Genomic DNA, 72,089 nt, shown 5'->3' with positions numbered 1-72,089 from the left:
GTATCTTTTCTGACCACAACTCTATGAGACTAGATATGAATTACAGCAAAAAAACTGTAAATTATACAAACACATGCAGGCTAAACAATACACTACTAAATAACAAGGAGATCACTGAAGAAATCAAAGAGGAAATTAAAACTACCTAGAACCAAATGGCAATGAAAACACGATGACCCAAAACCCATGGGATGCAGCAAAAGCAGTTCTAAGAGGGAAGTTTATAGAAATACAACCCTACCTCAAGAAACAAGAAAAATCTCAAATAAAGAACCTATTCTTACACTTAATGCAATTAGAGAAGGAAGAACAAAAAAACCCAAAGTTAGCAGAAGGAATGAAATCATACAGATCAGATCAGAAATACATGAAAAAGAGATGAAGGAAACAATAGCAGAGATCCATAAAACTAAAAGCTGGTTCTTTGAGAAGATAAACAAAATTGATAAACCATTAGCCAGACTCATCAAGAAAAAAAGGGAGAAGACTCAAATCAACAGAATTAGAAATGAAAAAGGAGAAGTAACAAATGACACTGCAGAAATACAAAGGAACATGAGAGATTACTACAAGCAACTATGTGCCAATAAAATGGACAACCTGGAAGAGATAGACAAATTCTTAGAAAAGCACAACCTTCCAAGACTTCACAAGGAAAAAATAGAAAATATGAACAGACCAATAACAAGCTCTGAAATTGAAAATGTGATTAAAATTCTTCAAAAAAAAAAAAAAAAAAGCCCAGGACCACATGGCTTCACAGTTGAATTCTATCAAACATTTAGAGAAGAGCTAACACCTATCCTTCTCAAACTCTTTCAAAATATAGCAGAGCGAGGAACACTCCCAAACTCATTCTACGAGGCCACCATCACCCTGATACCAAAACTAGATAAAGACGTCACAAAGAAAGAAAACTACAGGCCAATATCACTGAACAACATAGATGCAAAAATCCTCAACAAAATGCTAGCAAACAGAATACAACAGCTCATTAAAAGGATCACACACTGTGATTAAGTTGGGTTTATACCAAGGATGCAAGTATTCTCCAATACACACAAAAAAATCAATGTGACACACCATATTAACAAATTGAAGGATAAAACCCATATGATAATCTCAATAGATGCAGCAAAAGCTTTCTACAAAATTCCGCACCCATTATGATAAAAACCCTCCAGAAAGTAGGCATAGAAGGAACTTATCTCAACATAATAAAGGTCATATATGACAAACCCACAGCCAACATCATTCTCAATGGTGAAAAACTGAAAACATTTCCCCTAAGATCAGGAACAAAATAAGGGTGCTCACTCTTAGTTTTGGAAGTTATAGCCACAGCAATCAGAGAAGAAGAAATAAAAGGAATCCAAATAGGAAAAGAAGAAGTAAAACTGTGTCTGTTTGCAGATGACATGACACTATATGTAGAGAATCCTAAAGATGCTACCTGAAAACTACTAAAGCTAATCAATGAATTTGGTAAAGTAGCAGGATATAAAATTAGTGCACAGAAATCTCTTGCATTCCTATACACTAATGACAAAAAATCTGAAAGAGAAATTAAGGAAACACTCCCATTTACCACTTCAACAAAAAGAATAATATACCTAGGAATAAACCTACTTAAGGAGAAAAGAAGCCTATATGCAGAAAATTATAAGACACTGATGAAAGAAATTAAAGACATTACAAACAGATGGAGAGATATACCATGTTCTTGAATTTGAAGAATCAACATTGTGAAAATGACTATCCTACCCAAAGCAATCTACAGATTGAATGCAATCCCTATCAAGCTAACAATGGCATTTTTCACAGAACCAGAACAAAAATTTTTACAATTTGTATGGAAACACAGGACCCCGAATAGCCAAAGCAATTTGAGAAATAACAATGGAGCTGGAAGAATCAGGCTCCTCTACTTCAGACTATACTACAAAGCTACAGTAATCAAGACAAAATGGTACTGGCACAAAGACAGAAATATAGATTAATGAAAAACTATAGAAAGCCCAGAGATTAACCCACGCAAAATGGTCACCTCATCTTTGACAAAAGAGGCAAGAATATACAATGGAGAAAGACAGCCTCTTCAATAAGGGATGCTGGGAAAACTGGACAGCTACATGTAAAAGAATGAAATTAGAACACTTCCTAACACCATACACAAAAATAAACTCAAAATGGATTAAAGACCTAAACGTAAGGCCAGACACTATAAAACTCTTAGAGGAAAACCTAGGCAGAACACTTTATGACATAAATCGTAGCAAGATCCTTTTTGACCCACCTCCTAGAGAAATGGAAATAAAAACAAAAATAAACAAATAGGACCAATGAAACTTAAAAGCTTTTGCACAACAAAGGAAACCATAAACAAGACGAAAAGTCAACCCTCAGAGAAGAGAAAATATTTGCAAATGAAGCAACTGATAAAGGATTAATCTCCAAAATATACAAGCAGCTCATGCAGCTGAATATCAAAAAAACAAACAACCCAATCCAACAATGGGCAGAAAACCTAAATGGACATTTCTCCAAAGAAGATATACAGATTGCCAACAAACACATGAAAGGATGCTCAACATCACTAATCATTAGAGAAATGCAAATCAAAACCACAATGAGGTCTCACCTCTCACCCATCAGAATGGCCATCATTAAACAATATACAAACAATAAATGCTGGAGAGGGTGTGGAGAAAAGGGAACCCTCTTGCACTGTTGGTGGGAATGTAAATTGATACAGCCACTATGGAGAACAATATGGAGGTTCTTTAAAAAACTAAAAATAGGACTACCATATGACCCAGCAATCCCACTACTGGGCATATACGCTGAGCAAACCATAATTCAAAATGAGTCATGTACCACAATGTTCATTGCAGCACTATTTACAATAGCCAGGACATGGAAACAACCTAACTGTCCATCGACAGATGAATGGATAAAGAAATTGTGGCACATATATACAATGGAATATTACATAGCCATAAATAGAAAGGAAATTGAGGTATTTATGGAGAAGTGGATGGACCTAAAGTCTGTCATAGAGTGTGAAGTAAATCAGGAAGAGAAAAACAAATATTTTATGCTAACACATATGGAATCTATGTGGGTTTATATATGGAATCTAAAAAAAAAAAAAGAAATGGTTCTGAAGAAGCTAGGGGCAGGACAGGAATAACGGTTCAGTGGTAGAGAATGGACTTGAGGACACAGTGAGGGAGAAGGGTAAGCTGGGACAAAATGAGAGAGTAGCATTGACATATATACACTACCAAATGTAAACTAGATGGTTAGTGGGAAGCAGCTGCATAGCACAGGGAGATCAGTTCAGTGCTATGTGACCACCTAGAGAGGTGGGGTAGGGAGGGTGGGAGGGAGGGAGACGCAAGAGGGAGGGGATATGGGGATATATGTATACATATAGCTGAATCACTTTGTTATACAGCAGAAAGTAACACAACATTGTAAAGCAATTGTACTCCAATAAAGATGTTAAAAAAAGAGAAAATCCTCATGAGCACTAGTGTTAAATTAAATTATTCTTAATAATTTCACTTAAATACGTATTTCCATTAAAGTATTTAAGTATGCACCCCTATGACCATAAACTCAAAGCAAAGGGTAAAATTCAAAATAAATTACAATCCCATTAAAATTTAAACAAATATATTAATATGATGGCTGAAATTGTTTTCCTGAAGCTAAATTGGCAATCTTTAATTTACTAATAGAAATGTATTTGTATATTCTGTGTTTTGCTTGAGACTCACTTGACTATTTTGATTTAGAGCATAGTGCACCAGCAATTAAATCGTCTTCATTATTATTGCTTCTTTAAAAGTTGTCAATTGTTTTACTTTTAACCAATAATTCATCATTTTGATTGTCAGTTCACTGGTGTATCAAAATATGGCATAGTAATACACACTATTTTAATAGAAAATTACATATTGTCCAATTACTCCTAAACATTTTGCAAAATAAATTGTTTTAATGGAAAAAGTCTGTTTTATTATTTTGGGTAAGATTTGTTATTGCTTTTCATTAGACGGAATTCTTATAGTTAGTTACCGTCTTTACATTTTACTTGCTTAGAATTTTTCTTAGGAATGACTGCCAAATTTATCAAATGCCCTTTTAGCATGTAACAGTGGTTTTTGCGTTTGTGCCTGTGTGTGTTTCTAAGTAATTGTATCACATGTGTAAGTTCAGATTCATGCCATCACCACCACAGTCAACATATACAACTGTTCCATCACCACAGGGATCTCCTTTCTGCTACCCCTCTATAGTTGTACCCATCCCACTCCTGTGATCCTGGCAAATACTATTCTGTTTACTATTTCCATAATTTTGTCATTTAAAAAACATTATATACAGGCTCATCTCATTTTCTTTTGCTTCACTTTATTAGATTTTGCAGATATTGCATTTTTTACAAATTGAAGGTTTGTGGCAACCCTGCATTGGTCTGTCAGTGCCATTTTTCCAATAGCATCTGCTCACTTTGTGTCTCTGTATCACATTTGGTAATTCTATTATTATTTTAAACTTTTTTATTATTATATTTGTTTTGGTGAACTGTAATCAGTGATCTTTGATGTCACTATTGCAGAAATATTATGACTTGCTGAAGGCTCAGATGAGAACAATTTTTAGCAATAAAGTATTTTTTAATTAAGCTATGTACTTTGTTTAGACAAAATGCTATTGCACACTTAATAGACTACAGTATAGTGTAAACATCACTTCTATATGCACTCAGAAACCAAACAATTCATGTGACATATTTTATTTCAATATTTGCTTTATTGTAATGGTTTGGAACTTAACCTGAAATATCTCTGATGTATGCTTGTAAATGCAATTATACAGTATATAATTTTTTGAGATTGGCTTTTTTTTTTAACTCAGCGTAATGCTCTGGATTTCCTTCCAGACAGTTAAAGTATATCAATAATTTGTTTACTTTGTTACATACTATTCCATTGTACGGATTTGCCAGTTTGTTTAAGTATTCCCCTACTGGGGGCACTTTGACTGTTTCCACGTTTTGACAATTTTACAAATAAAGCTTTACAAATAAGCTGCAGTGTTTACAGGTTTTATTTAAGTTCACTGCATTAAGGGAGAAGACCGCTTATTAGAGATTTAGCAGTGTCTCAGAAGAAATTTGTCGGAAGTGGGTTAATTATAGGGCTTTGTTGTCTGGTTTAAGGTAGATCTTTCAAGGTGGAGCACTGATTGGGATCAGGTACATTTTAAGATATAATAGTTTTGGATTGGTAATCATAGAAAAGTAATGGCTTTAAGGTAAATTTGGTAAGTAAAATGTCATTTAATATGTAAACTGGCCAAGTCAGCAGACCCTGTCTTTGATAATTTGTTCTGAGGGAATTTTGCAGACAGATAGTGAAATAATTTATTGGTTTATAGTCTTATCTTTCCTGGGCCAAGTTTTCCTGGAACAAATAGCCAAGATATGTTGGCATAGGTGGTCTAGTCTTACCTAAGTCATGGTGACACAGATGGTCTCAGTTCTCAAAAATGAATTATATTATAAATTTCCTAACATTTTGACTACTCTTTGAGCCTGTGAAATAAACTTTACCTGCCCATAAAATATTTTACTTGTTATGAATTATTAGATAGTATTTTTGAAAATATAATTGGATATATAGTTTACATATTCATAATTGCAATTCATCTCATAAATGCAATTGATCTAGAGCTTTCTTTTTTGTACTGTTGTCAGATTTCAGTATTAAAAGTAGGCTGGCTTCAAAATATGAACTAAGTAAGCTCTTAAACTTTGAAAATTCTGGTAGATTCTAAAAAAGTTTGAAATCATCCAATCTTTAGAGGTTAGATGAACTTCATCTCTAAACACATCTGGTCATTATGCTGTTTTCCTCAGGAGATCTTTATTCACCTTTCAATTTTCTTCAATGTCAATGATCTAGTCAATTTCCCACTTCTTCTAGGGTACATTTTCTTGTTCTGTTTCTTTCTCATTTGTTTTTACATGTCCTTTATTCTTACTGTATGTGTCTTCATGTTTGCTTCCTCTTCTCCCATCACACCTGATTTTAGGTTGGGCAAAGTTGCCAACCTGAAAAGAATATATAAAGTCAGCTAGTGCACTGTTGATTTCCTGTGTCTATAAACTGTCGGCTGTGTAAAAATGAAGAATATGATTAAATTCCCTAAACCTCAATTTTTGTCAGTAAATGTAATACATCATGTGGGCCAGTACCCAGGCCATGCTTTCAGGACTGAGACACTCCTTCCCCCATTTGACAATGATGCACAGTTGAGTCCCTTTGTAGGAATTACCCTCAATCATAGGGAACTCCCTGACCTTATGAGTGGTCAATGTGCAGATACAAACTCCAGGTCTCTTTAATTTAATTCAGGATAAATCTGAAGTGTAACCTTGGCTCTGGAGCTCCATCTGGGATCAGCTGAGGCTTCTGTTGTAAATGCCTGGAAGTTCAACTTTTCTCCTGACCAGTCCTGTTACCCTCAACGGCTCACAGATATTTTTCCTAGAAGCATGCCCCAGTGAACCTCTTGTGGGAAAATATCCTTATCAGAATATGTTTCCTGTCTTACCCCACCAAAACCAGTAAAGTTGGCATAACAATAATGCCTACCTCTTAAAGTTGTTGTGAGCATACTGTGAGGTTTTAGATATAGAGTGTATGTAACATGAACACTTAACAAATGTCATTATTTTATAATGAGATGTTAAAAAATAACTTTCTCTTTACTCAGGCTTTTGGCTCAGGATTAGCTTTGTGAGCTGAGAAATTTTTATATATTTTAAAGATAAGTGCTAGACACATCCATGCAGAACTTACAAAAGATATCAGAACTGGTTCTGCCTCACTCTATCATAATCATGAAACTCCAGCCTATGGAAAACACTAGATTTACATACTGTTTGATATTTTGAAAGGAGTTTGTACAAGTATAGATACATTTGGCTTCCCTCCCTGTCCCCTACTCCAAGCATGTACATGAGACTGAGGGAACCATGGTGAAAGAGATTTGGGAAAAACTTACATGTGTCCCAAGAGTTTTGAGGGTAGAACAGAACAAAGGCACTGGGACCCACTTCTTCCACAGAGAATACCAAAGGAAGGAAGCAGGCTGGATCTGCCTGGGATGGCAAGCCAAGGAAAGAGCAGGGAGTGTTGGGCAAGCATCACTTCTGCCATTTGCCAGGCAGAGACATTTGTTACCAGTGCAGAAGTAACTCCTACAGAGCACTAGTGTGCCTTCCCAATACAGTGGCTTGCCTAAATGAATAGAGATTTATAGTAGGAGCCTGTGGGCGGTGGTAAGAGTATAGTCAGGACACAGAGAGGAAGCTTGCGAGGGTTTAGCCCAAAACTGCGATACTTCTTCAGGGAATTAGCAATGTAGAAGGAGGCGTTAGAAGTAATCTCCAAAGATACTACGAACACACTTGAAAGATGTTTGTCTCATGAAAGATGGATGTTTGCCATGGAAGAAATTATAAACAGCCAGATTATAAGGACTCTCTATTTTCCCTAATCCCTTCTTCCTATGATACAATCCGGGAAGATGCAGTAACAGGAGCATGAGAAATGTGTAACAGTAGTAAAACCTATCTGCAAATCATTTGATATTACGCCTATCAAAAGTGGCATCTAATTTTCCTAGCCTTGAAATGGGTCAGTCTTATTAAATGTATTGCACTTTCCGGATCCACGTTTTAGCTGTGATTATATTTTGCACAATATAGATGGATTATTTTTTTCTTTAAATAGGAAGGTTAATCACATTAAACTTATTATCATAGTAAGCTTATTACTATTATTTCAGCTACATTATTTTGTTTTCTACTTCCTTGTTTCAATTTTTTTCCTATGCATTGTGTAAGCCAGGAATATTTTTCCTCTGGTAAAATGATATGTTATAGATGCATTTTCATTCTCCTTATGGTTATATTTAATTCTCTACAAAGCATTTAAGTCTATATTTCTCAATTTATCAGCATTGAGAATGAAATTATCATTTGATTACATGGAAATGATGAACATATTAGGCACACTTATGCTTACTTTTTAAAAAAATTATTATTATTTTTTATACAGCAGGTTCTTATTAGTCATCAATTTTATACATATCAGTGTATACATGTCAATCCCAATTGCCCAATTCAGCACACCACCATCCCACCTCCCCCTCCCCCCAGGGTTTTCCCCACTTGGTGTCCATACTTTTGTTCTCTACATCTGTGTCTCAACTTCTGCCCTGCAAACTGGTTCATATGTACCATTTTTCTAGGTTCCACATATATGAGTTAATATATGATATTTGTTTTTCTCTTTCTGACTCACTTCACTCTGTATGACAGTCTCTAGATCCATCCACGTCTCAACAAATGACTCAATTTTGTTCCTTTTTATGGCTGAGTAATATTCCATTGTATATATGTACCACAACTTCTTTATTCATTCATCTGTCGATGGGCATTTAGGTTGCTTCCATGACCTGGCTATTGTAAATAGTGTTGCAATGAACATTGGGGTGCATGTGTCTTTTGGAATTGTGGTTTTATCTGGGTATATGCCCAGTAGTGGCATTGCTAGATCATATGGTAATTATATTTTTAGTTTTTTAAAAAACCTCCATATGTTCTCCATAGTGGCTGTATCAATTTACATTCCCACCAACAGTGCAAGAGGGTTCCCTTTTCTCCACACCCTCCTCAGCATTTGTTGTTTGTAGATTTTCTAATGATGTCCATTCTGACTGGTGTGAGGTGCTCCCTCATTGTAGTTTTGATTTGCATTTCTCTAATTATTAGTGATGTTGAGCAGCTTTTCATGTGCTTCTTGGCCATCTGTATGTCTTCCTTGGAGAAATGGCTATTTAGGTCTTCTGCCCATTTTTGGATTGAGTTGTTTGTTTCTTTAATATTGAGCTGCATGAGCTGTTTATATATTTTGGAGATTAATCCTTTGTCCATTGATTCATTTGCAAATATTTTCTCCCATTCTGAGGGTTGTCTTTTCATCTTGTTTATGGTTTCCTTTGTTGTGTAAAAGCTTTGAAGTTTCATTAGGTCCCATTTGTTTATTTTTGTTTCTATTTACTTATGCTTACTTTTAATTATCATTCATAAGCTTGTTGTCCACTTCACTTGCTGTATTTTCTACAATGTTGATTCCCTTTTTATTACTAACAATATTATAATTTTGCTTTGGCTTTTTTTTTTTTTTTCTTTCCTTAAAGTCTTTCTTTAACTAGGTCATTTTTATTTCTCATTGTAATGCTTTCTCTTATCTTCTATTTTTCCTTGCTTTACATTAGCTGTGTTTTAATTTCTTTAAGATCACAAATAAATTTATATCTAATGTGCTGTTGATACTTGGACTAAATCTTTTTCAAACATAAGCAATTCCCATATATGTTGCATGTCTTGTTCAAATTTTTCTTTCATTTCATAGACAAGTTTTAATGCCTTTGTCTTTTGTAACAGAAAGTTGTCTGAGACCTTTCTTTTTGCCTTGAATTTCAGGTAAAGCTCAAAGCTGAAATAAATAGATAAGCACTAGCACATTCTAAATGGAGTTTCTAGACAAATCTCTGCAGGGCTGGTTTAACTATTTTGGCAGACACACCGTAAGGAGATCCCCAATATGTTACACCCTTGTATATTTCCCTGCCCTTAAATTTGAGGGGAACCTGTGATTTGTTTCTTACCAGGACAATATAGCATGAGTGATAGGATGTCATTCCCTTGGTTAGATTATATGTCAGAGGGACTGAATCTAATCTATATATGTTATGTAAAATACGTAAGATGCCATTTCTAAGCCTCCATCTTAACCAACTGCAGAGAGACACTTTTCTCCAAGCCATAACAAGGCAAATAGCCATATTGAGAACTACCTATGAGTAGGGTCACACATCAGGGAACTGTGGGTAGCCTCTATTACCTGATGACATGTTCCAATCTGTATCCAGTGAGAAGCTGGTGTGCTCAGTCATATAGCTGCAAGGAAATGAATTATGTCAACTGTCTGCATGAGCATGAAAGCAGATTTTTTTCTAATTGAGCCTCCAGATTAGAACACAGCTTAACCAACACCTTGAGTGTAGTCTTGTGAGACCCTGTGCCAAGGACCTGTTAGCCATACCTGGACACCTGATACATAGGAAATTGTGAGATAACAAATAGATATTGTTTTAAGCTGCCACATTTCTGGTAATTTGCTATACAGTAATAGAAAACTGATATAGTTATTTAGTTTTTTGTCAGTTACACAAGCATCCACCTCCAACCATCTTTATAGCGATGAGAAGACTAGAAACCAGAGAGAAGTATTAAGATAATGTGATATAGCACTAGTTAGTGGGTGTAAGCCTTGGACTTTATCTTCTTCTTTATGGTGGAAGAGAGAAGAATTGTTCCAACCACAACCAATTCAAGTGAGGAGAGCTCCCAGAAAACTACCTATAGAAATTGGAGGTTTGGGGAAGAATGGAATACTGACATCTTTTGTCTACATGCCTGCTGAAGAACTGCAACTAACTGACCCACCCTGTGGTAAAAAAACAAAAACAAATAAACAAACAAACTTCTTGGGAGAGCCTTTCATGTATCCTTGGAATTTAGAGAATTATATGAACAAAATGACTGTTTTTGCCCTTCCATATTAAAGTCTGGCTTCTGGCTACAACAGCACAGGAAGAAAAGTTTTGACAGAGGAGTCATTAGCACTGTACCACTTGCCAACCATTTGGCAAGCCAAGAATCTCCTGAGTTTTCCATGGAGGTTATCCATTACCTAGTCGTCTTGAAGATTACTCAACCCAAGATGGTTTGTCAAGATGAAAGGGACTGAATGGTAAGAGGATATGGGCTGTACTATTACAAGCAGCACTTACATGGGGACTGTGAGGATTCACTCAAAAACCGTATCCCCCAAATCAGGAAACTCTATTGTGCAGAAATCCATATGGTACTTCTAAATAAACCCACAAATACATTACACAAGATATCAATAACTTTATCCAGGAATTGAGTGTCTGCCGCATAGGACACTGATAATGTTACATCAATACTGGTGAAGCAGATTCTTCTCTCTTTTCCCACGAAACCTCCTTCCACTAACTTGGCCCTGGAAGATTCAGCAGCAGAAGAAGATGAAGGAAAGGCACATGGACAGATCATGGTTTTCTTCTCCATAGAAATTCCCTAAGCCATGAGTCAGGTATGAATTTGGGGTAGAAAAGAAATTTTTATCTTTATAGGAGTCAGCTGTTTTAAATTAAACTTTGCTGAACTTTAATTTGTTTTAAACAGGAGAGTGATCAGTCAGAAATGAGATTTGCTTATAGTATTACCAAGAGACAGAGAAAGGAAATGTACCAGGGCAATGTCAAAGGCAATAGCTGGAGGAAAATAAAAATAGTCTTTTTTTTTCTTGTTCACCATAAAGTACAACCATTACTGTAATCTTATTATTTCTTTCAACCTTGTTTATGCCTTGTTCAAAGCAGATCTCTCCAGGACTATTACCAATCCCCAATTCTAACATCCACTCCCCCACCCCTCCCCAGTGTGGGGAGGTTCTTTTTGCATTCTTTCACTTAGCATTTTTCGATTCTTTCAAAGTAAGTTGAACTGGGAGATGGTATAATTATCTATCACCAATTCAGTTGTAACTTAGTCTGAAGAGGGTAAGGTGGGAACTATGGTTATGAGCAATCCTAACTAGAGAGCATTGCCTCTACACAATTATTTTTCTTTTGTTTACTAGAAATTATTACACTAAAAACAAAATTTTCAGCACTAGAGTTCTGTTTATCTTGTATTCAAGGTATACTGTTGGTAATTCTGATATTCTTCCTAGGATTTTGCGCACTAGAGTTGGGAGGAATGCTACATTCTGGGGATGATATATAGTACTCCTAGAGTTTGGAATTTTCTGGCTTTAGAATATATTGGCTACCTTGGTGAGGATTGGATGGACCCAGGTCAGTTGTCCACAGACTTCTTAATCATGTGGCTGCATGTTCTTCCCCAGTATTTCCTTCAATGTCTGTTGGCTGGGAATGACAAAAATGGATTCATTATGACCTTATGAACCCTGAGCATTTGTCTCATGCTCTTGCTCCTCCAAATTAGGAAATTCTCCCTCAGACTTCACAAATAATCTCTCATGCTGAAGGAAACCCTTATTATTATTTACAAGTAAGTATTTATTATTTAGAAGTAGGGGTGACTGAACCTAAATTTGTTTATGATACCCCTGGTTTATATTTATTTTCATGCTGCAAATAAATATAATTATAATATAATAAACAGTATAAATAAAGCCACTTTTATTTTCAAAAGTAACTTGACTGGGGCTACAATTTATATAGTTATCCTATTGAGAATTCACATCAAGCATCATTCCAAGCCTTTTATTACACAAGCTAGCACTTATTCTTATAGGCCCATTGTTGCTGAGTCAGAATGTTCTCAATTCTTGTAAGATAAAAGTGCTCCAAAGAGAGTGAGATTGATCTCACTTTCCATGCCCTGCCCTTGCCTCCAGATGTTGTCCTCCATCCCTTAATTTAGACAACAATGTGTTAATTTTTAGGAAAAAGATTTGTAAGTTAGTCCATGGTGACTTCTTTCTCAAGTTGTTCCCACGTGCTCTATATGTTGTCAAAATTCCTATTTTATAAAAGAAAACTTGATGAGTGTTTTCCCCTCTAGATTTTACAGAGTTTTGGTTTTATGTCTATGATAATGGGTTCTGTGCAGACAGTGAATGGAACACACAGACCTTGGGGCTTGTAAGGGAACTTTTAGTCCAGTTGTTTACTTGGCTAAAACTCAAAATGCCTAGGGCAGATTCCACAAATCTGTATTTTTCACAGAGTCCTTTGGTGCTTTTGATGAATAGAGAAATTTGGAAATCTCTGGACTGGTTTTACTTTTCAGGTACTTGAATGGCCTGATTGGCAAGAGGTATATATATCCAATTATACCTCAATCTGTAACAGAGTCAAATGAGAAAACTTTGGGTTTAGATTTGATTCTGTGTCTTGCAGGATTCCATTCCTTTCTGCAATATTTCTTTGAAACTTCATATATATAAAATAAACTATGGCTGGAGGTTTTTTGTTTTGATTTCTACTCCACCCTCATCTCTGGGCTGCAGTCTAGATGGCTTAGAGTCAATTTGTTTTTCTTTTCTTAGGTATCACTGAGCTTAAATTGTTTTCTGCCCGTCTAGAAGATTTCTCTCCCTTAATGTTATGGAGGAAGATGAACTACTCATCGAGGTGACAGGAGTAAGAGTAGTAGGATTAGTTGGGTTTCGGAAATGATATATGGCTTCAGGTTGTAAAATCAACAGAGATTCATATCCTGGAAGACTAGTTAGTCTATTGCAGCTGCTGCCATTATTTTTTTCAGTTCACAAATCTGCAGGGAAAGTGTCAAGGTCAGCTACAACTATTTTTGAATTATCTGGTTTTGTTATCGACAAAATTGATTAACACTGCCTTCCACTTTGTGTCGTATGTTTAAGGGAAGCAGAGATAATTAGATGGTTATGCAGAAGTATTTGAGGAGTCAGACAAAGTTAGGTGAAGCCAATGACTAATTAAAATATAATACTGATTATTTTCACCTAATTAACCTCTGAGATGCTCTGATGCTTGGCCAAAATATGAAATTGGTAAAAGGTATTTCTTCTTCCAGCTATTTTTACCTTTCTTCATTTTCTCTTTACAACCAAGCATTGGGGGATTGGTCCTTTTTTTTAATCATCTAGTATTCATACTAGCCCTTCTTCCCTCAGGTGTAAGCAAAAATCTATCTTATCTGTCATATGATTAATGGATGGCCCTGACCCTCAGTATCAGTTATTGGAATATGATTTTAGATATGAGTGGTTTGTAACTGTCAATGAATTTTATCCCTGAGCCTATGGCATATAGAGAATGGGGGTCCATCCAGGTGTTGGGTAGCTTTCAGAATTCAGTGAGTTGTACTGTGCCTAATTAAAAATCAGGCTATTTTGTTTAATCATTACTAAAGTTCAGACAAATAATTTATATCTTCCTCAAAGCATAAGTTTCCTCTAGAATTATAACTGAAACAGTGTCATTCTCATTCTAATGAATCAGTATAAACATAATACCCCAAAGGTTAATGGTAATTGCAAAATGGGTAAACCTTTAAATAATTCAAAGTGTTCTGAATCAGATTCTAAAATTTATGGATGATTATTTGTTAATATGTCTATAGCTCTTTACAGCTTATAATGGACTTTAAAATATAAAATCTTATTTAAGGTTCATCACAGACCTTGAAGATGAGATCTATGATCTTTATTTTACAGAGGAGGTAACTGCACTCAGAGCTGAAGGTGGTAACTTAGGTCCTTAACCCAGGTCTTCTGACTCCCAGTCTATTTGTTTCTCCATTTTACAGATCACTCAATCACCCTGTTATTATAGTATGTATGCTACCAAATATAATACATATTTCCAACATTGCAGTTATTTAGGAATTCAGAGAATATATTTGACTGTCAGTAAAGTACAGGTAATACTGAAGATAAAATCCTGGACTAAGAATTAAAAATATGTGTAACACTATCTGAGTTCTACCTTCTACTAGCTATATGACCTTGGGTAGATAGCCTAAATTTCTCTGATATTCACTTTTCTTTTCTTTGAAAGAGATGCTGAAGATTCCTGGTGGACCACAGTTCCAGTTTTCTATTGTGGTACAACACAACATCCCAAACTTAAAAGAACAACAGAATCATTATTTATTATGATTCTGCTGTTAGGACTACAAGCAGAATTCAGCAGGAAAGTTCTTCTGCCCCTCGAGGCATTCACTGGGGTCATTATCTTGGCTACATTTATTTAGAAGCTGGGTTGGGCTGAGAGGTCCAAGAAGGAGTCCCAAACATGTTTGGCACCTCAGTACTCCTCCATGTGGCCTCTGCCTCTGTTTCTGTCTGTCTCTGCCTTTGTCTCTTCCTGTGTAATGTGTCAATATTCAATAGTCCTACTTAGTCTTTTCATTATGTGGCTAGCTTCTAAGGGAGAGGAAAAGAGAGATGTCATTTTCTTAAAAGCTAGGCCTGAAATTGGCACACAATCACTTCCTCAACATTCTGTTGGCCAAGCCAAGTCTCAAGGTCAGCCCAGGTTCAAAAGAAGGGAAAATACATTTCATCTCTTGATGGGTGGAGCAGTAAGCACATATGGGGAAGGAAGATATTAATGGCACTCACCTTTGGAAAGTATACCACCATCAGCCTTAGATGGCTGTTGAGATTACTCAGTAAGAGACCTAAAGTTACATTTTTTTTCAAACACAAATAATGATTAAGTACCTGTTATAGAAGAACAGTTCTATGCTTTGAGTATACAGTCTTGAACAAAGCAGGTGTTTTTTTCTTCCTTGTGATAGTATAAATGGTAGATATCAACTAAATGAATACACAGAGAAGCATTTAACTATAAACACAGCAAGAGCTATGAAGGAAAACTACAGCATGCTAAAGCACAATGGCCTGACTTAGACTGATGGGTCAGGAAAAGCCTTTGAGCAAGTGATATTTGTGTTGAGAGCTGTAGTCCAGGTTGGAGTTAGTCATGTGAAAAGAAAGAAAAAGAACATTCCAGGCAGAGGCCACAGCACATAGGATGGCCTGAGATGTGTTCTAAGCACTGAAAGGTCAGTGTGGCTGGAGCGTATGGGTCCAGGGAGTGTGGCATGCAAATGATCCTGGAGAAGCAGTCCAGGTAGCATTGTTATTACTGTATGAGTGTTCCTCATTTCATCCAGATGTTGAAAGCCAATTCAGTCAAAGTTGTACCCATGCAACAAATATTATAGCATGGCTGAATGTGACTGAATAAACAAATGCTCAAAGAGATTCTGGTTTCTTCCTTTTTGTTAAGTATGTTCCCACAGTTACCAACAGGTGTGTGTGGGCAGGAAGGAGAAGAAAAGAAAAAACATTCAAAGATAGAGATTCAGGAGCTTATTTTTATAAAACAAGCTCATTTCTCCTTCCTGAGCATCTATAATTCCTAATGTTATTACTCTTATGACTTCTACATTATTAAGTGAATCTGTGATCTTAACCTGCAAATTCAATCTGCACCAGGCCTGCAAACATAGACTCACACAAATGAATACTTTGAGCTGACAAAGTCCAAATGAAAATTACTGTCACTTAAATTTTAATTATGCAAGCAGAACAAAAATGATGTTCCAAATGTAAGTTTTTTTTCTCAAAAAAGTAAAGCCCCAAACTAAATGATAAATTCAAAGTCAAGCAGTTAGAACAGGCTCTAAATCATCACAGATCTTGGATATCTTTGCTTGGTACAGGATGAATAAACTGAAAAAGATACACTGCCTTCTGGTAGAGAAAAAGAATCTGCTAGATAGTAATTTACACCAATTCACCACCTATTTACTGCATATTTATTGTGTGCTTAGCCCCATGCACTGTATTGAAGGAAGATACCAAAAAATGTATGATGCTGTGAAACTGACAGTGTTGCTGAATGCACAAAAGCAGCCTCGTCAGGAGGGCAAAATGGCAAAATAATGTAGCATTAAGAATATCAAAACAGTTATACTGTTTTGTTCTTGATCTTTAGAGGAGAGTCCCTTATGTGTAAAAACAAATAAGAGTGATTAGGTCAATTGAGGCATGAATAAATAGCCACTACAACCAGGCACTGTGATATCTTTATTGTCTTCCCAGCATTCATTCTTCTCTTCTTCCTTCCACCTGTGATTATAGGTATACAGACTAGAAAAACCAGTGTGTGTCTTATGACTTTATGGCTCAGTGGTTGGGTGAGGTGGAACATTCGCTGGGAGTGAATCTCAGCTCTCATGCTTGGGGTGCAGGGATATATCCTCAATCTCATAATCTAAGGATTGCTGATGATCACTTGGGAACCACAGAGAGATATCTGCTTGAGAATGGAATCGATACTGAACAAATGTTGACCCAAGATTTGAGACATGGAAAAAGGATTGCCTGAAGCCTTTGCATTGTTTTATTTTGAAAATTTTATTTACCCTTTGTAATCTAACTGATAAGAAGGATACCACCTCTTGGATGATTCCAGTTGTTCAATCAATACCTACTTTCACTTATTCTGATGAGAGAATGGTCAAATAATCCTAAGAATACCTATCATCCTGAGAGTTCATTACACTAATTTCTTACAAGAATCACTTCCAGTGCCAGACATGACCAATATCTCCACATTGAAACCGGTGATCATATGGTGAGTGGAGTAAGGTAATTGTATGAGCTGGAGTGGAGAGTTTAGAGCAAAAAAAAAAAAAAAAAAAAAAAAAAAAGAAAGAGTACAAAAAGGAAAGAAAGGGTGGGCAGAAGGAAGGAAAGAAGGAAGGAAGGAAGGGACCTAAAAAGAAAGTAAGCTCAATTCCTAGCTAGATAATAAAGAATACCATGGATTTTCCCCCTCAGTATACTTATACAGACCTAAAAACCTAATTTGTAATCATAAACAAGCCATACATTATTAACATGCATTAAAAACAATGTAATTTCAACTGCATTGTATATTCTCTAAAGGCAGATTTCATGTGATATTCAAATGTGTATTGGATGAGCCTAGCACAGTACTGGGGTTTCTGGTTAGAGAAATTTCAAGTTTTCTTAACAAACATGTCAGGAATGAGGGACAGTTGGGCGCAAGTACTTTGTATTGGCTTTAATGAGAAATCACAAGGGTGGTGGAAGCAAAACAAGAAAAACATGTGGTGATTCTAATATATATATATTTTTTTCTTTTTGCCTATGGAACAAGAGATAAAATGCTAGAACTAAAATTAAAGAAGTAAGTTTGGATATTTCCAGGGAGAGAATTGGAAAATGTTAAGCCTCTCTTCTATTTGCTATTCAACAATGCCCAGGAGTAATAGCTTTGTTGCTCTTGACACTTTTCTATATTCTTCCTTTTTTTATTTTTAATTTTTAATTTTTTTTATTTTTTATTTTCCTTTCTTTTACTTATTATTTTTTTTATACGGCAGGTTCTTATTAGTCATTAATTTAATACACATCAGTGTATACATGTCAATCCCAATTGCCCAATTCATCACACCACCCCCACCCCACCACAGCTTTCCCCCCTTGGTGTACATATGTTTGTTCTCTACAACTGTGTCTCAATTTCTGCCCTGAAAGGGGGTTCATCTGTACCATTTTTCTAGGTTCTACATATATGCATTAATATACGATATTTGTTTTTCTCTTTCTGACTTACTTCACTCTGTATGACAGTCTCTAGATCCATCCACGTCTCTACAAATGACCCAATTTCGTTCCTTTTTATGGCTGAGTAATATTCCATTGTATATATGTACCACAACTTCTCTATCCATTCGTCTGTCGATGGGCATTTAGGTTGCTTCCATGACCTGGCTATTGTAAATAGTGATGCAATGAACATTGGGGTGCATGTGTCTTTTGGAATTGTGGTTTTATCTGGGTATATGCCCAGTAGTGGCATTGCTGGATATTATGGTAATTCTATTTTTAGTTTTTTAAGGAACCTCCATACTGTTCTCCATAGTGGCTGTATCAGTTTACATTCCCACCAACAGTGCAAGAGGGTTCTCTTTTCTCCACACCCTCTCCAGCATTTGTTGTTTGTAGATTTTCTGATGAAGCCCATTCTAACTGGTGTCAGGTGATACCTCATTGTACTTTTGATTTGCATTTCTCTAATAATTAGTGATGTTGAGCAGCTTTTCATGTGCTTCTTGGCCATCTGGATGTCTTCTTTGGAGAAATGTCTATTTAGGTCTTCTGCCCATTTTTGGATTGGGTTGTTTGTTTCTTTAATATCGAGCTGCATGAGCTGTTTATATATTTTGGAGATTAATCCTTTGCCTATTGATTCATTTGCAAATATTTTCTCCCATTCTGAGGGCTGACTTTTCGTCTTCTTTATGGTTTCCTTTGCTGTGCAAAAGCTTTGAAGTTCCATTAGGTCCCATTTGTTTATTTTTGTTTTTATTTCCATTACTCTATGAGGTGGATCAAAAAAGGTCTTGCTGTGATTTATGTCAAAGAAGAGTGTTCTTCCTATGTTTTCCTCTAAGAGTTCTATAGTGTCCGGTCTTATATTTAGGTCTCTAATCCATTTTGAGTTTATTTTTGTGTATGATGTTAAGGAGTGTTCTAATTTCATTCTTTTACATGTAGCTGTCCAGTTTTCCCAGCACCACTTATTGAAGAGACTGTCTTTTCTCCATTCTATATCTTTGCCTCCTTTATCGTAGATTAGTTGACCATAGGTGTGTGAGTTTACATCTGGGCTTTCTATCTTGTTCCATTGATCTATGTTTCTGTTTTTGTGCCACTACCATATTGTCTTGATTACTGTAGCTTTGTAGTATTGTCTGAAGTCAGGGAGTCTGATTCCTCCAGCTCCGTTTTTTTCCCTCAAGACCGCTTTGGCTATTCGGGATCTTTTGTGTCTACATACAAATTTTAAGATTTTTTGTTCTGGTTCCATAAAAAATGCCATTGGTAATTTGATAGGGATTGCATTGAATCTGTAGATTGCTTTGGGTAGTGTAGTCATTTTCACAATATTGATTCTTCCACTCCAGGATCATGATATATCTCTCCATCTGTTGGTATCATGTTTAATTTCTCTCATCAGTGTCTTATAGTTTTCTGCATACAGGTCTTTGGTCTCCCTAGGTAGGTTTATTCCTAGGTATTTTATTCTTTTTATTGCAGTGGTAAATGGGAGTGCTTCCTTAATTTCTCTTTCATATATTTCATCATTAGTGTATAGGAAAGCAAGAGATTTCTGTGCATTAATTTTGTATCCTGCAACTTTACCAAATTCATTAATTAACTCTCGTAGTTTTCTGGTGGCATGTTTAGGATTCTCTATGTATAGTATCATGTCATCTGCAATCAGTGACAGTTTTACTTCTTCTTTTCCAATTTGTGTTCCTTTTTTTTTTTCTTTTTCTTCTCTGATTGCTGTGGCTAGGACTTCTGAAACTATGTTGAATAATAGCAGTGAGAGAGGACATCCTTATCTTGTTCCTGATCTTAGAGGAAATGCTTTCAGTTTTTCACCACTGAGAATGATGTTTGCTGTGGGTTTGTCATTTACGGCCTTTATTATGTTGAGGTAGGTTCCCTCTATGCCCACTTTCTGGAGAGTTTTTATCATAAATCAGTGTTGAATTTTGTCAAAAGCTTTTTCTGCATCTATTGAGATGATCATATGTTTTTTATTCTTCAATTTGTTAATATGGTGTATCACATTGATTGATTTGCATATATTGAAGAATCCTTGCATCCCTGGGGTAAACCCCACTTGATCATGTTGTATGATCCTTTTACTGTGTTGTTAGATTCTGTTTACTAGTATTTTGTTGAGGATTTTTGCATCTATATTTATCAGTGATATTGGTCTGTAATTTTCTTTTTTTGTAGTGTCTTTGTCTGGTTTTGGAAGCAGAGTGATGGTGGCCTCATAGAATGAGTTTGGGAGTGTTCCTTCCTCTGCAATTTTTTGGAATAGTTTGAGAAGGATGGGTGTTAGCTCTTCTCTAAATGTTTGATAGAATTCACCTGTGAAGCCATCTGGTCCTGGACTTCTGTTTGTTGGAAGATTTTTAATCACAGTTTCAATTTCATTACTTGGGATTGGTCTGTTCATATTTTCTATTTCTTCCTGGTTCAGTCTTGGAAGGCTATACCTTTCTAAGAATTTGTCCATTCCTTCCAGGTTGTCCATTTTATTGGCATAGTGTTGCTTGTAGTAGTCTCTTTGGATGCTTTGTATTTCTGTGGTGTCCACTGTAACTTCTCCTTTTTCATTTCTAATTTTATTGATTTGAGTCCTCTCCCTCTTTTTCTTGATGAGTCTGGCTAATGGCTTATCAATTTTGTTTATCTTCTCAAAGAACCAGTTTTTAGTTTTATTGATCTTTGCTATTGTTTTGTTTGTTTCTTTTTCATTTTTTTCTCCTCTGATCTTTATGATTTCTTTCCTTCTGCTAACTTTGGGTTTTGTTTGCTCTTCTTTCCTTGGTTCCTTTAGGGGTAAGGTTAGTTATTTGAGATTTTTCTTGTTTCTTGAGGTAGGCTTCTATAGCTATAAACTTCCCTCTTAAAACTGCTTTTGCTGCATCCCATAGGTTTTGGATTGTCGTGTTTTCATTGTCATTTGTCTCTAGGTATGTTTTGATTTCCTCTTTGATTTCTTCAGTGATCTCTTGGTTATTTAGTAACGTAGTGTTTAGCCTCCATGTGTTTGTGTTTTTTACGTTTTTTTCCCTGTAATTGATTTCTAATCTCATAGCATTGTGGTCAGAAAAGATGCTTGATATGATTTCAATTTTCTTAAATTTACTGAGGCTTGACTTGTGACCCAACATGTGATCTATCCTGGAGAATGTTCCGTGCACACTTGAGAAGAAAGTGTAATCTGCAGTTTTTGGATGGAATGTCCTATAAAGAGCAATTAAGTCGATCTGATCTATTGTGTCATTTAAAGCTTCTGTTTCCTTATTTATTTTCATTTTGTATGGCCTGTCCTTTGGTGTAAGTGAGGTGTTAAAGTCCCTCACTATTATTGTGTTACCGTCAATTTCCTCTTTTATAGCTGTTAGCAGTTGCCTTATGTTTTGAGGTGCTCCTATGTTGGATGCATATATATTTATAATTGTTATATCTTCTTCTTGGATTGATCCCTTGATCATTATGTAGTGTCTTTCCTTGTCTCTTGTAACATTCTTTATTATAAAGTCTATTTTATCTGATATGAGGATTGCTACTCCAACTTTCTTTTGATTTCCATTTGCATGGAATATCTTTTCCATCCCCTCACTTTCAGTCTGTATGTGTTCCTAGGTCTGAATGGGTCTCTTGTACACAGCATATATATGGGTCTTGTTTTTGTATCCATTCAGCAAGCCTGTGTCTTTTGGTTGGAGCATTTAATTCATTCACGTTTAAGGTAATTATCGCTATGTATGTTCCTATGACCATTTTATTAATTGTTTTGGGTTTGTTTTTGTAGGTCCTTTTCATCTCTTGTGTTTCCCACTTAGAGAAGTTCCTTTAGCATTTGTTGTAGAGCTGGCTTGTTGGTGCTGAATTCTCTTAGCTTTTGCTTGTCTGTAAAGCTTTTGATTTCTCCATTGAGTCTGGATGAGATCCTTGCTGGGTAGAGTAATCTTGGTTGTAGGTTCTTCTCTTTCATCACTTTAAGTATATCATGCCACTCCCTTCTGGCTTGTAGAGTTTCTGCTGAGAAATCAGCTGTTAACCTTATGGGAGTTCCCTTGTATGTCATTTGTCGTTTTTCCCTTGCTGCTTTCAATCATTTTTCTTTGTCTTTAATTTTTGCCAATTTGATTACTATGTGTCTCAGCATGTTTCTCCTTGGGTTTATCCTGTATGGTGCTCGCTGAGCTTCCTTGACTTGGTGGCTATTTTCTTTCCCATGTTAGGGAAATTTTCAGCTATAATCTCTTCAAATATTTTCTTGGGTCTTTTCTCTCTCTCTTCTCCTTCTGGGACCCCTATAATGCGCATGTTGTTGCGTTTAATGTTGTCCCAGAGGTCTCTTAGGCTGCCTTCTTTTCTTCTCATTCTTTTTTCTTTAGTCTGTTCCACAGCAGTGAATTCCACCATTTTGTCTTCCAGGTCACTTATCTGTTCTTCTGCCTTAGTTATTCTGCTCTTGATTCCTTCTAGTGTAGTTTTCGTTTCAGTTATTGTATTGTTCATCTCTGTTTGTTTGTTCTTAATTCTTCTAGGTCTTTGTTAAACATTTCTTGCATCTTCTCGATCTTTGCCTCCATTGTTTTTCCGAGGTCCTGGATCATCTTCACTATCATTATTCTGAATTCTTTTTCTGGAAGGTTGCCTATCTCCACTTCATTTAGTTGTTTTTCTGGGGTTTTATCTTGTTCCTTCGTCTGGTACATAGCCCTCTGCCTTTTCATCTTGTCTATCTTTCTGTGAATGTGGTTTTTGTTCCACAGGCTGCAGGATTGTAGTTCTTCTTGCTTCTGCTGTCTGTCCTCTGGTGGATGAGGCTATCTATGAGGCTTGTCTCTTTTACTTATTTTATAAAGTTTCTCTGAGAACTTGATAAAAATGCAAATTCTGAGCATCTTCTCCAGACCTGATAGTGTTGGAGGGTCTCCTGCAGAGGCAGGGGGTGGCTGTGGCTCACTGTGGGAACAAGGACACTGGCAGCAGAAGTTCTGGGAAGTACTCCTTGGCATGAGCCCTCCCAGAGTCTGTCATTAGCCCCACCAAAGATATATTCTTTCTTAATTAGTTATTTTTTCACACCTTCCCTGGAAGGCAAGATCATGTTATTAGCAGTTATCCACAATATACCAATGAGATGATCTGTCTAAATGAAGAGGGACCCATGCAACCTGGAATGTATGCAGCCTTACTCTGTAGAGTGTCACATTACAGTATATTTTTAAAATGACTTTTTAAAAATAATTCAAGTGATACAAGTATCATTGCTTTTTATCTTGAGGCAACACTTCACTGTTTGCAAAGCACTATAGATGCTACTAGTGGTCACCATAAGGAAATACCTCTACTGATGATCTCTGTCGATACAGGCATATGTTCTCCCAGTCAGGAAGGTTTGTTCTAGATAAATAAGAGTGATCAGCTGTATCCCTCAACTCAGAACCAAAGAAAATAACTGAGTTGTCTGATAGTGACCAACGATTGTAATAGCCTGTTTGATTCACTGAGGATTCCCACTTCACAAAGGTAGTTATTAACATGCTTAGCTCCCTGTCAGCTGCACTGACAAGCTAAGACTTAGCTTAGCTTGGCTACAAAAATATGCCCTCAAAGCAAATGGTAAAGTTACTTTCTAAGTGTCAAACCACCAAGTATAAGCTCAGAATGGGAAAAAGATCAATCAGTTGGAGGTATCCCTGTGGCTAAGAGACCTGGAACATACCCAAGTCCAATTAATGCAACCAAGCTATATATTCAAGCTGAATACCACTAAAGTAAGTGGTAACTTAATCAATACCATTTAGGCCTTCCCTAAATCTATTCAAATTTTTTATTGATCACATTTTTAAGTGGCAGGCCTCACAGGGTTAGGAATTATAGATGCAAAGATAACTCAGACATGGCTTAGTCTTTAAAGATTTGTAGTATAGCAAGAGACACAGATGTATAAACATACGACAGTGCTATGTAAGAGTGTTATAATAGAGACATTTACAAAGTTTGTGTAACACAGAGAAGAAAGCCAACAATATCTAGAACCAAAGGCAGTCCAGAAGGGACTTACAGAGAAGGTTCCGTTTGAGCTAGTTCTTCAAGATAAGTGTTGCAAGTGTCACAATTAATGGTAAGTGATATGAAAATGCCTTATAATGCAGACATCACTCATTTTTAACATGATAAGAATAATTTAGAGTTAGTACTGTTTCCAAGCAGGCAGGAGGCCTCAGAGGTGTTGATTAGGTAGAAAAAGTACACACCATCTAAAGTGACCATAGAAAAGTGTGTTGTGATTTAGGTCTGAGGGATGGTTGGGTGCACTGAAACTTGTGGCACAAGAATAACATTAAAGAATGACAAAAAGAAGGTTGACATGGCAAAAGTTTAGACAGTTTGAATGTAAAGATGCTATTTTTGCACAATGTTAATGAAATGTAGTAGGTGTACTAGAAGTACCATTGACTAGGGAACATTCAATGTTTAGAAAGCACAAGGGAAATAGATGATGCTGTGCTGGGGCTGTATAATATGCTGTTGAATTTCATAATGAGTTGATATTCAAGGAGTGCTTTGGTGCACAGAGGTATGTAAGGTATTAACAGTCCTCCCCCTCCAAATCTATTGCACTTAAAGACCATGACACTCTTTGACGATCTGGGATTGGCAGATTGACATAAAAAAAGGTATTAGTCCTTTTACAGCTGGGAAATATAGGGAAAGGGGTGTTTAAGAAAGGCAGAAGAGAATGTGTATGAAAGGTTATGGAATGTTTTGGAGACACCAAATTCAACTGAATATGTGATTTGAGGGAGGAAATATTGCTTAGTACTTTGGGATGGTGGGAGACAGACAATACATGAGGCAAAGATAGCAGTAAGGTGGGTCATAAAGTTTATAAAAAGAGAACTAATATGAGCAAATGGTATGGATGAAGAACTGACTCTGGCTTCTTCATGGAGGGCTGTTAAAGAGGAGAGATGGTTCAAATAAAGAGATTTTAATGAAGCAAATATTTACATAAATGCTTAGAACCATTCCAGATTAAGGGAATGGACAAGTAATGTTGAGGCATCCAGAGACTACTGTTTACTGCCCACAGGAAGGGGAAGGAGAAGGAAGTAATTATGCAGGATCCTGATGACAGGTGGAGTCATAGAGGGAAGGGCTCATGGTGGGAGTGGTGGTGGTGGTGAGGTTTGGCACCAAAGCAGGGAGGGCACAGGGATAAAATACTGCAGCTTTTCTCTCCTCTCATACTCCAGTCTCCTGCTAGTGCCTCCCACTGGTGAATTTAATTTAAAACTAACTGGAAGTGCTGCCCAGCTGATTTATCCCATACAGATCAGCCTCCTGGGGCAAGAGAACAAGGTAGAAAAAGCATGAAAGAAAAGGGCCAGTGGCAAATGGAGATAACAAGCACAACAGACTGGGAAGAAAAAATAGTTGGCTGACTCTTCCATAGACAAAGAGATATTTCATTCAAGATATTCCAAATCCTGTAGTTCTGATTTTTTTTTTTTTGTCTCCCCAAGGAGTGTTTTAATAAATTAACATGACTTTTTGTGTTTCTTGATAGCCAGATTTAAGGGGTCTTATTAGCCAGTGCAAGTCTTTTGAACACAAGTAAAACCTACCTCCTGTGGTCTATAAATATATTTATAACTGGCTTATCCATTAGCCTATTTTTAAGATCGGTTAGCGTGAATCATTCCTCAAGAACTTGGTCACCTCTGGGTACTACTTTCCAACAAAAGACGTGAAACTTTAGTGAGTTGGTTTCACCAAATTAACAAACATCTATCAGTACCTTGTTAAATTATAATTTTCCACAATGTAAAATCATGATTCATACAAATGTAAAATGAACATATGAAATTAATGAGGTAATCAGTAAGATATTAAGATCAGTTGAAATGAGAATTTGAGGAACTTGGTATTCATAAGCAATTTAGTAAAGGGATTTTAGGAAAAGACAATTGGACTTGATACAAAATAAAGTCCTAGAGAATAATAAACAGCAATATTAGAGGTTTTGTTTTTTACAAAGACAAAAATTATTTGCAGGTTTACTGAACTAAAAGTTACAAGTTAATCTTGGCCTTACAGAGTTGTAAATAACACAGTCAAGAGAGTGTCAATCAAACATACAGGCCATCACTGCTCTGAAAAAACATCCAATATTCTCTTTTGCCTAATTCTAAGTTTCAGATACTTTTTTTTGAGCCTATTTAAGAATCCACTAAGCTTCCTTCTCTATTTTTAGAAATCTTTTTAGGAGGAACAAATCATGACAGTCACAGAGAAATTTCTGGTTTGCTTGAATGTAGTAAGTTTCAGGTTACTTTCTGGGAAAAACAACTAGAGAAAATAGAGAGGAGAGAAGGGAGAGGGGAGAAAAGAGAGACAGAGAGAGAGAGAGAAGAGAGATTATAGAAACTTGATTCTCTATTTTATGTTAAAATGTGTTATTTTGTTTTTGTAAGGGTTATGAATATTTCAAATTTTAATTTAGGTGGTGTCTCCCATTAAATTTGTCTGACCTTTATTTAAACATCTAAGTTTCCATTCCTTCAACCTGAGAGATAGAAAATTTCAGGGACTTTAAAATCTTATGTTGGCAATAGATGTGGGTGCCATATTTAGTGTTCCCTTGGTCTTTAATTGTTATTAATTAAATATTTTATTTTGCTTCCTTGGAAACCAGGATAATTTGTTTCTTGGAGCTTTCTCTAACTCATCTTCTGATACTTTTTGGCCTGTATAGGAACCAAAGAATCACCAATGTTGGTTTGCAGACATTTGATAGACTAGCCAGTAGTTCTGTTTTGGATTCTGCTGCTTGTGCTTTCTTGTTGCTTTCTATTACATGTTCAGCACCATCCAGTTTATCTGACCTAGAGTTCCTCTTGGAAGGGAGAGCTACTTTGTATTTTTCATTTAAGTACAAAAAACCTGCCCCCACCTTCTATATCAGTCAGAGTAGACTGGTCAGAGTAGGTCTCATTTTTATTTGTTTGACCCAGATGGCAGCATTTTCCGGCTATCAAAGCAGACTCTGAGAAGGTGTTCATGGGGTAGAAAGCATCACGGGAAGATCTTAAAGGAAACTTGAATTTGCCCTCAACTGCAGATTTGGCTATTAGCAATAGGCCTTTATTATTTCAAAGCTGAATCCTTTAAGATCCTTCTTAAAACTCAACCTTTTGTTTTTCCAGAAAATAATGCCCATCCTGACACTACAACATTACTGTACAAAATCTGGTTTTCAGTTTCAAAGCACTATTGTCTATATCTCTTATTAGGCCTTTAAACCTGTTGTTGGTCATCTTATTGTTTTCATGGGTCTTCATCTCTATTTTAAAATCCTAACATGCAGGGATGCAGGGTTTCCCTTAGGCACTGAATAGACAAAACTGCCAAAGAAGAACAGTCTGGGAGCCTAGAAACGAAGGCAAGAGCTGTTGCCATTTACTATAATCAAGTCCTAGGGAATATTATGAATTTAGGAACAAGGTAATTTCTTGAATTTGTCATAATATTGCCAAAGTATTTTCATGTTGCTTTTTTGGCCACTAAAACTTCAACTGGGTAGCCAATGATGGCTAAATATTATTATCTTCTCAATTGCATTAAAATGCACTCACACTAACAGAATAGCATAATAGCCTAGGATCCTTCTCTCTGAAACACAACAATAGAGACTGAATAAGTTAGTCAAATAAATGCTTATAGAAATCCCCCCCTTATCTCTATGGGATATGTTCCAAGACCCTAAATGGATGCCAGAAACCACAGATAGTACTGAACCCTGTGTATACTGTTTTTTCTTATACACACATACCCATGATAAAGTTTAATTTATAAATTAGGCACAGTAAGAAAATGTTAAAATTGCCAATATCACTACTCCAGTGTTTTGGGGCCATTATTAAGTAAAATAAGGGTTACTTGAATACAAGCACTGCCAGATCACAGCAGTTGATCTGATAACCCAGACAGCTAAGTGACTAATGTGTAGGATATGCTGACCAAGGGGATGATTCATGTCCCAGGCACAATGGGGTGGACAGCACGAGATTGCTCAGAATGGCACGTTATGTAAAACTTATGAATTGTTTATTTCTGGAATTTTCATTTTATATTTTGGACCATGATTGACTGTGAGTAACTGAAACCACACATTAGGGGGGATTACTACACTAATGTTTACTAAGGAGTTACCCCTCCTAGTTAGTGAAGTGTTTAAACTATTAGGAATCTTCTAAATGCCCCACAGGAGGCCTATAACTATATACCTCATAACTCACAGGAGATTATTTCTTTGCCTGTGAATGACATCCTGGGTGATTGGACTGTGTTGGGTGTGGGGCACTAGAAATCTTTATCCTAAGTCATTGATAATTACAATTGACTCTTAGGTAACCTTTTTTTTTTTTTTTTAAAGAACTTCCCTTTTATTTTTTTTAACAAATTATTTGTACTGTTTTTTGTTTGTTTGTTTTAAATTTATTTATTTATTTATTACTTATTTTTGGCTGTGTTGGGTCTTCGTTTCTGTGCGAGGGCTTTCTCTAGTTGCGGCAAGCGGGGGCCACTCTTCATCGTGATGCGCCGGCCTCTCACTGTCGTGGCCTCTCTTGTTGCGGAACACAGGCTCCAGACGCGCAGGCTCAGTAGTTGTGGCTCACGGGCCTAGTTGCTCCGCGGCATGTGGGATCTTCCCAGACCAGGGCTCGAACCCATGTCCCCTGCATTGGCAGGCAGATTCTCAACCACTGAACCACCAGGGAAGCCCTTAGGTAACTTTTATTCATTTGAAATACTGAACAAAAATATTTTCTTTTGAGATTTTTAATTTCAGTTTTACTGGCAAGATATATATATAGATAGATAGATAGATAGATATAACTATATATATCTATCTTTATTTTTCTCCCCTTGAATTTTAAAATTATTTTATAGCCCCGTTCATTTAGATATTTTTTGTGTGAGTTGTATTACTGCACAATACCTGGTCTTTGTCCCATGAAACAACTTTGCTTCCCCCTGGTCAAATCCTGTAAGTCATAACACTAAGTTAATGGAACACTCTACTTTGGTTCTAGACTTTTACCTTATCAGTTCAGGGATCAGTTACTAATATTCTGCAGCTAAATTTTTAGCAGCACTAATATCCAAGTGTATCAGACAAAATTCAGAATTGGGTTTCTCTTTCTGATAGCATTTAGCCTTTAATCTTCTGAATAAATGTGAAGACTAGCATGTTACTTGGAATCAGAATACATATCCATATTTGTGAATTTACCTACTTACTATAATTTGTTTATAACCTCAAAATGAATACTACTGGTATTTCCCCAGTCATTTGCAGACATGCACAAAGTGGTAAAAATTTTAAGTTGCCTGACACATAGGTTCCCAGCTGACACTGAACAAGGTAATGCTTTGCCTTTTGTTTGGTTCCCATTCAGAGATGACCAATTATAGAAGTGGTACAGAACAGTGCAGTGTAGTGCAAGAAACATTAGTCCTGGGCCAGTTGAATGTGGTTTGAATCCCAACTCTGGCCCCTGTTAGAGGGTGGCCTCTGGCAAGTCACTTAACATTTCTGAACCTCGTTTTCTCTTTTTTAAAACAAAGAAAATAGAATCTACCTGGAGAGCTGTATAGAGCATAACTAGTGCAAATAATGAGAATCAACAGTATCTAGGCTAACTCCAATCAAACCGATTAAAGAAAAACTTTAACAGGGATTCCAGTGTCATCTCAGAGCAACAGAGACTAGAAAACCCAAGAGAAACACTTAAATCTATTATAGATGTTAAGGGGATTCAGTAAGGTGGCTGGACCAAAACTATAAAAATCAATATCCTTCACATACACTAATATTAGGATCTAAAACTATTTTATCTATACAACAAGTGTTAGATTATATCAGGAAATAGCAGTAGCCTCTCATCATTAGCAGTAGTTGGAAGTTAGAACTTCACTCCCCTGACACCTTCCCAGCAAGTCTGACAGATTTGGATGGTAAAGAACAATGAGCCCTTTTCAGATTCAGATGTTTTATTGCTTACATGGACAATAAAAACACAAAAAACAAAGGTAATAGCTCACTATGTTTCCTGCTCCACAGGACCACACCAAAACCAAAGGGGACTGATGACAATGCAACATGAGTGCTAGGGCACCCTGTTGCTGAGTTGCTGATTACATGCTGCAGCTCACCAGTTTTATAGTTTGCAACTGTACTATGAGGATGAGGGCAAGGCAAAATCCTTCGTACCTCTTCGGAACCTGGGAGAGGATGAGAAACTATCTCATAGATTGATTCTAAGACATAGGTAGGTGAGAAATGGCCTTATAGCAATTCTTCACAAGACCCGGATGCTCTTGTGTTCCAGGAGAATCACAGGTCATTCTGCCAAGGTCGGCTGTGGTTAAGCCCTTTCTCATGTGGCCTTTGTGGATTTGTCCAAGGTCATCAGGGCGCTAGCCTGGATCAGTTCCTGTTACCTCATGTTTCTCAACAGTGAAATTGGGTCTTAGATCAAGTTCTGACAAAGATATAAACAGTTACTAGCAATAATTCAAAAAGTTGTCATGGTACTATTTTTGTTTCTCAAAGCAAGAAACATGCTGACCAATATCTACCTCAAAAGGCTCAATGTGAAGTGGACATAATGGCATTCTAGTGGGAGGGCCAGTCAATTGGGTCATTCCACGGAGAGCTCCATCAAGGAGAGGAACATAAGGTGAATAAGGCCCTACATCTCAGGAGCTGCTACAAAACTTTGGGAAACAGGGCTCACTTTTCTTGAGAATCTCTTACTTCATTTCTGCTAAGGCAGCGGGATTCCTAAAGAGCTTCACAGCCAGATCACTTTTCTCAAACACCATTAATCTAACTAGGTAATACACATTTCTGACATCTATTTTACTAACCTATAAAGCTTTGGGCTATTTAAATAACAATATTCAAAGTGATCAACTAATATATTTTGAGTGTATATTTCTTTTTTAATTTTTGAATTTTATTTTACTTATTTTTTATACAGCATGTTCTTATTAGTTAGCTTTTTTATACATATTAGTGTATATATGTCCATCCCAATCTCCCAATTCATCCCACCACCACCCAAGCCCCCACTTTCCCCCCTTGGAGACCATACGTTTGTTCTCTACATCTGTGTTTCTATTTCTGCCTTGCAAACAGGTTCAGCTGTACCATTTTTCTAGATTCCAAATAAATGCGATAATACACGATATTTGTTTTTCTCTTTCTGACTTACTTCACTCTCTGTGACAGTCTCAGGTCCATGACGTCTCTACAAATGACCCAATTTTGTTCCTTCTTATGGCTGAGTAATATTCCATTGTATATATGTACCACATCTTCTTTATCCATTTGTCGGTAGATGGGCCATTAGGTTGCTTCCATGACCTGGCTATTGTAAATAGTGGTACAGTGAATATTGGGGTGCATGTGTCTTTTTAAATTATGGTTTTCTCTGGGAATATGCCTAGTAGTGGGATTGCTGGGTCATATGGTAATTCTATTTTTAGTTTTGTAAGGAACCTCCAGGCTGTTCTCCATAGTGGCTGTATCAATTTACATTCCCACCAACAGTGCAAGAGGGTTCCCTTTTCTCCACACCCTCTCCAGCATTTATTGTTTGTAGATTTTTAAGTGATGGCCATTCTGACTGCTGTGAGATGATACCTCATTGCAGTTTTGATTTGCATTTCTCTAATGATTAGTGATGTTGAGCATCCTTTCAGGTGTTTGTTGGGAATCTGTATATAGTCTTTGGAGAAATGTCTATTTAGGTCTTCTGCCCATTTTTGGATTGGCTTATTTATTTTTTTGATATTGAGCTGCATGAGCTGCTTGTATATTTTGGAGATTAATCCTTTGTCAGTTGCTTCATTTGCGAATATTTCTCCCATTCTGAGGGTTGTCTTTTTGTCTTGTTTATGGTTTCCTTCGCCGTGCAAAAGCTTTTAAGTTTCATTAGATCCCATTTGTTTATTTGTGTTTTTATTTCCATTTCTCTAGGAGCTGGGTCAAAAAGGATCTCGCTGTGCTTTATGTCATAGAGTGTTCTGCCTTTGTTATCCTCTAAGAATTTTATAGTGTCTGGCCTTAAATTTAGGTCTTTAATCCATTTTGACTTTATTTTTGTCTGTGGTGTTAGGAAGTGCTCTGATTTTATTCTTTTACATGTAGCTGCCCAGTTTTCCGAGCACCACTTATTGAAGAGACTATGTTTTCTCCTTGTATATCCTTGCCTCCTTTGTCATAAATTAGTTGACTATAGGGCGTGGGTTTGTTTCTGGGCTTTCTATCTGGTTCCATTGGTCTGTATTTCTGTTTTTATGCCAGTAACATATTGTCTTGAATACTGTAGCTTTTTAGTATAGTCAGAAGTCAAGGTGTCTGATTCCTCCAGCTTCGTTTTTTTCCCTCAAGACTGCTTTGGCTATTCGGGGTCTTTTGTGTCTCCATACAAATTTTAAATTTTTTTGTTCTAGTTCTGTAAAAAATGCCACTGGTAGTTTGATAAGGATTGCATTGAATCTGTAGATTGCTTTGGGTAGTATAGTCATTTTCAAAATATTAATTCTTCCAATCAAAGAACATGGTATATCTCTCCATCTGTTTGTGTTATCTTTGATTTCTTTCATCAGTGTCTTATAGTTTTCTGAGTACAGGTCTTTTACCTCCTTATGTAGGTTTATTCCAAGGTATTTTATTCTTTTTGTTGCAGTGGTGATTGAGATTGTTTCCTTAATTTCTCTTTCTGATCTTTCATTGTTAGGGTATAGGAATACAAGAGATTCCTGGGCATTAATTTTGTATCCTGCAACATTATCAAATTCTTTGATTAGTTCTAGTAGTTTTCTGGTAGCATCTTTAGGATTCTCTAGGTATAGTATCATGTCATCTGCAAACAATGATAGTTGTACTTCTTCTTTTCCAATTTGTATTCCTTTTATTTCTTTTTCTTCTCTGATTGCCGTGGCTAGGACTTCCTAAAATTGTGTTGAATAATAGTGGTGAGAGTGGACATAGTTGTCTTCTTCCTGATCTTAGAGGAAATGTTTTCAGTTTTTCACCATTGAGAATGATGTTTGTTGTGGGTTTGTCATATATGGCCTTTATTATGTTGAGGTAGGTTCCCTCTTTACCCACATTTTGGAGAGTTTTTATCATAAATGGGTGTTGAATTTTGTCAAAAGTTTTTCTGCATCTATTGATATGATCATATGGTTTTTATTCTTCAGTTTGTTAATATGGGGTATCACATTGATTGCTTTGTGTATACTGAAGAATCCTTGCATCACTGGGATAAATCCCACTTGATCATGGTGTATTATCCTTTTAATGTGCTGTTGGATGCTGTTTGCTAGCATTTTGTTGAGGATTTTTACATCTCTATTCATCAGTGATATTGGCCTGTAATTTTCTTTTTTTTTGTAGTATCTCTCTGTCTGGTTTTGGTTTCAGGGTGATGATGGCTTTGTATAATGAGTTCGGGAGAATTCCTTCCTCTGCAATTTTTTAGAAGAGTTTAAGAAGGATCAGTGTTAGCTTTTCTCTACATGTTTGATAGAATTCACCTGTGAAGCCATCTGGACCTGGTTTTTGTTTGTTGGAGGATTTTGAATCACAGTTTTAATTTCATTACTTGTGATTGTTCTGTTCATATTTTGTATTTCTTCCTGGTTCAGTCTTGGAAGGCTATGCCTTTCTAAGAATTTGTCCATTCCTTCCAGGTTGTCCATTTCATTGGCACAGAGTTGCTTGTAGTAGTCTGTTAGGATGCTTTGTATTTCTGCGGTGTCCATTGTAACTTCTCCTTTTTCATTTCTAATTTTATTGATATGAGTCCTCTCCCTCTGTTTCTTGATGAGTCTGGCTAAAGGTTTATCAATTCTGTTTATCTTCTCAAAGAACCAGCTTTTAGTTTTATTGATCTTTGCTATTGTTTTCTTTGTTTCTATTTGATTTATTTTTGCTCTGATCTTTATGATTTCTTTCCTTCTACTAACTTTGGGTTTTGTTTGTTCTTTCTCTAGTTCCTTTAGGTGTAATGTTAGACTGCTTATTTGGATTTTTCTTGTTTCTTGAGGTAGGATTGTATTGCTATAAACTTCCCTCTTAGAACTGCTTTTGCTGCGTCCCATAGGTTTTTGACCATCATGTTTTCATTGTCATTTGTCTTAGGTATTTTTTTTTATTTCATCTTTGATTTCTTCAGTGATATCTTTATTATTTAGTAGTGTACTGTTAGCCTCCATGTGTTTGTGATTCTTATGTTCTTTTTTCCCCTGTAATTGATTTCTAATCTCATAGTGTTATGGTCAGATGCTCGATATGATTTCATATTTCTTAAATTTACTGAGGTTTGGCTTGTGACCCAAGATGTGATCTATCCTGGAGAATGTTCCATGCACACTTGAGAAGAAAGTGTAATCTGCTATTTTTGGATGGAATGTCTTATAAATATCAATTAAATCTATCTGGTGTATTGTGTCATTTAAACCTTGTGTTTCCTTATTAATTTTCTGTCTGGATGACCTGTCCATTGGTGTAAGTGAGGTGTTAAAGTCCCTCACTATTATTGTGTTACTGTCGATTTCCTGTGTTATAGCTCTTAGCAATTGCTTTATGTATTGAGGTGCTTCTATGTCAGGTGCATATATATTTATAGTTGTTATATCTTCTTCTTGGATTGATCCCTTGATCATTATGTAGTGTCTTTCCTTGTCTCTTGTAACATTCTTTATTTTAAAGTCTATTTTATCTGATATGAGGATTGCTACTCCAGCTTTCTTTTGATTTCCATTTGCATGGAATATCTTTTTCCAACCCCTCACTTTCAGTCTGTATGTGCCCCTAGGCCTGAAGTGAGTCTCTTGTAGATAGCATATATATGGGTCTTGTTTTTGTATCCATTCAGTGATCCTGTGTCTTTTGGTTGGATCATTTAACCCATTCACGTTTAAGGTAATTATTGATATGTATGTTCCTATTACCATTTTCTTAATTGTTATGGGTTTGTTTTTGTAGGCCCTTTTCTTCTCTTGTGTTTCCCACTTAGAGAAGTTCCTTTAGCATTTGTTGTAGAGCTGCTTTGGTAGTGCTGAATTCTCTTAGCTTTTGCTTGTCTGTAGCTTTTGATTTCTCCATCAAATCTGATTGAGATCCTTGCCAGGTAGAGTAATCTTGCTTGTAGGTTCTCCCCTTTCATTACTTTCAATATATCCTGCCACTCTCTTCTGACTTGTAGAGTTTCTGCTGAAATCAGCTGTTAACCGTATGGGAGTTCCCTTGTATGTTATTTGTCATTTTTCCCTTGTTGCTTTCAATACTTTGTCTTTTTGTCAATTTGATTACCTTGTGTCTCGGTGTGCTTCTCCTTGTGTTTATCCTGCCTGGGACTCTCTGTGCTTCCTGGACTTGGGTGGTAATTTCCTTTCCCATGTTAGGGCAGTTTTCGACTATAATCTCTTCAAATATTTTCTTGGGTCCTTTCTATCCCTCTTCTCCTTCTGCGACCCCTATAATGTGAATGTTGGTGTGTTTAATGTTGTCCAAGAGGTCTCTTAGGCTGTCTTCATTTCTTTTCGTTCCTTTTTCTTTATTCTGTTCCATGGCAGTGATTTCCACCATTCTGTCTTCCAGGTCACTTATCTGTTCTTCTGCCTCAGATATTCTGCTATTGATTCCTTCTAGTGTATTTTTCATTTCAGTTATTGTATTGTTCATCTCTGTCTGTTTGTTCTTTAAATCTTTTAGGTGTTTGTTCTTTAATTATTCTAGGTCTTTGTTAAACATTTCTTGCATCATCTCGATCTTTGCCTCCATTCTTCTTCTGAGGTCCTGGATCATCTTCACTATCATTATTCTGAATTCTTTTTCTGGAAGGTTGCCTATCTCCACTTCATTTCATTGTTTTTCTGGGGTTTTATCTTGTTCCTTCATCTGGTACATAGTCCTCTGCCTTTTCATTTTGTCTGTCTTTCTGTGAATGTGGTTTTCATTCCACAGGCTGCAGAATTGTAGTTCTTCTTGCTCTTGCTGTCTGCCCTCTAGTTGATGAGGCTATCTAAGAGGCTTGTGCAAGCTTCCTGATGGGAGGGACTGGTGGTTGGTAGAGCTGGGTGTTGCTCTGTTTGGCAAAGCTCAATATAACTTTAATCCACTTGTTTGTTGATGGGTGGGGCTGGGTTCCCTCCCTGCTGGTTGTTTGACCTGAGGCAACCCAGCACTGAAGCCTACCCGGCTCTTTGGTGGGGCTAATGGCAGACTCTGGGAAGGCTCATGCCACTGAGTGCTTGTAAGAACTTCTGCTTTCAGTGTCCTTGTCCCTGTGGTGAGCCACAGCCACCCCTCACCTCTGCAGGAGACCCTCCAACATTAGCAGGTAGGTCTGGTTCAGTCTCCTATGGGGTCACTGCTTCTTCCCCTGGGTACTGATGTGCACACTACTTTGTGTGTGCCCTCCAAGAATGGAGTCTTTGTTTCCCCAGTTCTGTTGAAGTCCTGCAATCAAATCCTGCTAGCCTTCAAATCTGATTCTCTAGGAATTCCTCCTCCCATTGCTGGACCTCCAGGTTGGGAGGTCTAACGTGGGGCTCAGAACCTTCACTCCAGTGGGTGATCTTCTGTGGTATAAGTGTTCTCCAGTTTATGAGTCACCCACCCAGAGGTTATGGGATTTGATTTTATTGTGATTGCACCCCTCCTACCATCTCACTGCAGCTTCTCCTTTTTCTTTGGATGTGGGGTATAATTTTTGGTGAAGTCCAATGTCTTCCTCTTGATGATTGTTCAGCAGTTAGTTGTGATTCTGGTGCTCTTGCAAGAGGGAGTGAGCTCACATCCTTCTACTCCTCCATCTTGAACCAATCTCCTGAGCATATATTTCTGATAATTGTACATCAAGTGCTAATAAACTACCCCTATGGTGGAGATTAACTTAAAATAAATACACACACACACACAAACACGAATGCACAAACATATCTCAAGTGCATCACTTGAGTTAACTATATCTACTTGAGTATACTAAAGGAAAATCATCAAACAACTATGTAAAAGATAGAAACACCCAGATAGACTATATGCAATGGAAGAAAGGACCCCATTTACTAAAGCAATTTTAAAAAGTAAAATGAACACACTACTCAAGAACTTACTTGCTAAGAAGTGGACAAGTTCTAGATTAAGAAATTCAAATGTTGCTGAAGGACTTAAAAATAGGCTTGAAAATAGAAAGTTATTGAATATATTGTGCTTTTGATTAGGAATGTTAAATACCATAAAAATGTCAGTTCTTTCTAAATCATTCTATAAAATTAATATGATTTCAATAAAAATACCAATGGCAATTAGACAGGATGACTTTAAATTTTATATTTAAAAAAGCAAATAAAACAAACAAAAAAATTAAACCCCAGAAAATTTTCAAAAAGAATTGTCATGGGTGATGGTCCTATTAGATATTATACTATATCTTCTGAATAAAACAGTGATTAATTTGTACATTAAGAGATAGATTAATGGAGTAGCCCCCAAAGTTTAGACAGAGAAAAAAAATAGGAATTTTGTATATGATAAAGTTAATATTGAAATCATAGGTGGAAAAATAGATGATAAATAATGTTAACTAAGTAGAGATATCCTTTCTTAACAATTTATACAAAAAATAAATTCCAGGTGCATTAAAGACTTAAATGTGAAAAATAAAACTTAAAGTACGAGAAGAAACATTGGAAAAATTTTGTCTTATATTGGAATGGAAAAGTTCTTTTAAATTATGGAATAAAATAGACTTCATAAAAGAAAAAACTCGTGATTTTGATATATAGTTCTAAAACTATCCTACAAGGCAAAAAGAATAAAAAAGTAAGAAACAAAAATTTTCAATTCATATAAAAGAAAATGGATTAATTTTCTTAATAGATAAAAGTTTTCTATAAATCAATAAGAACCAATAACAGCAGCCCAAGTTAAAATGGGCCAAAAATTTAGACAGGTTAGTGAAATGTAAAAATTAATGGCCCTTAAATATGTGAAAATATGCTCAAACCCATTCATAATAGGATAAATATAAGTTAAAACTACATTATTTTTATATTAACAAATATTAAAGTGTTTACAAACACATTGTGTTGGTGAGGGTATGTAAAATAGGCACTTTCATATATTTTCCTGGGAATCTAAAATGGTACTATATTTATAGAAATGATTTGGCAGTATCTATGAAAATTTGACACAGAAGCAGCAATTCCACTTCTAGGAATCTGTTCTATGTGCATACTTTCATAAATTTATGCATATATTCATTGCAGCATTGTTTGTAATAGCACAACATAAAAAAAATCCTAAATACGAGGACTGTTTAAATAGGTTATGGAACATCTCTATAATGGAAGTGTTTGTTTTAAAAAAAAAACAAGGGAATTAATCAGATATGGATTTAGAAAATCTTCAGAATGTATGCTAAGTGACAAAAGTAAAGTATAGAGGAGCATGTTGTGTATTTGTTAAAAAGGGGAAAAAAACACACGTGTTCACTTGTCTCATGCAGAGAATGTCTCTGTACAAAAGTATGAGAATCTGACTCTGGTGGCAGCTCCTGGAGAAGAAAACTCAGTTGCTGGGAGATTCAGTTGAAAGGAAATTTATGTTTTATTTTATACCTTCTTGTACCTTTTGTTGTTATATTGCATATCTGTTCCAAAAACACCAATTTATTTTAAACCTTTTAAAAGGATGTGTGGAGATTTATCAGTCTATCTGTCATGGAGGCAAGGTACCAAGGGAGAGAATCATATTTGAAGTTTAGAGAAACAAGGTATCTAGCTAGGAGTAGAGCTACCAGTCAGGAGTAGAGCCAGAAAACTGAACAAAAAGGAAGTTTAAGAGCTAAATCAAGGAATACCAACTGTCTGCTCCAGCATCAGCCAGTCTTATTTTAGGCAACATATATGGCTGTCTCCAGGGTGTGACTCAGCCTGTCTTGGCAATTTGAAAATCATTTTAATAATTCCCTCAAACTTTAAGGCACTAAAATCAATAGCATTTACTGTATCTGATTAATCTACTAGCACAGATGTTTTTCAACTAATTTTAGCATCACAACTTTTTAAAAAATAAAATATTGTACAGCATCTCAATATCTACATAAATAAAATGAAGTTGTTCTGCTTCAGTGAGGGAAGGGTAGTAGAAGCCCACCAGTCCATCTGCTCAAAATTCCTTGTTCAAATACACATCTCAGCAGCCCACCAACCTTTAGTCTTATTGAATGCAGCTTGAAAGTTTTTGTTTCATGTACAAAAAAAGAAGTAAAGATAAAAATAAACATTTGGTGTTCGTGACATAAGGGTTCTCCTACAGGTAGCAAGAAAAGTCATGGGTGGCTCTGGCTTTGTGGGCAGAGTAGTGGTCAATAGGGATAAACCTTTACAATGCTGGAAGTTTTACAGGGAACTTTTCCTATCTTGGGATGCTCAGTTTTTACATCCACTTAATGTGCAGCCATGACCTAGACCATGAAGAACAAGAGAATTGGATTATCCTTCTCACCTGTCAGAATGTCTGCGCAAGGTGAGGAGATTTTCTCTTCCATCCATCTTATTTCCATCATAGGTTTACTTCTTCCACATTCTCTGTGCTCTGCCTCTCAATGTTGACAAAATATTTTATTTAGTAGTACAAGCAAGATTTCAAATATGTCTCTAAATAGCTGTTCAGACTACCAACTTGTGTGTGTGTGTTTGTGTATGTATGTGTGTACATGTTTGTATGCACTCACACACACACAAATGACTTCCTGCCTTTCAGTCTTCACATTCTCATGTTCATACTCATAAACAATATTTCCATTGCACTCCTGAACCAGAGCTTTAACCACTATAAAGTGCCATGGTTAGTGATTGGAGTAGAGAGGCTCAGGCATCTGATATTTTCCCCAAACAGTTTTCTCTTCCACTATGCAAAGTTGAGCAAGTTATTTGAAGTCCAAAGCAGTTTCAAAAAGGGGAGTGTGCATGTATTTACTTAGTAGTGTTTCTATGAATCCTGATCCTCATATGTGAAGAGCCTGGAGTGTGTCTACTTTTCAATAAATTGTTAGTCTGTTTGCTGTTGATTAAAGGAATGGCAGCCATAATCAGGGAACATCAAAGATACTATGTATTTTCAGCAGAAAGCAAATACATGTATCATTGTCTTAGTGTTTCGCTAACACATACAATGAAAATGGAAAAAAAAAAAACAAATCAAACAATCAAACAAAAAAGGTGATCAACATCAAATCTATGGGTTATTTGTACTTCAAGAGAATTATACATAATTCATTGTGAGTTTACTAGCAGGTTTATTATAACACTAGTTTCAATAAATAATATTGTGTGTATTATTTATAAGAATACATGATATCCATGCCTATTCCTCATCACAGCTGAAGTGGATCTCACAAAACACACACATAAGGAAACCTTGCAAGTAAGGCAAAACATTTTTAATGTATGAGTCCTGCTTGAATTAGACAAGTAATAGCATTTAAACTTCAGATGTAAAATATGTCTGAATAAGACTCATCAATTATTAGGAAATATGTAGATATTCTGGAATGAGAAGTTGCACAGGAGTCTCTTACATGAAATTTAGTTGATCTCAGGATATCTCAGAATACCTCCCTTCTGTCTGATTTGGTCTTCTTGCTTTTGTTCTTGTGCATCATGCCAACTCCCTGCTTAATGAGTTATATTTGTTATTATTTAAGGACAAAGGTTGAACAGTTTAGGTAATTGTCCAAGACTATTCCCAATCCAGCTCTATATTTCCCTTGTCTGTGTGTAATAACAGTAGTTAAGACAGGACTTGAGCTCACATTCTCTCACTCTATATCAATATGCCACATGGGCTGTCATGATGCCACATATGATCCCAATCCAGCCTGGACTCTCCATGTCCCTTCTCACCTCTGGGATTTTTATTCAACTTTGCCCTTGCCTAGAGTCCCATCACCCCTTCTCCACCACCACATACTCAATAATTTCTCTCAACTTCTAAGACCCGGTACAATCCACTTTAATGAAGCTGGAGGGATGGAGGCAGGGGAGATGAAGAGGAGGGATGTGTGGGTTACTTACTGCCAGCAACTACACCTTCCTTGCATGTAGAGTCCTGATATCTCGTTAGCTCATTTGATACGTGAGCATTGACATATTTAACTTTAATAGTTTTATGATTCTTAGTCATATGCAGGAATTGTGATTGACACTTTTAAAAAATCTCTTTAGCATAATAGAAGGTGTGAATAGTGTCTAGTCTAAATGTTCTTGCTAAATTGATTTGGGTTGAATCTATGTAAATGACTGCTTTTTTTCACATTAGCTTTTACTTTAACACTTTAAAATGTTTTAGCATTGGTTTTTTTATCTTTCTGTTTAAATTCTTGCTACTTTACATTGAAGCATTTGGTAACAAACTTTATGAAGTTTACTTCAGTGGTTTTTGAATTTTTATACAAATAGATTTTCCTGAGATCATTTTCAAAAGGCACAAGCTGGTTTCTATTTCCCACAGGATAGTGGAATAGATACTCTGAATGACATTCTTGATTACAATAAACTATGAAGGTTGGTAAAGTATTAAAACAATACTTTTAAATTCATGACTGACTGAGCTGAGAAGACTGTAAGATTTTTGCAGAGGCCAAGATGAAATGAAAGTCAGGACTTTAGGAAGTGAAAAGTCAAGGGGAAAATAAAAAGTACAATTAGTCACACAATGATACCATTTATTTAATACATTTAATGGAGACTCTCAAATAAGAATATGCAATATGTATCAAGAAATCAGATGTTTGATGGAAACATTCTGTATCCATCGACAATATGGTGGAGATACATGACTGAATATATTTTTCAAAAACTTGTTGAATTATACATCTACAAGAGTGAATATAATTGCTTGTAAATTGAAACTCAATAAACCTGATTTAATGAAAGAATTACCATCTACAAAGATCTTTAAGAAAAAGAAAACTGTGGGGCACAAAGTGATAATTCGAGTGACATTTACTGTTTTAAATGCTTCTAGTTGTGAAGAAGAAAGGCTGAAAATAAAAGATGTAAAATATTAGACAATAGGAAACAAAACAAAAATGTCTAAGAATAGTAGAAAAGAAATAATAAAATCAATGCTTAAATTAATATAATAGGAAATGAGTATTCAGTAACGAGTGCCAACAAAGAGATAAAAGTTGATTTTTTTCCGGAAAGTAATTAATTATTCAGTACCCTCAATAGAAAGTTACTACCAGAACTCTTTTGGAACCCAGTCAATGAATGACAGCTGCTTCACTAATTTGCTTCTGAAAACAGATTTTAAAACGAAAGTCAGCTCACCAACAACAGACACACTCTGATAATCATGCTTCCACAGCTAAATGCTAACCAATCAATCACGAAACACTTGTATCTCTGTGATTGGGGCAATCCTTGAATTGCGTGCTTATCAAATCCTACATCAATGTTCTCTGGTTTGCTCAGAGAGGTGGTAGTAAATATAACTTTTTCAGACACTCGGTTGTAGTTTTTTTTTTTTTTAATGCTAATTTTTTTAAAAAAATATTTATTTTTGGCTGCGTTGGGTCTTCATTGCTGCGTGCGGGCTTTCTCTAGTCGTGGCGAGCAGGAGCTACTCTTTGTTTTGGTGTGAGGGCTTCTTATTGCGGTGGCTTCTCTTGTTTTGGAGCATGGGCTCTAGGCATGTGAGCTTCAGTAGTTGTGACATGCGGCCTCAGTAGTTGTGGTGCACAGGCTTATTGCTCTGCAGCATGTGGCATCTTCCCAGACCAGGGCTCGAACCCGTGTCCCCTGTATTGGCAGGTGGATTCTTAACCACTACATCACCAGGGAAGTCCCTCAGTTGTAGTTCATTTGGTACCATATACCTCTGGGAAGTATTCAACAGGTTCAAGGGTCTTCTGCTTTTCTGAAACACATAGTGCCCTTGCTCAGAGAGAGACTTCCTGCTCATCTGTAAACTTGCAACCCACACCCCTTCCCTCTGTTCTGTTATACCACCAGCTGCCTCCTGAACATCACCTGCATCCCTTATAATCACTCCAGAGATATCATACGTAAACTGATCTCACTGTGTTCCCTATCTAGTACCAACATCTACCCGGTCTCCCAAGCCGGAAATCTGAGTTTCATACTTAACACCTGTCTCTCTCTATGTCCTACATCAATCACCAAAACTTGCTAATTTTACCTCTTAAAAGTGTCTCTAGTCAGGAGTTTGCAGCCTTGGCTGCATATTGGAATCACATGGACAGCTTTTAAAACGACCCATGTTTCAGTGTAAATTTTTAATTAAATGGTCTGTGGTGGGGGAGGCGGGGCACTGGGCATCAGGATAGTTAAAAGCTCTGTAGGTGCTCTAAAGTGAAGTGGAAGTGGAAAGCCAGGCACCGCCCTATCTGTCTTTTCACCTCCATTATCACCTTCCTTCTGGTCCCCACAGTTTCTAATATGAATTAGTACAGTGATTATTAAGACCAGTTCGGCTCCTGGTTTCCAGTATTATTCACTTCAAATTCATCCTTTGCACAGCTGTCTAGTAGCTATAGGTATATGACATTTCTCTGCCTTTGAAAAAATTCTCTCCTTGACTGCCCATCGATAAACAATAAAGTCTAAGCTCTTTTAACAAGTCCTACAGCATCTTCTACCATGTACCCCTATCTGATGATGCACAGCCTCATTTTCTGTCACTCAGCTTTTCAATGTAATCTAGCATCATTGAAAATATTCTGGTCTTTACACATGGTTGTGCTTTCCCTTCTGTCTAGACTGACTTTTTCCATCTCTTCTCCAGACTAGTAATCTAGTTAGATTTATCTATTAGTTTATAAAATAAGCAAATGTTCCCTTCTCCAGGAAGCCTTCTTTGACTCTCTGAGGCAGGGTGTTGTTAATCTCCTTTATGCTCCCTTAATACCTCAAATTTTTCTTTATTTCCTTTAGCATGTGTCATTATATCCCTATGTTCCTGCATCCTTCAATAGGCTGTAAGTTCCTTGAGTCCACTCAGAGTTTGGTTCAACCCTTGATGTAGTTTGGGCTGATGGGAAGTACATTAATCAATAAAACCAATAATTGTACTCCATTTTCTTATAACCATTATGCACACATACATAAAATGGTAGTAGAGTTGGACAAATGCAACAGTAGCCATATGAATACATATGAAACAGAAACAGAACAGAAACACAGAGGAGGAAGCAATTTATGGAGTGTGGAAGGGATGGGGGTGGGAAGGACGTTTCCATTAGGAGATCAGCCTCTATCTAGAACTGAATTCATTGCAACAATTGCAGTTAAAATATATTTAAGTTTCACCAGACCTGTTATTCCTAATGACAGCTTCTTTTACTTTGCATTAGGATGTCTTTGCTTTCTATAATATCTGTTATAGCCACTACATTTTCACTTTACAGGCAGAGCATCTGCTAGAAAATTTCCAAGTGGCAATTCATGATAATGGTATCTGGTTATAATGCCTTGCATATGGTGAATTCTCCATAATATAGTACTTTCTCTGGTCCTTGCCTATGTAATAGTCATAGAACTATACATAATATTGTGTGACCAGGTGGACCACAGTGTGAGCAGGGAGGGGAGAATGGGCTCTTTGCAATCTTTTTCCTGCCATGAGGTTGCAGTTATCATTCAACTTCCCTCTCCATTATTTATTTCTAAGCTTTCGGCAGCCTAGTCACCAACTGCCTGAATTTTCAAAATTCCTAATAAAACCACGAAGACTTAGAACACAAGATGTTTGGAGAATCAGTGGGTAAGAGTAATGTGTTCATGCCACATTTCTGTTTCTCTTTTGAACACTTCCTTTTGCTTACATATACACGACAGCAGCATTTGCATTAGCTGAATTTTATCTCTAGCTCTAGCATACTGGAAATGTAACGTCTAGTAGCAAATTTATTATCACAAAATTATGATGCAATCAAACTATTTGGTTGCCTTGTGGATTTCATTATAAAGTGATTCTACATAAATTGTGTGATAAATGAAGATGGAGAGTATATGGTATTGCATTTTCAGAGAACATTTGCTTAAAATCATCTCCTTGGAAATAATTTACGATTTTAGAGCTATATTAACTCTTTCAGGTCAGGCAGTGTAATATTTAGTGCACCAAACAGTTACATTCTCACTGATTTTCTCCCTGAAGTATTTCCTTCCTGACCTAAATGTACTCATGCCCTCATCCAAAGCTTTTATTAACATGTACATGGAAATTTTGTGATTTTTCTTCAGCATGAAAATGTTCTACGTTTCTAAGACCGTTTCTTCTCCTCTGAAGGAAAACTTTCTTTCCTTTCTCTACACTTTTATTCTTTGATGTAAGAAAAAATTCAAGCATCATATTCTAGGCCATTAATATCTACAAAAAAAGATTGCTCTGTGATCAAATTCAACAATGCAATGTTAATCAAGGACAGGTACTTCTCTTTCCCATGATGAAGGGCAATGTCAGAAAAGATATATGTGTTTGGTTCTTGTTTATGACTGGCCTGGGTTGGCATTACAGCTGATGAAGGAAATTACCTAGAACAAGAGTTTCTATAGAGGCAATACTTGTGCTTGATTGCCCCTCTTTTTGAAGTCATGGAATTTGACATGTCCATCCTGATAGAGACCTGTATGCTGGCAGGTCTTCCAAGGTGTGGAATAATAATAGTTACTTTTCTTTCTATCTGCCTAGTCTTCTTCTGTAGTTTATCAGTAAGGCTGAATACTAAGCACTTTTCTCAAATTACTTCTAATTAGAGCAATGGTTTCCAGTCTCTGTTCCTCTTTGTCACATGACTGATGACACTCAGGTGGATTGGGCCACTCTTTTTTTTTTTTTTTTATAAATTTATTTATTTATTTATGGCTGTGTTGGGTCTTCGTTTCTGTGGGAGGGCTTTCTCTAGTTGTGGCGAGCGGGGGCCACTCTTCATCGCGGTGCGCAGGCCTCTCGCTGTCGCGGCCTCTCTTGTTGCGGAGCACAGGCTCCAGACGCGCAGGCTCAGTAGTTGTGGCTCACGGGCTTAGTTGCTCCACGGCATGTGGGATCTTCCCAGACCAGGGCTCGAACCCGTGTGCCCTGCATTGGCAGGCAGATTCTTAAGCACTGCGCCACCAGGGAAGCCCCGGGCCACTCTTATGTATACTCCCAAGGTTATCTACAATTCCAGAGTTCAGTTCTTCCATTCTCATTAAGAAAGCCAGAAAGTGATCTGGATGACATAGGTATAACTGAATTCTCTCATTTCCATAAAAAAACATAAAAAGAAAATAACTTGTGATTTTTGGTGTTTTAGCTTTCATAAGTAAGACATTATTTGATAACTCCTTGCAGTTTATCATATCATATCAATATTTAGGGACCCAGTCATGGAGAAGTGAAGATTTGATTGATGGAATAGGTATAAAATTTAGTTGTCTCTGATTCAAAATTTGTGGTACTTCCTAAAGCCTATACATAGTCCCTGCTACTTAAATTGTTTAAAAAAATCTTTAATTACCTAGTGTCCTCAAGGATTTTCAATACAAAGTCTTTCATGAGCCTATAATTCTTGTACACTGAAGGACACTGAAGATTATAATTCATATATGATGTAGGTACATTGTGAATTTTATTGATAAACTCACTTTACTCTGTCTACTTGCAGGAAGAACAAGAGAAGGAAAAGACCTACAATAACAAACCCAAAACAATTAATAAAATGGTAATAGGGACATACATATCAATAATTACCTTAAATGTAAATGGATTAAATGCTCCAACCAAAAGACACAGACTGGCTGAATGGATACAAAAACAAGACCCTCTAATATTATTTTAAATTGTATGTGGGGGTCTGTAATCCCACTCAGAGTAGTAACAAAAGCCCTGTTTTTAACCACAAGTAAAATTTAAGTCCCCCTTTGAAGCCTTTAATCATGTACCACATATATTCCCCTTGTTTAAAAGACATGAAATAATTCAGACAAAAAGAGGAAAATATGAAAAAGTTTGATTATTTTAAAAAGTACCATATATATATTTGACATACAATATTATATTAGTTTCTGGTATACAAAATAATGATTCAACATTAGTATACATTGTGAAATGATCACCACAATATGTCATTACCATCTGTCACGACACAAAGTTACAAAAATTTTTTTCTTGTGGTATAAACATTTAAGATTTCCTTTCTTAGCAGCTTTCAAATTTGCAACACCATATTACTGACTAGTCACCATATTATAGATTACACCACAGCTCTATTAAATGGGTGGGTTAGGAAGCCATCATCTAGAAGCTTTTCTCTCTGATCCCTTGTGTTAAATATCTTTGTATATTACACAGCTGCTGTTGTGCTTCTGTGCTATCTGCAAAGCATCTTACACAAACCGATTTCTATACTTCTCCAACCTGATTTTTTCCAACCTAGAGCATTCATTAGTGGACCATGTTGAGTTTATCCAATGAGAGGCTCTGGTAAGAGCAGTGGAGGTTGGGATGATGATGAGTTCCATGTATTTTTCTTCAGCTCCTTCTTTGACAGGTTGCAGTGAATTGACAATGTGTTTTTACCAAAGGTCATAGCTTCTACTAGTAAGCCCTCTGCCTATTCCTTTCATGTCTTAGATCTGGTAACTTCTCCCTCTCCGTGCTCCTTTATATCAAAAGTGGCAACTCTGCTGTAAGTAGCTTTGGAGTACTGTACTATGTCATCTTGATGTCATTTTTAATTTTGCCCATACTTCTGTAAACAGTACCTTATAGGCATTATGGGTCTTGAATAACTCAAACATGGTATTACTCAAATTATCTTTCATCCCCACTATCAGGATCAAGTACAGAAGTACTCCAGGAACCTACAAAGGGGGATAAAAGAAAACAAGAGAGGAGGCACAGTGCTACTGATTAACACTGTCACTTCATTAGGGATCAGTAATTATGGGGAAAGTGTCAAGAAAATAGATCAAAATAGAGACACATGCTTGCTTAATAAAAAAAAAAAATAATTAAGTAACTTTAAACAATTTTTTTCACATGGAAAAATATCTAAAAGAAAGTGAAAGAGAGACTACCTCACTTCAGCAAATTTGAAAGGTATAAAGAAAGGGAGAGAACAGGGCTTTCAAGATGGTGGAGAAGTAAGATGTGGAGATCACCTTCCTCCTCACAAATATATCAGAAATACATCTACATGTGGAACAGCTCCTACAGAATACCTACTGAAGGCTGGCAGAAAACCTCAGACTTCCCAAAAGGCAAGAAAATCCCCATGTACATGGGTAGGGCAAAAGAAAAAAGAAAAAACAGAGACAAAAGAATAGGGATGGGACCTGCACCTCTGGGAGGGAGCTGTGAAGGAGGAAAAGTTTCCACACACTAGGAAACCCCTTCACTGGTGGAGATGGTGCGTGGTGGGGGAAGCGTGGGAGCCACGGAGGAGAGCACAGCAACAGGGGTGCAGAGGGAAAAGCAGAGAGATTCCTGCACAGAGGATCAGTGCTGACCAGCACTCACCAGCCTGAGAGGCTTGTCTGCTCACCCACTGGCTGGGAGCAGAGGCTCGGGCTTCTGAGGTCAGATCTCAGGGAGAGGACAGGGGTTGGCTATGTGAACACAGCCTGAAGGGGGCTAGTGCACCACAACTACCTGTGAGGGAGTCTGGGAAAAAGTCTAGAACTGCCTAAGAGGCAAGAGACAATTGTCTCAGGGTGCACAAGGAGAGAGGACTCAGAACACCACCTAAATGAGCTCCAGAGCCAGGCGCAAGCCGTGGCTATCAGCGTGGACACCAGAGACGGGCATGAAACACTAAGGCTGCTGCTGCAGCCACCAAGAAGTCTGTGTGCAAGCACAGGCCACTATCCACACCTCCCCTCCCAGGAGCCTGTGCAACCTGCCACTGCCAGGGTCCCATGATCCAGGGACAACTTCCCTGGGAGAACACATGGTGCACATCAGGCAGTTGCAACGTCATGCCAGCCTCTGCCGCCACAGGCTCACCCTGCATTCTGTACCTCTCCCTCTCCCCCGCCGGCCTGAGTGAGCCAGAGTCCCTGAATCAGCTGCTACTTTAACCCCGTCCTGTTTGAGAGAAGAACAGATGGCCTCAGGTGACCTACATGCAGAGGAGGGGACAAATCCAAAGCTGAACCCCAGCTTCTTCATGCAAACAAATAAGAGAAAAGGAAATTTCTCCCAGCAGCCTCAGGAGCAGCGGATTAAATCTCCAAAATCAACTTGATGTACCCTGCATCTCTGGAATACCTGAGTAGACAACGAATCATCCCAAAATGTCGGCGGTGGATTTTGGAAGCAACTGTAGACTTGGAGTTTGCTTTCTGCATCTAATTTGTTTCTGGTTTTAGATTTATCTTAGTTTAGTATTTAGATTTTATTATCATTGGTAGGTTTGTTTATTGATTTGGTTGCTCTATTCCTCCTTTTTTTAAATATATAGATATATGTATTTTTTCCTTTTACTCTTTTAGTGAGTGTGTATGTGTATGTTTCTTTGTGTGACTTTGTCTGTATAGCTTTGTTTTTACCATTTGTCCTAGGGTTCTGTCTGTCTGTTTTTTTCTTTGTTGCTTGTTTGTTTGTTTTAGTATAGATTTTAGTGTTTGTTATCATTGGTGGATTTGTCTTTTGGTTTGGTTGCTCTCTTCTTTCTTTCTTTTTTTTTTTTCTTCTTTTTGTTTTATTACTTTTATTTTTTTATTTTTAACAATTATTTTTTTATTTTAATAACTTTATTTTCATTTTTTCTTTATTTCTCTCTTTTCTTCTGAGCTGTGTGGCTGAAAGGTTCTTTGTGTTCTGGCCTATCAGACGCAGAAGAAAGGATAAGAGACCTGGAAGATAAAATAGTGGAAATAACTACTGAAGAGCAGAATAAAGAAAAAAGAAATGAGTACAGTCTTAGAGACCTCTAGGACAACATTAAATGCACCAACATTTGAATTATAGGGATCCCAGAAGAAGAAGAGAAAAACAGAGACTGAGAAAATATTTGAAGAGATTATGGTGGAAAAATTCCTTAATATGGGAAAGGAAATAGTCAGTCAAGTTCAGGAAGCACAGAGAGTCCCATATAGGATGAGTCCAAAGAAAAACATGCCAAGACACATCTTAATCAAACTATCAAAAATTAAGCACAAAGAAAAAATATTAAAGGCAGCAAGGGAAAAACAACAAAAAAAACATACAAAAGAATCATCATAAGGTTAACAGCTGATCTTTCAGCAGAAACTCTGCAGGCCAAAAGGGAGCAGCAGGACATATTTAAAGGGATGAAAGGGAAAAACCTACAACCAAGTTTACACTACCCAGCAAGGATCTCATTCAGATTCTACACAGAAATTAAACCTTTACAGACAAGCAAAAGCTAAGAGAATTCAGCATCACCAAACCAGCTTTACAACAAATGCTAAAGGAATTTTACTAAGCAGGAACCACAAGAGAAGGAAAAGACCTACAATAACAAACCAAAACAATTAAGTAAAGGGTAATAGGAACATATATATCGATAACTACATTAAATGTAAATGGATTAAATTCCCCTAACAAAAGACATAGACTGGTTGAATGGATACAAAAACAAGACCCGTATATATGCTGTCTGCAACAGACCCACTTCAGACCCAGGGACACATACAGACTGAAAGTGAGGGGATGGAAAAAGATATTCCATGCAAAAGGAAATCAAAAGAAAGCTACAGTAGCAATTCACATATCAGACAAAATAGACTTTAAAATAAAGGCTATTACAAGAGACAAAGAAGGACACTACATAATGATCAAGGGATCAATCCAAGAAGATATAACAATTGTAAATATCTATGCACCCAACATAAAAGAACCTCAATACATACAGCAAATGCTAACAGCAATAAAAGGGGAAATTGACAGTAACACAATCATAGTAAGGGACTTTAACACCCTACTTTCACCAGTGGACAGACCATCCAAAATGAAAATAAATAAGGATACACAAGCTTTAAATGATACATTAAACAAGATTGATTTAATACATATGTATAGGACATTCCATCCAAAAACAGCAGAATGTATTTTCTTCTCCAGTGCTCATGGAACATTCCAGGATAGATCATATCTTGGGTCACAAAACAAGCCTTGGTAAATTTAAGAAAATTGAAATCATATCAAGTATCTTTTCCAACCACAATGCTATGAGACTAGATATAAATTACAGGAGAAAATTTGTAAAAAATACAAACACATGGAGGCTAAACAATACACTACTTAATAACCAAGAGATCGATAAAGAAATCAAAGAAGAGATCAAAAATTACCTAGAAACAAATGATAATGAAAACATTATGAACCAAAACCTATGGGATGCAGCAAAAGCTGTTCTAAGAGGGAAGTTTATAGCAATACAGTCTTACCTCAAGAAACAAGAAACATCTTAAATAAACAACCTAACCTTACACCTAAAGCAATTAGAGAAAGAAGAACCAAAAAACCCCAAAGTTTGCAGAGGGAAAGAAATCATAAAGATCAGATAAGAAATCAACGAAAAAGAAATGAAGGAAACAGTAGCAGAGATCAATAAAACTAAAAGGTCGTTCTTTGGGAAGATAAACAAAATTGATAAACCATTAGTCAGATTCATCAAGAAAAAAAGGGAGGAGACTCAAATCAATAGAATTAGAAATGAAAAAGGAGAAGTAACAAATGACACTGCAGAAATACAAAGGATCACAAGAGGTTACTACAAGCAAATATATGCCAATAAAAAGGACAACTGGAAGAAATGGACAAATTCTTAGAAAAGCACAACCTTCCAAGACAGAACGAGGAAGAAATAGAAAATATAAACAGACCAATCACAAGCACTGAAATTGAGACTGTGATTAAAAATCTTCCAACAAACAAAAGCCCAGGACCAGATGGCTTCACACGCGAATTCTATCAAACATTTCGAGAAGAGCTAACACCTATCCTTCTCAAACTCTTTCAAAATATAGCAGAGGGAGGAACACTCCCAAACTCATTCTATGAAGCCACCATCACCCTGATACCAAAACTAGATAAAGATGTCACAAAGAAAGAAAACTACAGGTCAATGTCACTGAACAACATAGACGCAAAAATCCTCAACAAAATACTAGCAAACAGAATCCAACAGCTCATTAAAAGGATCATACACTGTGATTAATTTGGGTTTATCCCAAGAATGCAAGTATTCTCCAATACACGCAAAACAATCAATGTGCCACACCATATTAACAAATTGAAGGATAAAAACCATATGATCATCTCAATAGATGCAGAAAAAGCTTTCGACAAAATTCAACACCCATTATGATAAAAACCCTCCAGAAAATAAGTATAGAAGGAAATTACCTCAACATAATAAAGGCCATATATGACAAACCCACAGCCAATATCTTTCTCAAATGTGAAAAACTGAAATCATTTCCAAGAAGATCAGGAATAAGACAAGTTTGTCCACTCTCACCAGTATTATTCAACATAGCTTTGGAAGTTTTTTCCACAGCAATCAGAGAAGAAAAGAAATAAAAAGAGTCAAGCTCAGAAAAGAATATGTAAAGCTGTCACTGTTTGCAGATGACATGATACTATACATAGGCAATCCGAAAGATGCTACCAGAAAACTACTAGAGCTAATCAATGAATTTGGTAAAGTAGCAGGATGCAAAATTAATGCATAGAAATCTGTTGCATTCCTATACACTAATGATGAAAAATCTGGAAGAGAAATTAAGGAAACACTCCCATTTATCATTGCAACAAAAAGAATAAAATGCCTAGGAATAATCCTACCTAAGCAGACAAAAGACCTGTATGCAGAAAATTATAAGACACTGATGAAAGAAACTAAAGAAGATACAAACAGATGGAGAGATACACCATGTTCTTGGATTAGAAGAATCAACATTGTGAAAATGACTATACTACACAAAGCAATCTACAGATTCAATGCAATCCCTATCAAACTACCAATGGCATTTTTAACAGAACTAGAGCAAAAAAATTCACAATTTGTATGGAGACAAAAAAGACCCTGAGTAGCCAAAACAGTCTTTTTTTTTTTTTTTAACATCTTTATTGGAGTATAATTGCTTTACAATGGTGTGTTAGTTTCTGCTTTATAACAAAGTAAATCAGTTATACATATATATATGTTCCCATATCTTTCCTCTTGCATCTCCCTCCCTCCCACCGGCCCTATCCCACCCATCTAGGTGGTCACAAAGCACAGAGCTGACCTCCCTGTGCTATGCGGTTGCTTCCCACTAGCTATCTATTTTACGTTTGGTAGTGTATATATGTCCATGCCACTCTCTCTCTTCAATAAGTGGTGCTGGGAAAACGGGACAAATACATGTAAATGAATGAAATTAAAATACTCCCTAACATCATACACAAAAATAAACTCAAAATGGATTAAAGACCTAAATGTAAGGCTAGACACTATCAAACTCTTAGAGGAAAACATAGGCAGAACACTCTATGACATAAATCACACCAAGATCCTTTTTGACCCAGCTCCTAGAGAAATGGAAATAAAAACACAAATAAACAAATGGGACCTAATGAAACTTAAAAGCTTTTGCACAGCAAAGGAAACCATAAACAAGATGAAATGACAACCCTCAGAATGGAAGAAAATATTTTCAAATGAAGAAACTGACAAAAAGATTAATCTCCAAATTTACAAGCAGCTCATGCAGCTCAATATCAAAAAAGCAAACAACCCAATGCAAAAATGGGCCTAAATAGACATAAATAGACCTAAATAGACATTTCTCCAAAGAAGATATGCACATTGCCACAAACACATGAAACGATGCTCAACATCACTAATCATTAGAGAAATGCAAATGAAAACTGCAATGAGGTATCACTTCACACCATTCAGAATGGCCATCATCAAAAAATCTACAAACAGTAAGTGCTGAAGAGGGTGTGGAGAAAAGGGAACCCTCTTGCACTGTTGGTGGGAATGTAAATTGATACAGCCACTATGAAGAACAGTATGAAGGTTCCTTAAAAAACTGAAAATAGAACTACCATACGACCCAGCAATCCCACTACTGGGCATATACCCTGAGAAAACCATAATTCAAAAAGAGTCATGTACTACAATGCTCATTGCAGCTCTATTTACAGTAGCCAAGACATGGAAGCAACCTAAGTATCCATTGACAGATGAATGGATAAAGAAGATATATATGTACAATGGAATATTTCTCAGACATAAAAGAAATGAAATTGAGTTATTTGTAGTGAGGTGGATGGACCTAGAGTCTGTCATACAGAGTGACGTTAAGTCAGAAAGAGGAAAACAAATATCTTATGCTAACACATATATACGGAATCAAAAAAATAAAAAGTTCTTCTAGAACCTAGGGGCAGGACAGGAATAAAGATGCAGACCTACTAAAGAATGGACTTGAGGACATGGGGAGGGGGAAGGGTAAACTGGGACGAAGTGAGAGAGTGGCATGGACATATATACACTACCAAATGTAAAATAGATAGCTAGTGGGAAGCAAGCCACATAGCACAGGGAGATCAGCTCTGTGGTTTGTGACAACCTAGAGGGGTGGGATAGGGAAGGTGGGAGGGAGTCACAACAGGGAGGAGATGTGGGGATATATGTATTTGTATTGCTGATTCACTTTGTTATAAAGCAGAAACTAACACACCACTGTAAAGTAATTATACTCCAATAAAAATGTTTAAAAAAAGAAAAAAAAAACAAAAGAAAGGGAGATATCACTTATTGTGATGCAAACTGAAGTCATAAACAATTAAGAATAGTTACTTCTTAGGTGGTTCCTAGAATAGTTTTATTAATGATATCTTCAACCTGTTAGGAGGAAGGGTGATGATTTTATGCTCAAGGGAAAAAATTCTCCTTAAATATAATCAAGAATATTGTTTCTTAAAATTATGTGTATAACAGCATTTGATAGTTTCAGAATAAAATGCACCCAACAGACTAGAGAAACATATAAGTACTTTTTAATGGTTAAGTCTTTGGTGATCACTGAAGAACTATCTCATTATCCCCAGTGGAGAATAGACAGTAACTAAAAAATTTCTAGCCAAGTATATTTGAAAAGATGATGTCAAATTAAATGCATGATAAGATTAAAACGACTTTAAAGCCACTTTCAACGATCTCAGTGTATGAAATTATTCTATATCATTTTGTCTTTATTGAAGATCTCACTTTTTAAGTAAGATAATGCCCATATTCTAGATTAAAGGGGGGAGAAATTGAAACTTATAAGTGGATGATTCATATCTTCGCAATACTCAACCTGAACATAATGTAGATAGGGCTATTTGAGAAAGAATCTCAATTTGCTGCTTTAATTCTCCTTGGTCAGTCCAAAAATGGGTAAACATTTAGAAAAAACAGAATGCTTTTGTCTGCCTTCAAGTACTATGGTTTTATTAGTGTAAAGGCTAGTATGTGGTAACAAGAGACATAAAAACAATTCATTGACTTAAGAAATAGAGTTCATTTCTAGTTCACATAACAGTCTATGGTATGTGTTGCAAATTCGTATATATCTCTACTCACTCAGTCATTCAAGGACCCTGATATAAGCTCTGGCAACTTCAATATGCGGTTCTCTTAACAGGGTGGCTGTCCCAGAAGAGGAACAGGTCACTTAAACTTTCATTGCTTGGGCTGAAACTTATTCATAAAACCTCTGCAAACTCAAGGAGACAAAGGAATGAAGTTCAGCTGAGTAGTTAGGGAAAAACAATTTAGGAAGAATCTTTGTGAATAGCTGTTGTTTTATTTAGGATTGTTGCAGATATTTTGAGAGGAATCCTTTGCTCAGAAGAAAGTTCAACCTTTGTGGGATAGGTATGGAGTTATTGAGACTAGTGTTATCCAGTAGAAGACATGGGCCAGAAGAGATCTTCTCAGTATTCTGATGAGAAACCCTCAATATTCAGGATACACAAAATAATGTATAAAATGAACTTTTATCAATATTGTAGTTCACCAGATTTTTTAAAACTTCTTGTGATGTAACATTTGAATTGTTTATTCCTTTTAAGTGTCAGTATTCTAATCACAAGAATATGCAAAATGGGTCACTAACACCTACCACTCATGTCTGTTTTAAGAAGCAACTAAATTCTATATGTACAGAGCTTGGCACAAAAAGGCAGCACAAAAAAAGGATGGTTTTCTTTCTCACTCTTTTGGACCAAAACAGTTTGAGCTTGTGTTTACCTCTGGTCTTTGCCTTTGCATTTTTTTTCTCCTAGACTGACCCCATTTCACATTTCAATGTTTACCAAAAATCTGCATTCTACCTATCATTCTAGGAAATCACCTCAAAGACCACCTCACCATTGAAGCCTTCGCAGATTCTCTTATCTGGACTCTCCTTCCATTATTTACCATTAGCATTTTATTTGTGACACTGATGATGTTATCATTTCTAACTTGAATTAGAGTTGCTTTTAAACTGCTTTTCATCTTCCAAAAAAATTTAGAGTTCTCACCAAGATGTTTCCTTGGGGATATGGAACTTGATTTGATCCTTGAAGGGTTAAGAATTATTTAGGTGGGAGATATATAATAGATCTAATAATAGCACAAGAGGCCAAGATGTGGTGGTATTAAAAGTAATCTTTTTTTTTTTTTTTTTCCTAATGAGAAATGAGAGAACAATGCTGATGTTGCAGCAAAAATAGAAATGAGACTTTTCTGATAAACAAGGAAAATAAGGAAACAATGAACAGGCTGGGGAAACAACATAAATAGGCCTGAAAGTGTTAAACAATCTTGTTTATTCTTTAGCTGTTACTACTAACAAACACTTGTAGCTAGACTTGTCCTTCACAAAGCTGATTACTCTCTGACTCCATGTGAATTACTCTTTGCACCTGGCATTTATTCTCCCCCTACACTCCCTTGTAGTACTCTTCATTTCAGAAATAAGGTCATGCGACGATAACTTCAGGGACACCAGACCCGGTTGCTGTGCCACCAGATGCCAGCTTTAGCCATGAATTTGCCGAAGAAAAAACATGCAAGACCTTTATTACTTTGAGCCTTATCACCTACCTCAGACCACGAGGCCTGGGCTATATAACTTTTCCCTATTCCTCAGAGAAGGAGGCACAGTTCTGTCATGCTAGCCTGCTGTGTTTTCCCCTTTGCCTGGCAAAGAAATAAAGCTTTTTTTCTTTTCCTCCAAAAACTCTGTCTCCATATTTCTGTTAGGCATTGGTGCACAGAGAGCCAAGATTTTTGGCATTATTGATAATCTATTACTGATAAGCATTCATCATCACCAATCACTGAACAAATGATATCTGCTATGAGCAAGGCACTTAGGAAATAAATATATAAAGTGGTGAAAGATGTGTGGTCTGTTTTGAAGAGGTTTATGTGATATGAATTTTTTTCTTATAGTAGAAGAGGATTTGCCCTAATCCATCCACCCTCTCTCCCTAGAGATTGTCAGCATGTTTGCACATCAACCGGTTTGTGTTCAGAATCCCATTTACAGTCATGAGTTTTGTGTTGATCACTGAACCACTCAGAAGCAAACCCTAATCTCATAGTCCTATTTCTAACATTTTTCTCTGTGTTAAAAAGAGAACCTTAATTCCTCCATACCAAGGTTCATGTACCCCTGGGGGCATACAAAGACGTACCAGAGTAAAATATTAATTCAAAGGACAAGCATAATTTATTTTCTAAAATGTTAGGTAATTTTAAATATTAATTTTTCATTAAGTCTAGATACAGTGTGGAGTAGAAAGTTACAATAGTATATATCTTAGGACAACACATGAGAGTTCATAGAAATTTTACACTTACACTAGCCATTTCCTCTTTCTTCCCAAGAGTCTTAGGTTAAAAATCAATTCTCTGCAGCTCTTCGGAATTCTTCATTGGAAGAATTTGAGTATCCCTGCTTTAGTCAACTCTGAGATTATTAGACCAATGAGTGTTCAATTTGGATTTCTCCTTCCATTCATCTGAAGATCATGTTAAAATGTGGTTCCTCGGCTGGCACAGAGTGGAACAATGAGAACATTCGGGTTAATTAGTTGTGGATCTGGGATCATGGGTTAAGGGACTTGGCCTCTATGTAGAGATATCATAAGCTACTGAACATGTCATCCTAGGCAATTTGGGTCAAGCCTGCTCACAATTCCATTTCTGACTAGAATCCTAAGGTATGCCTTTTGATTTCTAAGATTATCTTTTCTAACACATCTGCACAAGGCACTTTGAAGGCATCCTTAGTGGCTCCATCCTTCAGAAAATCAATGTCAGAAACTCTGGCCTAGTTCCCCTGTAATATCAGGCTACATCACTCTGTCCATTTCGAAACCTATTTTGTAAGGATTTAACATTATTTTTGATGATGTTCCATTATGTAAATATTATACAGAAACAACCTCCCATCAAACTTGAGATGGGAATGGAGTAAGTTGTATGCTCTCATTCTTGCCCATTTTCTTTCATTATTTAGATGCTCTCTACTTTCAATTGTTTGAATTAAAGAGTGTTTCTTTTCTTTAATTCTAATTGCACTTCTCTCGACATTGCTGGGTCTTCCCCAGTATTGGGATTCAATGGGCTCTTCCAGAAACCATTACCATAAACAGTAATCAGAAAATTGGTAGCAAATGTAGAATTTTCATGCATAGCAGACAGTAGATGATAACTGCTCTGGCAATCATAGTCATACCCCGGTTGTGTTTTTGGAAATGGACCCACTAGCATAGTGGTTAAACATGTGATCTTTAATATTAAACAGGACCAGGCTTAACTTTATCCCATGACACTTAATAAAAGTTTAATTTTGGGCAAATTACTTGAGTAAACTAAGTTTTCTTATCTATAAAATGGGTACAATGAGAGTGCTGATCTTATAAATTTGTTGTGTCCATATTTGTATGACACCTAACTATAGTCTTAGTACTAATATTATGTTAGTGTTCTGTTTCCAGACATACTTTTTTTTCTTTACTTTCTATCTATTTCTTCTTTCTAGGCTAAAATTTTGAGATGCTTATCCTGAAAATTTTTGTTATCAGGCTCTGAAACTCTACTGTCTTGCCCAGCTGGGACTTCTTCACACCTACTTTGGCCAGCCTATTTGTATGGTAGACTCTACTGTGCCCTCCAGTTTGGTTAGGTACTCTGATTCTGATATCAGCTTCATTCCATAATTTTGACTCACTTTTTTCCCCATATAAATTGATTTTTATTTTGTTCTCTCACCTGCACATCAGCCCAGTCATTTTACTCATTGTAACTTGGCCCTTGGTCTCTCCTTAATTATGCTGTTCTGTAGCTGTATGCTACAAATGCTGACTCCTGGACTATGAGATAAATCTTTAACAATCCAGGGGTTCCTGGCTTCTTTATTCCTTCTTCTTTTTCTTGAGACTAGAACAGTGTACCTCAACAGGAAAAAAAATAATATCCGACTGAAAGTCATTAGCTTTTCAACCTTCACTGACAGTCTTAAGGACAAAGATTTTCATCTTTCTTGGCACATGCTGAACTGGTATTATTCTGCAACTCGATTAGAATCTATAGGTTTTTCTTCTCTTCAAAGTTGACTGATTCAATATTGGTATGATGGATGAAACCTAAGACAAGAAATCAAGTTGTTTAATGCCATATTTGCTTGCTGGTTCCTAAGAAGTCTCTATTCAGAAATTTCTTTGAAAGTTTGGGGAAAATTCAGGGTAGATCTTAGATGGATAAGAGCAGCACAAAGAGTGGGATGGTAGTCCCTGTTCATAATGAGAAGACAATACAATTATTTTGTAGCCTAGCCCTTGATAATTATCCAGAAAAAAATATTTATTAGATACTTGCTGCTTTCAGAATCTGTTTCAGTACCTAAGGCACTGATGAAGAATGTCAACAAATAGATTAATGAAGATTCTTTAAGAGGAAATGGGACTCAAGACCAATGAGAGCTGTAAGGTAGAATAATTTCTTTCCTTGTGTTGTGCGGGCTAGAAGGAATTTTCCTCATAGTCCTACTTAAAATATCCACCCTACTCCACTTGATCATATATCTATTATTTATACCTCAGATTCAATTTCTGGGAATATGTTTCTTCCAGTAAAAGCTTTCCCCCTTTCAGATTACATATAATACTGAAAGGAGTAGCATTGTGTTTATACCATTCTTAAGCCTTTCTGATCTGTTAATGAATTACTCTTGTGCTCTTCAGTTTGATGCCTAATTGAAAGCAGGTAAAGATAGGTATGGAGAGAAGAAAATGAGAGTATTGGACATCTACATGTGAGTAGAAAGGTGAGTAGGACAAGAGGAAATGGGAATGCATTGAAGGTAAACTAGGCCTATTTCATCATTTGGATGGTACAATTTTCTTTGTAGTCAAAGGGGGAAATTGCACTATTTACCTATGTGCCAATTTGGGAACTGACATACGTTAACTCAGAGACTCTCAGATGCTAGAAGGGGAGAGTTTATGGCAGTTCTACTGGTTGGGTCCCATCCCAATGAAGATGCCAAAACATTCACCAAAATATTCTCATTCCTCCCTCCTTTATTTGACTCTGTGCTTCCCTGTGAGTGCCATCCTGGTAAGATATACAGGTCCCTAACTTTTACCACTTAAGATCAAAGTAGAACATTCTGAGTCCTAATGCCAGGTTAGTTCTTCCAGATGATTAAAACATTAGTCAGGATCCACTCAGGAGATAAAAAACACACACATTATTTTAATGGAGAGAATTTAACATAAATAATTCTTAATTAGGTAGACAGTTGTTAGCTAGGTAACTGAAAAGGCAACATGAGGACATCTAAGGTATCAAGGAAGTAGCAGCTATAGGGCACAGCTTCCATCACTAAGGGTGAGATAACGAAGGGGAGATACTAGGATTATTAAAACTTAGAAGCTTAATAGCTGAAACTCAGACAACAGAGGATGGGGTGCTGCTCATCTGGGGTTGGCATCTCTGATCTTGGAGAAGGGACCCCATGAGGTTGGGATTCATATCTCTGAGGAGGACATACTGGCTTGATGTGCTAATGTCTCTGAGGTGAGCACAATGATGTTAATTGGGTAGTGTCTGAAAAATTGCAAACTGACCTCTCATCAATAAAAGCCTAGGACCTGACAACTTCACAGGTCAATTCTATCAAACATTTAAATAAGAATTAATACCAATCCTTTTCAAATTCTTCTACAAATTTAAAGAGAACGGAACACTCCCAACCTCATTTTATGAGGTCAGCATTACTGTGATACCAAAGTCAGAAACGGATACTACAAGAAAAGAAAATTACAGGCCTATATCCCTGATGAACATAGATGCAAAAATCCTGAATAAATACTAGCCAATGAAATTCAACAGCACAGTAAAAGGATTATATAACACAATCAAGTGGAATTTATCTCTGGGATGCATACGTAAGGCAATAAATATGATACATCACGTTAACAAAATGGATGACAGAAGTCATGATCATCTCAATAAATGCAGAAAAAGAATTTGATGAAATTCAACACTGTTTCATGATAAAAACTCTCAACAATTAAATGTTGAATGATGTACCATATTAAAGGCCACATATGACAAGTCACAACTAACATCAGACTCAGTGGTGAAAAGGTTCAAGTTCTTCTTTGAAGATCAGGTAGGAGACAAGAATGCCCACTCTCTCTGCTTCTAATCAATATAGTATTGGAAGTCCTAGATAGAGCAATTAGCCAAGGAGAAGAACTAACAGCCAACCAAATTAGAAAGGAAGAAGTAAAATTGTTTGCAGGTGATATGATTTTATATACAGAAAACTCTGAAGACTCTACCAAAAAAACTATTAGAAATAATAAATGAATTGTAAAGTTGCAGGATACAAAATTAACATACAGAAATCAATTGCATTTCTACACATTAGCAACAGACTACCCAGAAGAAAAAAAACAAAAAAAACAAACAAAAAACACTATCCCATCCCATCTACCATAACATCAATAAAGAAAAAAATAAAATATTTAGGGATAAATATATCAAGATGAAAGATCTGTAAACTTAAAATTGTAAAAGTTATGAAAGAAATTGAAGACACAAATAAATGGAAAGATATCCTGTGTTCATGGAGTGGAAGAAGTAATATTGTTAAAATGTCCATACTACAAAAAGTAATCAAAAAAAGTGATCTCAGATTTGATGTACTCTCTATCAAAATTCTGATGGCATTTTCCACAGAAATAGAAAAAAACCCTGAAATTCATATGGAACCACAAAAGACCATGAATAGCCAAAGCAATCTTGAGCAAAAAGAAAATAACAAGTTGGCGGTATCACATTACCTTATTTCAAAATATACTACAGAGCTATAGTCATCAAAACAGCATAACAATGGCATTAAAATAGACACAGACCAGTGGAACAGAATTGAGAGTCCAGAAATAAATCCAAACATATATGGTCAGTAGATTTTCAACAAAAGTTGCCAAGAACAAAATGAGGAAAAGATAGTCTCTTCAATAAATGGTATTGAGAAAACTGATCTTTCATATGCAGAAGAATGATATTGTACCCTTATCTCACTCCATGTACAAAAGCACTCTAAATGAATTAAAAGCTTAAATATATGAACCAAAACCATAAAACTATTAGAAGAAAACATAGGGAAAAATCTTCTTGATATTGGATCTGATGCCCAAATCACAGGCAACAAAAGCAAAAATAGACAAATGGGATTGCATCGAACTAAAATGCTTCTGCAATCAAAAGAGTGAAAAGACAACCTACAGACTGGGAGGAAGTACTTGCAAGACATATACTTGATAATGGATTAATGTGTCAAATACATAAGGAACTCAAACAACTCAATAGTAAGAAAACAAATAACCTGATTAAAAAACGGGCAAAGGACATGAATAGACATTTTTCAAAGAAGATATTAATGGCCAACAAGGACATGGAAAAATGTTCAATATTGCTAATTATTAGGGAAGTGCAAATCAAAACCACAATGAGATACCACTTCATGCCTGTGAGAATGACTATTATAAAAGAGACAAAAGATAACACGTGTTTGTAAGGATGTAGAGAAAAGATGCGGATGTAAATTGATACAGCCAATATGGAATACAGTACAAAAGTTTCTCAAAAAATTAAAAGTAGAACTACCATATGATCCAGCAATCCCACTGTTGGGTATATACCCAAAGACAGTGAAATTAGGATCTTGGAGCGATATCTTCACTATCATGTTCATTGCAGCATTATTCACAGTAGTCAAGATATGGAAACAACCCAAGTTTCCATTGATTGGTAAATGGATAAAGAATACATTATCTATATAATTATTATATTATTTAGCCATGAAAAAGAAGGAAATCTTGCCTTCTATGAGAGCATGTATCAATATGGAGGACATTATACTTCATGAAGTAAGTCAGAGAAAGACAAATACTGCATGGAGTATCACTTATATGTAGAATCTAAAAAAAAAAAAAATCAAACTCATAGAAGCAGAGGGTAGAATGGTGGTCAACAGGGACTGGGACAGGGAAGATGGGGAGATGTTGGTCAAAGGAAACAAAGTTGAAGTTATGCAGGGATCTATTGTCTAGGCATAATGACTATACTTAATAATATTATATTGAACAGTGGAAATATGCTGAGAGTAACTATCAAACAAAAAAATAGTATCAATGTAAAATGATGTTATGTTAATTAGCTTGACTGTAGTAATCATTTCACTATGTGTATGTATATCAAATAATCATATTATACAACTTTAGTATATACAATATTTTATTAAAAATATATACATAAATGAAAAAAGTAAAGAAAAAAACCCTGCAAATTGAGTTCATTTGCTATGATGGGAAGGAACTGCTGCTATTGGGGTAACAAAGCATTTTCAGGTTAAACCGACAGGGGCAGAAAGCAAAGAAGAATCAAACAGGAAGAAGCAGCCACTCTTCCATCCCTGAACCTCCCTCTAACTACCAATGTTGATAAGACCCATCAAAGAGCCAGCTGACAAAACAGAGATGTCGTTGCTGAATTCCAGATAAGAGATAACAAAAGTCATCTCTTACCATAATTGACTCACAGGCATCAATTCCAGAGCTTCCTTCTTTCTACAGTTCAACCCACCAAGACTTGAGGCAGACACATAGCAGATGTAAAAATGATATGATTCTAATTAAGGCATAGTTTTTAAAATATATATAATTAACACCAGGTTTACATGTGCTCATTCATTTTCCAAAACAAAATATTATTCACAGTGTGTGAGTGAGATTCAAGGTGAACTCAAGAAATAGCCGTCTGTATGCACAAATGATTAAAATTTACGTACTCCTACAACACCAAAATTGCATTTTTTAATTATGCACCATAATATAAATGTTCAGGAGAAAATACCTGGGAGAGAATATGTAGGATTGACACCATGAAAATGACCGAGATATGGAAGTCAGTGTTCATTTCAAAGGCATTCTGCACAGGTTTGTTTTCACAAAGTATTATATTGAATTTCTTTGTCTTGTGGTATAACAGCCTTAGAGAGAGGAGTAGAGACAAATGAACTTTTAGGCTTTCTTCAAGCCCAATAATTATTTTTCTGTTCCTTATGGCATACCTAAGAAATGTTCCCAAGTAATTCCTCCCCCTGGTTACCTCAAGTTGTTTTTAAATCCTTGAAATGGGCTATCAAAAGCCCATTTCACTTTCTCTGTTTTGTTGCTAAAACACTGAATCAAGGGGCCAGTACAATGCCTAAAACTGACAGATGGTCAGTAAATTTTGTTAACTGATGTGTGAATGGAGAGATAGATGGAAGGATGGGTGGATGAAAGAATGAATAAGTAAGCAGTACTTTTCATGATTTGTGATGGGGCATATGAGAACTGTTACTATACTATCTCACTTATAAATTGAGACATTGTGTGATGGTTAATTTTATGTATCAACCTGACTGGGCCACATACAGTGTGCCCAGATATTTGATTAAACATTATTCTGGTTGTTTCCATGAGAGTGTTTATGGAAGAGGTTAACATTTAAATCTTTAGGGTGAATGAAGCTGATTGCCTTCCCTAATGTGGATGGGCTTCATCCAATCAGTAGAAGGCCTGAATATAGCAAAAATCCTGACCCTCTCCTGAGAAGGAGATAATTCCTCTTGTCTGACTGGCTTCGAACTGGGACCATGGCTTTTCCATGTCTTTGGACTTCAAGTGAAATATTGTCTCTTCCAGTGTCTCGAGCCTGCTGGCCTTCAGGTGGGAACTACTGGTTATCCTATTTCTCGAGCCTTTGGACTGAGCCTGGAACTACACCATTGAATCTCCTGGGGTTCCATGTTTACATCTCACTCTGCAGACCTTGCAACTTGTCAGCCTCCATAATCTTGTGAGACAATGCTTTATAACCACTCTCTCTCTCTATCTCATTCTCTTTCTGTCTCTCTCTCTCTGGGTTTCTGTCTCTGTCACTCTCCCCCACCCCTATATATAGATATAGACATAGATAAACATATACACACATAATACACACTACATTACTCATGTCTATTGGTTCTGTTTCTCTGGAGAACTCTGACTAATATGGATAGTGACCCAAATAAATGAAGCAAGGAGACAAAATAGAGATTGAGGACCTCCTGGCTTTTCAATTTTAACTTGCAATTTGCATGTTTCCTTTCTCCTTTGATGCCGCTCATAATAATTACCACTACTCTTAGCTGCCATTTATTGTTCACTCTCTGCCAACAATGTGCTATCCATTTTTCCCACTTTATCTCATTCACTGCTTTTGAAAAAATTTTGAGGAAACCTAAAGCTCAGTGAATAGTAACTTGCCTAACCTTACAAGGCTAATAAAAGTCACACCCTATATTTGAATCCAGTCTTCTGATCCAATTTGCATTCTTAACAAGTTGTGGCTCCAACATTAACTCACTGGGTGCCCTGGGACAAACTTGTCCTTCTTTTCCATTTGTAATTTCCTTACTTTTATAAAAATGAAGCATTACATGTGATGATCTTTACTGCTCCTTCCAGCTCTGACAGTCTGTGATTGTGTAATCCTTAAGAAGTAGATAAAAGGAATGGAGTTCGGACCAGACAATCACCATGCAAGCCCAAATTCAGCACCTGATTAGCACCTCCACAGTGATGTGGGAGATTTGACAGAATCTCTCACAGAGCAGGTGGGAGACCCTTTGACTACCCTAAAGCATTGTGCCTACTGTCCCCATGAGGTGGTTTTCCCCATCAGTTCTGAAGTAGTAAACTAAATAAGTAGATAAAATGTGAAGTTAGAAATTAGTATTTTCTTTGCACTTTCTCTCTCCTCTCTGAATATCCCATGGTTTACTAATATCCTTTTCATGCTCTGGGTCCTCCCTTCCCCACCCCATCACCACCCAAAAGTCACTGACTCTGGATATCACTTCCAGTACTTCACCTCTCATGCTCTCCTGCTTCTGAATCCACACATTCTTCACCTTATCATCATGAGGACTCTGAAGTCAAATCTGACAGACTAAGCAGGTTTTCCAAAGAGTATGTTACATAGATTATTAAATTTATTTTTACCAAGAAAAAGAAGGTTCTGTCACCAGATAACTTTAGAAAGGACTAAATTAAACATGATTAAATTTGTTTCTTTATTACAGAACTTCTCAAAGCCTTTAATGTGTAAATGTGTCCAATTGAACTCAAGAGGAGGTTTATGCAATAGATATTATACTTTATTTTACTCAGGTAGCCTCTTTTCTCAAAGTATCCTGAAGGATTAAAGTTCCGTAGGCTACATTTTGGAAAATAGTACACTAAAAGTTTCCCAACATGTAAATAACTCAATGCATTCACCTTTCTAGAACACACGATTAAATAGAAGCTAACTTTCTTCAGATCATTGGGATAGGAACTAATGACTCCATGCAAGAGAACAGTCTGTGAGGTAAAAACTAATTTGAGAAGAGTCAGGGAGGTCTAAGTATCTTAATTATGTTGGGGTCCAGGGAAGGCTGCCCCCAAATGTCCCTCGATGGCATATTGATTATTTTGAATTAAAGTTACTTAAGAAAGAGAGGATGCAAGAGGAACATGTTGACCCTTCTCTCTGTCTCCCTGAAGGCAGGAAATAAATCTCTCACATGAAAGGTGCCCTCCTGGCATCTGGAGGTAGAAGGACACCCTTATCACCAGAGATAGAAAATTTGGGGGTCTGAGAAGCCTGTATAAACAAACCATGTTACTTCTTTATTTTACTACCCCACCCAAACCCTATTTAAATTCTTCACTATTGGATACCCAAAGTCTAAGTTTCTTATTCCTGTCAAATTCCTCATAAATTCATTGTTTCTTTGTCTAAAAAGTATACATGCTGCCTGCTATGGCCACTTCTTAGGTCCTAGCTTTGAGATCTTCATGAGCAAAAGTTAAAATTTGTTTCTTTTTCTCCTGTTAATCTGTTTTGTGTCAATTTCATGATTTTATAATTGGTTCCTGCACAAGAACTCAAGAGGGATAAAAGAGGAAATTTCCCCCTCTGACAGCTATCACATGAAACACCATGCTTCTGCACCAAGGTAAAAGTTTAAAATATTAAGGCAAATTATTTACTACTTTTCAAAAAGATAATGTATTCAATCTATTCTTTAGTAATTTGGGTTTACAGAACTCGGTCACACCATAAAAATATCACAGAGCCCAACCTTTAGCATATGTTATCCTTTGATATTATGAACAAAATCACAATGAATAATCTTATATGAATGTTTGTTATATGTATATTATTTCTCCATACGATATAGTAAAATACAAGGAATTATAGATCAAAGAATATGTGCATTTTTAATACTGATATATTGGTGAAATGTTCTCCATTATATTAGACCAAGTTACATTCCCACATTCCCACTCATAAAAAGAAGATCCCGGGTGGCTCAGAGCCTGGAAGTTGGCCTCATTGTGAGTGGATGGTGTAGAAGGCTGCAGTTAGGAAGCTTGAAGCTTTGTGGGGGAAACATGCTGAGGCTTGGGGTAGACTTCTTTCTGGGCTTGCTGCTTTGTGTGTTCAGTTTGGCTCTGAGCCTGAGTCTCTGGGGAAGGTGGACTTGCTGTTTTGGGAGGCATGGAGCTCTGCCTTGGACTAAATGATGCTTACCGTGTGACTCTTTTCTATGCCTATGCCGTACTGAAGTGATGAGGACTGGGCTGTTTTACAAATAAATCATTATTTTGTTGTTGTTAGGAAAAATAATATGAGTGGATTTTTTTCCCACACCTTCACTCTTGGTTAAGGTGTGGGAAAAACACATTTTTTCTGAGTGTATTTTATGAATGTATCTTTTCCCTTACCTTCACCATGAATATCAAGCATTTTGAACATTTTCAATGTAATAGGTGAAAAAAATCTCTCAGATGTTTTCTTATACTTTTATTAAGAGATTAAACATCTTTCATTTATGCCTTATTTGCTATAAGCTATATATACATATTTGTTTCCTATACTATTGTGTTTTATTTTGTTTTGTTGTTGTTTTTATTCATTAAACTCTAAAATTTATTTAGAATTTATTTTGGTTTTAGATGTGAGGCAATAATCTATTTTTTCCAGATGGCTACCAAGTTACCTCAATAAGAACTGATAAATTACTCATATAATCTTCACTAAAATCCAACATACTTGGGGGCATTACTTCTAGATTTTCTAGTTGCATTGATTTGTTGGTCTATTTATGTACCAGTATTACATTGCCTTAATTATTTTACAATATATTTGATTATATTTTGATACATTCATTTTCTAAGTTATATTTGCTTATTTTCATATGGACTTCAGGATTACTTTTCCAGTTACCAAAAAGTATTAGTATTTTTATTTGGATTACGTAAATTTTTAGAATGACTTAGAGATGATTGACTTTTGGCCTACCAAGTCTTTCTATACAAGAATATAGTAATGAAATTACTATTTCATTACAAGTAATGAAATTTTTATCAGCATTTAAAAAAATTATAAGCATTGCATGGCTTTTGCATGAAGTTCTTGCAAATTATGAATTAGCTGAAAGCCTGATGTTTAGAAAGGATCATGTAAATATTTGTACTAAAAATTCTTATCATAGTAGGAGTTACTGTTTCTACCATAATTTCTTGGGTTATTTGGAGTTTGCTTTTAACCCAGATCTTGTTTTCATGGTTTCATTTTTAATGTTACTGACCAAATACTTAACCAACAGATTATTTTCTATGGGTGGAAACTCACTTATAGAGAAAGTCATGACTTTACTAAAAGAAACAATTCTGAAAAATTCATGTATAAAGAGAAAATTAAAATCATTAAAAACAAAACAATTGAGAGACAGTTGATTATAATGGAAATTTGACTTATAAAAATGTGAATCCCTAAAAACAGAACATGTTTGAGGATTTCTGTTGGATTTTTAAGCTTTGATTGATCCTAATTGATTTTGAATGACATAGAAGGGAAATGAAACTGGATTCTAAATAAAATAATGATTAATGTAATCTGATTATCTCAAATTAGAGCTAAACTCAAATATTTGGCAATGGTTTTAAAGTTTCCTGACAATCTTCAGGGTTGATCTGGTCATTAGCTGGTAGATAAACTGGTCAGAAAATGAGTTGTCTAAACTCTTTATTCTCCATTTGAGTCATGCTGTAGGGAGGGTGACAAAATTCCTAACTGTTGAGATGGTGGGAAATGAGACTAAATATGTACCAGAGGGGACCATGGTGTCTGTGGGTTTAGCTCTTGGCAATGTCTATACCCTATGTTCAGCCTGTACATGCTTGCTGGCTCAGGGTATAAGACTTAATGATCTCAGAGTATTCCTTGATATTAACATTTTTAATGACTAGTGTGGCACATCCCTTGTTGGAGTTCAAAAATAGCCTGGGTTCCTTTTTCCTTTTCCTTTTCTGGATTCTGAACATATTGAGAGGAAGGACAAAGAATAAAAGAGCTAAGATATTAAAGATCAGTTTTATTCTTTAGAAAGGCTAAGGAAGAAGTATCTTGATGTGACAGCCAAATGGGCCATTTACTTGAACTCCAGGAATAGGCAGATTTTTCAAAGGAGACATAGGTACCCAAAGCCCACAGATAAGATTGGCCCTGTAGAAACAGTCAAAAATAATCCCTGTCTGAGGTTAACTCCACCCAGTAAGAAGAAGGGCTGAATCGCCTTAAGCATGCCAAATAGCATTCACCAAATTTATCAATCAGAAATATCCTTCACCTCCCCAATGGCGAAGGAAATAAATGAGCAGAGATATATTTGAGAGAATCCTTATGGAAACTAGAACAAAAAGGCTTCTCTCCCTACTTCCATCCTACTTTTATATTTAGAAATATGGCCTGGTTGGTCCACAGGCCAAATAAATGTAGAATAAATGGCTCAGCAAGAAAAAACTGTATGTATTTTTACCCTGAATTTTCTACATTGTTTGATGATCTTAACTCTAGACTGAGATGTTTGCTTTGGATGTCCATTGTTGTTTAAAAGGCAGCAGCCAGTTCTAGAATTTTCCTGAAGCTTAAAATCTGAGCACTAGTAGACTTGACCTCATCTTCCTTGTTTTTAAGTAATTAGAGGAGCAATTTCATTACTTAGTTGAAAAAAAAAAAAGTCAGATTTCTTTCTTTTCAAGTAACATTCTTCTAGCTCTATGTATAGCTGACCTAAACAAAGAAACTGTTAGAATCGTCAGAGCCAGGGAGTATACATCCAAGTATTTTGTCCTTATCACAGCACCAGTTTAGAAATAATACAGTCTTGAGAACATTCTGGGTCAAATGCAAGATATATCTATAACTATAGGGCAAATGGCAGGAAGAGAGTGTACCACCAAAAGCTATCACACTTGGGGGGAAAAGAAAGCATTCTTTTGTTTAAGAATAATAAATTTCTTCCATTTAATTATGTATACAAGTTATGGATTGTTTTTGCTTTCAAAAACACCTAACAGTAGGAATAAGTACATGACTTGAAGGAAAGAAATTGTTAAAATACTTAATTTGGACTGGATCCCTTAACCGCAGGCTCTGACCGAAGCAAGGGGCAGATGATAATTTTGATTATTATCTTATTGATAACTTTGATGCTGCTTCCTCTTTCTTTCACCACTGATTGACTAAATGTAACCTTCTAATTGTTTACATTACATGCCCAATAGATGCATTACTAAACATCACATAGTGAAAATTAGAAGATATTGAGCTTCTCATCACTTTTGTGGCAATAGGAATTTTTGGTAACCTAAAAGTTAGCATGTTTCTTTAATGAATAACTTGGTGCCTCTTAATCAACGTGGTGGCAAAAACAGACAAGTATTAAGTGGAATGTTTTCATGGCATATTCTCTATGGGTGAGATAAAGTCCAGTACAGACACATTCTTTTGTTGAACTGTCAGAAAGTGCCCAACCAGTGGGGGTTCTTGGTCATTACACAAATAAGTTTGCTTGGAAGCAAAAAGTTTATATATATATATATATATATATATATATATAGATATATATATATATATATATATATATACACACATACAAACACACATATATGTGTATATATACAAACGTTTATAT

The sequence above is a fragment of the Balaenoptera musculus genome, chromosome 13 (assembly GCF_009873245.2).
Source record: "Balaenoptera musculus isolate JJ_BM4_2016_0621 chromosome 13, mBalMus1.pri.v3, whole genome shotgun sequence".
Classification (NCBI taxonomy): Eukaryota; Metazoa; Chordata; class Mammalia; order Artiodactyla; family Balaenopteridae; genus Balaenoptera; species Balaenoptera musculus.
Note: the sequence above shows the minus strand (reverse complement) of the source record.